Source organism: Alosa pseudoharengus, unplaced genomic scaffold (assembly GCF_046254945.1).
Source record: "Alosa pseudoharengus isolate Yale_2024_CS ecotype anadromous, Long Island Sound unplaced genomic scaffold, YU_APseudo_1.1 YU_APseudo_1.1_scf_23, whole genome shotgun sequence".
Classification (NCBI taxonomy): domain Eukaryota; kingdom Metazoa; phylum Chordata; class Actinopteri; order Clupeiformes; family Clupeidae; genus Alosa; species Alosa pseudoharengus.
The window spans coordinates 27,240,289-27,304,677 of NW_027468685.1; the positions used below are offsets into that span (position 1 = coordinate 27,240,289).

Here is a 64,389-nt window from a genome sequence, read left to right on the forward strand (position 1 = left end):
ACAGAAGAGCACATGTGAAAATGGCCAAAGTGTTTAGACACCTCATCTCCTGAGCAGAGCACTGGTGCTGATGAGGGACGAGCAGCTGTACTGGTAACCTAGAGACAGGAAGGGCAGACCCTGTCTGGACGCCTCCACTCCGCTCGGCTCCATCCCTCATTTCATCGTTGCCACGTGTCCCCTGTCCAGGGGCCAGCCGGAGGAGCAGATGCAGCGTTGGACAGGACTGGTAAACTCCCCTCCTAAACCCCTGGCTTTGGTACAGCCAGAGATGGTCCAGTCCAAGGCAAACAACTCACATAAGAGAAAGTCAAACTGTTACAGCAGAGACAGCGACAAAGACAAAGATTGCAAAGCTGACAAAGATTGCAATAGTGTTACAAAAAGCAATTACAAATCTGTAACTCGTAAAACTGTGACAATAACAATCTATCTATGACTGCACTTGTTTGGTGGAACTTTATGTAACACACACATTTAATTTTGAAAAGCATGTATGCCTCTGTACTAGACGCAAAGCAGACACGTGTAATCTTGGTGTATTCAAGTCAGAAAAGAAACAGGTGCCTCCAATGATACTTCCCCCACATCAAACACAGTGCATCCCCATACCATTTGCTTTATATGAAATGCTTTGTCATCCACCTGTTACATAAGCTTTTTTTGTATGAATTGTTTGTGAAATTTTCAAGAGAAAACATATGTCCATAAGTCCTCATACATATGGAATGAAAAGAATACAGGTATTCAGTTTGCAGAATAACGTACTTACATTGACTGTATATAAAAAGGGTACTAACGACAACAACAACAACCCTCCCCATTCCCATCCCTTCAGAGAAACAATGACAAAACCAAGGGATGAAAAACAATATCAAAGCAAACAAACAACAAAAACTGTGATGAATATTATGCAAGTATTGACAGAGAGGTGGTGGTGATCCTAGGCAGATGGTATTGGATACTAATCAGTGTGTATATGTATACATACACACACACAAACACACAGAAAGTGAATCGATAAAGAAAAGAAAAATGAAGTTACATAAGCTTTTGATGCATGTGCTGACATGACTATGTGTATGTGTGTGTGTGTACCAAAGATGCAGAGCGTACTGTTCTAAAATCTAAAGTGTATGTGTATGTGTGTAGGTGTGTGAATGTGTGTGTGTGTGTGTGTGTGTCTAGGAAGGGCCCTGCCCCAGCAGAGGTTGAGACGGCGGGATTGCTCCACGCCTTCGGGCTCCTCTGACGTTGGCCGGCACATGCAGCCAAGCAGGCGGGCAGTTGTTTTCGATTACAGTATTTTTCCTCTTTGTGGGACAAGTGTGAGATAAATTGGCAAAGCTCTGCGGAGAGCGCCTCATTCCCACAGCTGCAGCCATGGATCTCAGAGGTGCTTGCCTCCTGCTCGGAGTTCTGCTTCTCTCCCACTTCTCATCCCAACAGATGATGTCAAAGAAGAAGCTGGTGAAGAGAGGTCAGACAATACAACTCTGCACAGTATGTAGGCTACACATAAGAGAGGGAATGTACAAAATAAGCCTTTAGGGGAGCCTGATTCTTGACCTTTTATGTTTAATACAATGGACATGTTTGATGCAACAAAACTGCTTTATTTATCTTAACTGATGTTACTTGAGTGGTTAGAGTAGTTGTTGGTTGGTTTTCCTGTAGCACGTTGCTCATCCACATTTTGCACTTTTTAAAACAGGTTTACAAATACTTACTTAGAGTATAAATATTGAAAGTGCATTTCAATCAACATCTGAAATATCTGATACTGTATTCTGATATAATGTGTCAGTAAAGATCTGCAACATTTAAAATATCTTTGAGGTCTGTAAACCATCTTCAACCAACACATGGACAACACACCAGTCTGGGCTGGATGTTCCCACACATTTTTTTTTTACATCAATCATCTGTTTCATCTTAAATGTCCTTCTATCTTTTTGTTTCGTATCTGAGTAGAGACCCCAAAAGATGGAGCCATTGAAGAACTCAGAAAGCAAATCGATGACATTTTGAAGGAGGTGAATCTTCTGAAGGAGCAGCAGGCTTTGCAAACAGGTGCAGTGGGGGCTTTAATGGGTTTATTGTCCCTTCTGTGAATGACCTCCAGAGAACATGGGAATGAAACTTATGTGGATCTGTGGAATCCCATTCTTGAAACCTGAAAATGGTCTTCTTATAACCAACAGTCTTATGACATTGTTGTTCCTTAACATCCTTTTTGATGCTTACAACTCATACAATGGTCAGCAACTGTTCCAAGTCTGTGGTGTGTTTTGCTTATTAAATGTCAGATTCACTTACATAAGGCCACATGGGCAACACATGTGGTCTTTGATCTAACCTACAACAGCAGGCCTTGTAATGATCCAAGGACAGCTCATAGCCAACAAGATGGCAAACATACACAGTGAGGTGTTATTAGAAGAGACATGTTGAGTGAATTTGACCGCAGACTTAAATATTTTTACCATCTTGTCTCAGTTTGTTTGAAGGGAACCAAGATTCAGGGGAAATGCTACTTGGCCGACTCCATGAAGAAGCGTTACCATGCAGCCAGCGAGGACTGCATCGCCAAGGGTGGCACGATCAGCACCCCACTCTCCCTCGATGAGAATGACAAGTTGTACGACTACATGCGCCAGACCATTGGGTCCGATGACGAAATCTGGCTGGGCATCAACGACATGCTGACCGAGGGCGTCTGGGTCGACCAAACCGGGTCCACCCTGCGCTACAAGAACTGGGACACTTCCTTTAAGGGGGATCGCACCATGAATTGCGCAGTGCTCTCTGGATCAATGAGTGGGAAGTGGCTGGACGAGAACTGCCGCGAAGAGAGGGCGTCCGTGTGCGAGTTCAACATAGTCTGATAATGTTAGAAGTTGCCCCATGAAATAGTGCTTTATCGAGGCTTGAGACGCACACACACCTTGCTTTTTCTTGCCTCTTTGTCTGTCAAATGCTACGTTATTGCACCTTGCTTTCATGACCATGTAATTATACCTTCTTCACTTTGGTATTTCAAAATGACACAGTGGCCTTTCAATGTGGAGATTTCACATTTTGTTTTTCCACATAATTAGATAAGAATGAACTCCAAAAAGGCAAACATGTACTGAACGGTCTTTGTGGTGTAAAACAAAAAAGTGATAGGCCTAAATTTGACTGAACTAACCAATGTTTTGAACATAGATGTGAAATGTGCCGGTGGTAGCGTAGTGGTTAAGTAGATGGGCTAGCATGCAGCAGCTTGAATAGTTGTGGGTTCAATTTCCGGATTTCACCATTGTGCCCTTGAGCAAGGCACTTGACCCCTCAGTTGCTCTGGAGACATAGCCCTTGTAATATAATTGACATAATGTAAGTCACTTTGAATAAACGTGTCTGCTAAATGATTAATGTAAATTGTAAGTGCATCAGTTCAGTCAAATCAAGAAGTTATGGCAAGTGCTTCCCTTTTCTCTGCAGCTCAGTCTGAATTTAACGATGCTTATTTCAGAATGCTAGTCTTCTTCTTTTTTGTTTGTTTTTTAACAAAGTCTTGTCTAGCCTGAACTAAACTGAATATGTACATTTTGCACTGTTGAAGATATGTACAACTTTAATGAATAAACATTTGCTGGGCAAATCACCACTGGCTCAAATAGAGCAAAAGTTTGTTCAACACACTAACCTCAAAAAATACAAAGCACACCACACTTACTCCACATTCCAGGAAGACAACCAAGGCGTATCCAGAAGAGAGACACACAGATGCAGCCAAAACACAAACCAGACAATGAATTTGAGCAGCAAATTAGCACATTCAGGATACATTCCTAAATAATGAAATAATGAATCAAAATGACAATAACACTTAAATGCATCCACAAACAAAACCAATGAGTGTGATTGGGTAACTGGGAAGACCGATTATATTAAGTGGTAGTGAGTGTTAGTTGATGAAGTTTGTCTACAGTCAGCGTTTTGTCTCGTACCATTTCCTCTGACTTGCTACAAACTGACAAAAGAGAGAGGCAGATCGGATAAAACACCTATGAATTTATTCCTAAAACACCATAGAAATGTACAAAGCTATATACACAAATATTAAAACAGCATGTTGCCGATATACACATATAGTCACAAGCAACCACAGATCATGCCTAAAAACAACAAGAAAAATTGAATAATCCCATTTCCAGCAAAGATTATCTAAGAGTCAACAGTTCTCTGATGAGAAAATAGTGAGAATGCATGGCATGTTCCTGTTGGCTTGCCATCATAGACAAAAACATCTTTAAAAAGAATGTAAAATAAACATTTTAAAATACAAAACAAAGACTCACAGATGGTAAAATCATTTGTACTCTTGAAACATTTTTTAAAATGGCATGGGTCACGGTCCTGGAAGCATCTGGAAATTGTGTCACTCTGGTGTGCTCTGGAACACCTGGAAGCGTGGAATCAGTGTGTACTCCAACACCCAGAAATACTGTGCACTCTAAATGTCTGGATGTAATGTGCACTCTACGACCAGGACACATGGAAATCATGTGCATGCCAACACCTGGAAACAATGTGCACTGGATGTCAGGAAGTGGTGTGCATTCTGATGCCTGTTTGAGGCACAAATGAATCCCACGGACGCACAGGAATCCCTCCAGAGAGCCACGCTCAACTCCGTCTTGCTATACATCCTTGTCCTACCCATTCTGACTGAGGAGCATGACCCAACGCCGATATTAAAGACAGCTGTCCATCTGGCAGCATAGTGCTTCCCTGTCCTGGTTCGTACTGTTCACATGGCATCTTCATCATCGTCATAATCATCATCATCCCACTCGTCATCCATGATGGGCGGAGGAAGGGGGTCGACATCGGACAAGCGGATGGGGTTGGAGTCTCCGGCGTTCTTGAAGGTGTACAGCTCGTTGTCCACCATGCGGCGGTCCTCAAAGCCCAGGCTGTTCAGTGGCCCCAGAGGCGTCCGCGGCCTCGGAGGCCCGAAGGAGTCGGCGGGGTCCAAGAATGTGCTGAATTCCTCCTTCTTGTTGTTCTCGCCTGGCGCCTCGATGACGGGCGGCTTCACGTCCATGGGACCGGCGAAAGGGCGGTAGACTCCCGCCTCACCGCCATTGTAGCCAGGCTCCCCGATCAGGTGGCTGTACGCCATGGTGTCATCGATGGAGTCGTAGACATGGGCGCCGTTGTCTGGCTTGAAGGTAGAATCAACTGGGCGGAACACATGGCCTTTGGGGTTGTACATGGACACTCGCTTGGCCATTGTGTGCTTCTTTCTCTTCCTGAAATGTATACAAATGTATAAGACAACCCAACTATAACAAATATGAGTCGATATAAAAATACACTAGCACATAATAACACACACACACACACACACACACGTTTTTGATCTGTTTTTGTACAGTAATGTAATGTTCATTCGATATTTGCTGTGTACTGTACTGATAAATTCATTATAGGCAAAGTTTCCTTAAAGAGAGTCAATCTGTCAATTAGATCAAAATGTAAATAATGTATAGGTGCTGTGCACTCACTTGGTCACCACACAGACAATTGCTAACACTAAAAGCGTGAGGACCACGAGAGCTCCGACGACACCCAGAATGATTCCCAACAGCATTTCTGAAAACACAAATGATTACATTAACATTTAACGCAGGCACTTTTATAAACAGCAGCATACAGAACATGCACAATACGGTATGTATACATACAATATACAACCCCAAATCAAAAAAAAGTTGGGACGTTGTGTAAAATGCAAATAAAAACAGAATGTGATAATCAGCAAATCTCGTAAACCCATATTTAGCTGCAAAAAGGACATATACAACATATTAAATGTTGAAAATGACAAATTTGACTATTTCATGGAAAATATATGTTCAATTTGATGCCAGCAACATGTTTTAAAAAAAAAAAGGTTGGGAGAGGGGCATGTTTACCAGTGTGCTGCTTCACCTCTTCATTTCACAACATTCTGTAAGGGACGGAGGAGAACGGTTGCTAGTACTTACTGTTCTTCTTCTCCACCATCACCTTGCTGAGCGCACTGAAGCCACCGCTTTCGGGCTGACAGTTGGACATGTTCATGTAGAAGCTTCCAGGTAGACTGAGCTTGTCCTCCACATCCTCGTCCTCACGTCGGCTTAGAATCTCCTCCTCCGAACCAATCGTCTGGACCTTCGTATTCCGGAATCAACATAGTCAAGTCAGCATTGTACTAGTGCAGCAGATCCATCGTTATATTTCAAACTCAACATGGTCTGTATTATGGCCCTGCAGCAGATGCTCTTTACATTTCCGCCTCAATATAGTATTGGGGTGTCTGCAGGAATTCATTTCAGTGGATGCACACACAAACACACACATACATCCATATGAAGTGCTAAACTGGAAAATGAGAGAAGTTGAAGGGCCGTTTCCGAGGGGCGGGATAATCAGTTGTCTTTCAAATTCCCTCTGCACGCAATAGGACGCAATAAGATATTTGTTTTCAAGTAGCAGGGAATTCAAGCCAAACCGATGCAACTCTGCCATCAATCATTATGTTAAGCCCACCAAACGACCCTATACACGATTTCAATGTCCTGATTAAGTTTCGATTTCTGGAGCTCACAAGCCAACGGAGAGTTGCTAGTCTAGCCCTGGCAGCAAATGTAATTTGCTGCCGCTAGGGGCGCGTCTAGATTTCTAGGCTAGCACTAAATAGCTATTCGACAAAGACTAAGGATGGCCAAGTCACGTGTGTGATTTCCGCTTGAACACGGCAGAAACATGGGTGAATAAAACTGTAAATGTGGAGATCGAGATACCAAAGGTCAGCATTTTAGCACATCAGCAGAAGCAGAGGTGTGCTTTTATCAACTAACTAGTTTTGGCATCATCTTCAAATTCATTTTGATGGCGTATAGCCGCGTGAAGAACAGCACAGCCATCCAGGATATGGACCATTAGGTTTTGTGTCCCGAGCAGGAGCATGCGGCAAAACTGAAACAAAAAGCTTTTACAGCAGTGAAACTGCACACTATTTTTGCCAGAAATACATTGGCATGTTTGCAAGCTTTTTATCAGCGCTGCCCTTATCAGGGGCGGTTTTGCATGCCTTTCCTTTAAGGAAGTTAGCGTAGCTCGTCAGTGTTAACTCAGTGCTTTAATGTGAGCTCAGGCTGGCGCTGAAGGAATGCCTCACCTTAATCATGGTGTGATGCTGCTGGCACTTGGGTTGGCTCACGTTGGTAAAGAGCAGGTCGGCACGGTACTGCGAGGGCAGCCAGACGATCCAGGAGACGGAGGAGAAGGGCTTCATGGCCCTGGGCCAACCAGGTGTGCCAAGGAGTACCGGAGTCTGGACCATAGGGTCTGGCTGCACGTGGTACACAATGCTCTCTGTGACGAGAGGATCACATTTTTTAAATCATAAATAGGAAAAGATGTGACATTCCTTACGCTATTGGTTGTGGAGTTCAACCAGCGGCCAAACCTTTCACTCTGCCATACAAGTACTCACACCCAGCAACCAACCGTTTTAGAACACCCCAGGGTGCACAACAGCCACCACACAATTAACACTACACAACAAAAACAAAAACAACAACAACGACGACAATAACAACAACGAGACGCGTTCATGAACATTTCAGTGTTGTTATTGTCAGTCAGTGTTCAGCTAAGAGGTATCTTATGTGCTAGACCCACCGAACCCCTCCACCTGAGCTTTGCAGAATATTAGGCTTTCATAGCCACATTTCCACTAGATTGATACAACCTCTAAATCTTAGCACTGACGTAATTAACAGTATAGGTCTGTACATGAATGACTGGAGCCAGCTGGGTCTCCACTGCACGTTACAGCTAAACAATGCCCTCTTGTGGAGTAAATAGGTCTTTACTGGACACATTACTGGACACTGGATTACTGGACACTCGTCCATTACTATGTCGACTACTGTGATACAGATTAGCAAAAATGGAAAACATGCATAGCAATATGATATTCTGTCCCATAGTACTAAAACACTACTTCAAGAACTACTACAACAACTACTAACACACTAATAACCAGCACCACCACTACTGCTACTACACTGATAACATGTAATGATGACCTACTATGACTGACACGTGTCACATACCTCCAATCTCAGGTCCAAAAGAAATGTTGAAAAGGGGCGTTTGTCCCGTGCGCAGGTTCCTGGCACTGGCAGCCGAGGCCGTGATGGTGACGTTATTTTGGATCTGGACCTTGCGGATGACGCCGCCCGAGCAGAACTGCCCGACGGGGGTGCCGTCGCTCTCGGCCACATCCAGAGAGAAACTGCCACCGCACTCCTCCCCTGGCAGAGACTGGCGCAGGGTGCCCGTGGGCGACTGGAGGATCACAGTGCCGTGCTCAGGCACGCGGAGGTTCCAGATGGCATTGTGGATGGGCGCAGGTAGGCATTTCTCCAGAGTGGGCATGGTGATAGGGGTCTGTCTCACTGGGCATGCGGCCAGGCTTTGGCATTCTAAAGAGACAAACAAAGAGAAGAGACAAAGTAAGGACCAGGCAAAAGGCAAAGGCTAAAGTCTAATTTAACAACACAAACACAGTACAGGTCTAAAGGGTTAATTTAACAACTATCCAAAATCTATCTGCATGGGCAACACCCTAAAAATGAACACCAATAGGCGAGTTGTATATTCCCACAAGGATCAGGCAAAAGGCAAAGGCTAAAATCTAGTTAATAAAAATACAAAGTCTAAAGGGTTAAAGGTGCTCTAAGCGATGCCACACATTTTTTAGGCTATTTCATTTTTTGTCACTTAGGGCAAACATCACCTCACCATTCGCTAACTGCCTGTGTCCTGAATACACTGTGAAAAAACGTGATCTCTGTGGACAGCCCAGGCTCCAAAAACAGCAATAAATAAACCTGGGCAAACCTAGCCCATAAAAACATAACAACTGTTCCAGCAAATTACAGATGAGATGCGCGTTTAGGAGAGTTTCAGATTTTCACTTTGCCCATCATTCACATTAGGGGTGCTGTTATGTGCCTTGAAGTCACAACATCTTGTTAGTCTATCTCTGTCAAGAAGTTGATGATAATTTTGGCTTGGATTCCTTGCTAAGTTGTGATGCTATAACTCCCTATTAGAGTTACATTTCAAAGGAAAACATAACACCAACATGTGTAAATGGAAACCTTTTGTAGTACCCAATTCTCATTCTCATTTTTTCTGTGGTTGCATAGATTTGCTGACAAAAGCAACAGCGAGGGTCAAACCAAGTCCGAGAGATAGTGTTTCCCATGGTGATTTACTACATTTTGTCTGAAGTATTTACTATACTTCAAACAAAAGCATTGGATGATCAAAAGAAAGCAATTTCCTACCCCTCCACATATCAGCAGAATAACAAGAAAAGATGGGACCAGATTTGAATGAACAGTTAGCCTACCTATGGTTTTGGTAACAGTGAGAAGTAGGTCTTCACTGGGGCAATCCAGGAAGGAGAGGGAGGAGGTGGATCCTGGGGGTACAGTGATTTTCTCTTGGAGAGCACCGTCCACTTTCATTTCACAGTAAGACGCAGGGTTGGAGCTCTCAATGTTCAGAGTGATTCCGGCCTCTTTCTCCATAGTCACAGCGCAAATATCTGAAAAAAGAAGGCCATATTTATATAGCTTTGTGTTAAACCATTAACAGATTTGTGTGCTGTACACACAAACAATCTAACAGCAGGATGTTGTACACAAACAATCTAACCACAGGATGTGCAGGAAGTCGGCTCTATCAGATAAATATCTGACATATGCTCGTTGCAAGAGTAGAAGATGGTAACAACAGTGCCTACAAAAGTCCATAGATTCACAGGCTACTTCCACTAGCTACAGCGTGTGATACACACTGAACTATCATCACATTGTTATTTTAATCAGGGCAGCAGTTTCCAGATTACATTATGTGCTTACATAACTGCAAAAGGGTTCTCAACTGTTGTAGAAAGAAATGGCTGATCTTTAATGCAATATCTACACTATCCATTATCAGCAACCATTCATCCAATGTTCCAAAGGCACATTCTGTTTACTAATCTGACACCATTTTAAAAGGCTAACTGAGAAAACATTGGAGAACCTTTTCACAATTATGTAAGCACATAATGTAATCTGAAAACTGCTGCCCTCATTAAAAAAACAATGCAACTGATCTCAGCTGGTATTCTGTCTATACAGTAATGGAGTGGAATGCAAATTTCTAAGTGACCCCAAACTTTTGACCTGGTAATGTATGAACATTACATTAGTTACAAATTATAGATGAAAATACTACAATAAGCATAACAGTAAAAGTAGTAATAATAACAACAACAACAACATCATGGAAGTGGAAAGAAATGAAGTGGAAAATAAAGCATGGAGACGTATAGAAAAGGTTTGCATACGTGGCACGCCGCCGCGCAGCGCCGACACCCTGAAGTGGAGGGTGAGCCCTGGTGGACTGGGCGTCCTCCCCGAGTCGCAGTTCTGCAGGAGGAGGCTAAAGCTGCCCTGCTCTCCGGTCGGCTGGTCCTCCGTCAGGCTCTTGACCACGGGCGGTTTGCCCTCCTGCTCATAACGCACCTCCACCGCCTTGGAGCCGCACTTGGGCTCCGTTAAGGCCAGGAAGGAGATGGTGACGTCGTGCTTGGGCAGCACCACAAAGTCCCACTGCATCGTCTCGTCCCTGGGCAGGCCGGTGAGGTAGTTGGCAGAGAAGAAGTCGGAGTAGGACTGACCCTGGGGCAACTTGGACTGCACTATGGCCAGCACTACAGAGGACAGAGAGGGGTGGGTGGGTGGTTGGGGTGGGGGGGTAAATAAGGTGACTGCAAAACTGAACAAGATGGTTATGGTTATGGAATTGAATTATTCCATACAATTACAATTATACAATTATTCATTGTACCAAAGAATCCAAGGAAAAAGTTGCATACTTTTAGTTTCGGGCCCAACGGAAACTTTGATAGCGGACATGTCCAGCTTCTGGTTCTTTGGAACATCCAGGGCCAACCTTCCTTTGTACAGAACTTGAATTTGACTTATAGAGCCATTTTTGCAGAAGGTACCGATAGTGGCGAGTCCAAATCGTTGGTATGTGATGATGCTGTAGGTGTGTTCATCGGGGCAGGCGTCTGAGGGACCGATCTGCTTCATACCAAGACTTGGGAAGTCCAGCTGGAATGTCCGGGAAGGCGGGACCTTTAGGTCCCATGTGAAGGTCCGCTGGAAGTCTGGGAAGAGGCTGGAGTCGGCAAACATTTCTTTCTTGCCACTGGCGTCCTGTGAGAAATCTAAGAAATGTAATTTTTAGTATCAAGTTCTCACAAGTGAAATGAAGACTTACATTTGCATCTAATTTACATTTGCATTTATACAAAGCGACTTGCAGCAATGGAATAACATTTAAGCATTTTAACATTTAAACTTTTAAACTATAGAGTGCTGCAGCATTGACATTTATTCATCTAGCAGACGCTTTTATCCAAAGTGATTTACGTTTATTTATGTCAATTCTATTACAAGGGCCAGTTTCCCCAGAGCAGCTCTGGGTTAAAGGTGCTCTAAGCGATGCTGGGTAACGTCACTTCTGTTGACTTTCAAACAAAACAGAGAGCTAGGTCGCTACTTCCTCCCCCTCCCTCCCGCGCTGCTCCCGTGCAATTGAAACTCCTAAAGGCGCATCTCGTCTGTGATTTGCTGAAAAAAAGTTTGTTATGTTTTTATCGGCTAGGTTTGCCCAGGTTGTTTTTGTTGCCGTTTTTGGAGCCTGGGCTGTCTACAGAGATCGTGTTTTTTTACAGTGTATTCCGGACACAGACAGCTAGCGGTTGGTTAGGTGATGTTTGCAGTAAGTGACATAAAATGTTTTAGCCTAAAAAACACATACCATCGCTTAGAGCACATTTAAGTGCCTTGCTCAAGGGCACAACAGTGGCAGCTGGGAATTGAACCCACAAATCTTCAGGCTGCTGAATGCTAGCCCTGCTCCTTAGCCACTGTGCAACCACTAACCACCGACTTTTACAGATAGTTTGGTTTCAGCATTACACATGCTCAATTGCTGGGGATTGATTGCATAATTGGACATAACTGATCATAGCATCTAAACTAAATTCGGGGTTCCCACTCTAGGTCAAATGTAAAATTCCATGAAATTACAAATTCATGGAAAATGAATTCCATAACTTACTATAATGAATGGTACAATATACCGATCAAATGACTTCAGAGCAGCCGAATAGTGTTCAAGAATATTTTACTTTCTTAGAGCGGGAGATGAATAAATAGGCATTGAATAAACAAAGTTGCGCAACTCAAGCAAGCAGTAAAGCCAATAACCAGATATACACCAGTTCTCCGTGGATATATTTGTATTAATGTATTTTGGCAAGTAAATGTTAAACTGTTGCAACAAAATTCCCTGACTTTCCCTGAAAATGTATAAAATTCCCGGACTTTCCATGTTTGGAATAGACTTTCCAAAATTCCATGATATTGTAGAAATTCCATGACCGGTGGGAACCCTGTAAATTTACATTTCTCTCAGCAGTGTCTTGTGATAATCCACAAAGAGTAGGCTTTGAAGGCACATTTGCCACAGAATGTTTTGTAGGTAGCTAGATTTTCACATTAATTAAGATGACACTGCTGTGCGGGAACAGCTTTTAAATAACCAAATATATTTCCTAAGCATACTTTTTTCAGTTCCAACTATGCTGTTGTTTGTGTTTACAACAACAGATAGTTTGTACATTTTAGATGAAAAGCCATTACTGTTGTTTTAATGTTCTTATTGGAGTCTTCTCTTTGTCACAAATGCTAATGCCAATAGCTAATATGCTAATGGAAATGCTCACCGAAACCTTTTGACTTTAAGACATTTAGTTTGTAAGTTTTAGCATGCTGCTAACTGCTGTTTACTTTGCCTGTATAAAGAGTTTTATCTTCGAGATTGATTTTGTTGTGATAAGAACAAAGTTGTTCATTTGCATGCATGAGTATTGAACTTAATTTGCGCTGCGGTGTTGATGATGGTGAACACTGAGCTGTACTGTGATTTGGCCGTGTTGCAAGATTGTTCTGACTCATGATGTGCATGAAGGGGAGAGGCGGGTCTGTTGTGTGTGTGAGACAAGACGACAAGTACCCCGGCTGTGTCAGTTTTCTGCTGCTGCATGTAACGAAAGAAGACCATATCTACATGAGATGTAACAAAATAGAAAACTAATGTGGCGGTCACACTAAGTTCACAGATTTTATTTGAGGGGACACTTGTTTTCAAGGCTGGAAGTTCAACATGTATATTAGCCTACTGTGATTGAAATAAAAAATATAATTCATATCAATGGAATTATCACCTAATGTCATTATAACATACGCATGATCTCCAGGAAAGAACAGTTTATGTTTAATTTAGGCCATCTAATATGGTGCTGTTCACATAATAAGTAATTGCATAACAAATTGCAATCGCAATATTGGTAAAAAAAAAAGAATCACAATTCAATTATTTTCCAAAATCGTTCAGCCCTAGTTGGAGTCCTCTCTGTCACCAATGCTAATGCTACAGGAAATGCTAACAGGCAATCTCACCGAAATCCCTATTGATCTCCACTGTGTAGATGTTTTCAGGCTTTTCACAGGTGAACTGGATGGTGGTGTTGAGCGACTCCCGCAGGGTCAGATCTGATTGACAGGTGGGGTTGGGCCCCGCGCCCAGACACACACTGCACTCGGGCCCATCAGCCTTCCTTCTCAAGATCACAGAAGTGTCCTGGTCAGGGGTCACGGCCATCGTTCGGCCCTCTGAAGAGGTCAAAATTCAGAGGAGAGGGGGTGGGTGGGTGGAGAGAAGATAGAAAGAGTAATTGTTGTTATTTTGACAAAGATGGTTTAAAGGAGCCATGACAAACTTTTCAATTAACATTCACTGAGATGCTTTTGTAAGTTTTTTTATTGAGAAAAATGCTTTGGCTCTTTTTTTCCTACAGGAAAAAAATAGGCTTGCTTTGCAGCAGAGCTTTAATTTTGATATTAAATGTCATATTCATAACTGGCATCACTCTGATTAGTCAACATATTTAGCCATCTTCAGCTGGCTAACAGAGGAGTGAGCATAATAAATAAGAGCCGTTGTGATGCAATAATAACACACTTTTCTAATTGGCCCGTGCTCTATGACCATTTCCTTTTTATGGCCACTACAGGCAGAGAAGGGAACAATCAAATTTGAAAAGTCCAGTACATTCCTTAGTCACATCGACATTTTTCAAAGCCAGCAACAAAACTTGTCTCCTGCAACCTGTAATACCCCGTAATACCCAGAAAACCTCACTGAACTGCTGTACATTTATAGTAGTTCCTTATGCTATGCTACATAGGCTAAAGGTCATATATTGCATATGTGTCATGGTCCGTTAGTTCACTCTTTGTAACTAGTTTTGCATGTGCATATGCAAAGAGTTCAGAAGGGAGTGAGAGGGAGAGAGAGAGAGAGAGAGAGAGAGAGGAATGAATAGTATAGGTGGGAGCGAAGGAGAAAATTGTTGTATTCCTCCAACTTTGATGTACAATTTCATTGTAATTTCTACATAGTATTTCCTCATCCTAGATTTTATATGTCATACAGTTATTTGGCTCAATGTTTGAACTATAGTTTAAATTTGTAAAGCTAATAAAGAGGCTGATGTGAACTTACTCTTTACGGGCTTAGGCTTCGGAGCAACATTAAACACAATGGGAGGCACCCCTGCCTGTTTCGGAACCACCATGGACACAGAGGCCTTGCTGGGCAGTTCTAGATGGGTCAGGGTTCCACTCCTACAGTAGTTCTGGGTCAGAACCACTCCCTGAGCATCGGTTCTACTCACGGAGTAAAGGTACCCATCTGAACAGACCTCTGATTCAGGAACTTCTTTCAGGCCCTCCCCTGAGAAATCCAAATTCAACAACGTCCCATCGGGACCACCTATCGTCCACAGGAAGCTTCTGTGGAAATCCGTGAAGAGAGACACCTGAACCTTTCCTGCCTCAGGGCTGCAGGCATCAGTAGTGCATTCTGGGTAGGGAGACAAAAAATGTTCCATCATGTCAACAGTCAATAAACAGAAGACATGCAGTGTGTATGGTGCACTGAATAGTCTTAGGTGAGGAAATAAAAGCACTAGTGCTAGATCTCCAATAAGAAAACAAATTCTAGACAATTAATACAAAACTCAATATTCTCGACTATTCCATACATGATGTTCCTCTGTGTGTTTTATGACATTTCTCTCTGGCAGAGGTGGGAAGCCCAGCTTCAGAAAGTAAACGTCCTACCATGTACTGGTTCTACTTGTGCACCTAAAACAAGGGATTTCACTAATTAGCTCCTGGCAGGAGAAGAGTTGAGCTAATGAGAATCAGCCAGTTTAGAGAATGGTTGGAGCAAATATGTGGTAGGTCTTTTACTTTCTCAAGCAGGGTTTCCCATCTCTGCCCTCTGTACTATAAGGTTAATAGCTCACCTATCTTGCCCTCCGTCTTCACTTTATAAACGTCTTGAGGCTGGGTACAGTTGAACATGACAGTGGCTATCACAGGTTTGGACAGGACAATCTCTGAGGTGAGGTTGCAGAGGGGAGTCTCCCCATCATCCACACAAGCATCACAGCCTGCTGCGTCGGTGTCTTTAGTGATGGTGATGGTCGAGTCCTGGTCAGGCTTCACGGGGATGGTTACATACTCTGTGGAGTTTTTTCAAACATGGTACATCAGTCACATTAGGTCATAGAGGACTTCATAAACATGTTTAGAAAGTGCTCGTTCTCCCCAGCATTGTAAGACAAGACATCCAGCTTTGCCAGCTTAGCTACAGTATCACTGTGCTTAGGACTAGGGATGCACCGATTGTGAAATTCTGGGTCGATACCAATACCGATGTATAAAATAACAATTTGGCCGACACCAATATTTTTTTCTTTGTTTGTTTATTTCGTTTTTGTTGTTAATCATACCCTTAGAGTGGAAACTAAATATTTATAAAAGAAAATAACTGAACCATTTTCAAGTCTTTCAGGCCTTCATAGCACAACATTTACCAAGTGCAGAATCGATGCAACATAACAGATAAACATCACCAATGCCAATCGGTAAATGTCATATAAATTTGCCGATAGGCGAGATCAGTCAATGAGGTCGATGTTGGCCGATATATTGGTACGTCCCTACTTAGGATAGAAGCTGGAAGTAATAAGACACTACGGAGTCAGGCCATGGAGGAACACTGGGTGGTCACTTACTTCCCCAAACTAACTAATACCTATGACATTTATTTGGGTGAATGGATAAATAGGGCCGGAAATCAGAATCTTTAAAGGTGATGATGATACATGGGGCAACATTCTGAGCAATGTTTCTGGGCAATAACATGACAAGTTTCAATTGTTCTGATTGGATGATGGTGACAAGTTGCCTACTTATGATTTAAGATCTAATTTAAGAAAAATGTCACCTAATATCAGTAGGAAAGTGTCCAAACAGCAAACAACATTGGTCAGTAACATTGCCTGCCAACATTGTCCCTGTATATCTCGTTAACAAAATAAAGAGTATAAATTATAGACAGGCATGACGGGAACTTATCATTCTGTATGTGAATGATCCAGCATTTTTATCCACATGAATACACCAAGAACAAGAACAGATATACAAGTTAGGGGGAAAAAATACCCCTTCAAGCACTTCACACGAGAACACTTCAAACAAGAACATCAAACAAAAAACCTTTTCACTTTTGGCATCACTTGGGAAGGTCAAAAAAGAGAGTAAACACTGCCATGGGTGACATCAGGTGCACACCCAGAGGCAACAAACGGACTGTCAGCCTGCTTGCCTATCAGATCACACAAAGCGCAAAGTCAAACCAATGTGAGTGCAGAAGCAGTTCAGTTGGGATTGCTTACCTGGCTTTTAAAAAATGCTTGCTTCAGTGAAACACTGCAGTGCAGTGGTGGTAAACCTTATACCAAACAGATGTATGGAGGAAGGGCACTGCTCAAATGTTCATACATTAATTTTAAGCCAAGCTGAGCCTTATCTTTGTACAAAATGTCAGTGATTTGCATTCACATTTACCATTTACATTTATTCATTTAGCAGACACTTTTAATCCAAAGTGACTTCTGTCAATTCTATTACAAGGGATTACATTGTCCCCGGAGCAACTTGGGGTTGTGCCTTGCTCAAGGGCACAACGGTGGAAGCCGGGAATTGAACCCAAAACTGTTCAGGTATAGGGTTGGGGAGTAACAAGTTACATGTAACGAAATTACATAATTTAATTACAAAATAAATGTAACTTGTATCCATTAAAAATTGCCTACTATCCCAAGTTTGATTATTGGCAGACAGAGAAAGGACACATACACATAAACACTTAAACAAACCAAGAGAACACAATCTTGCAAGACTAGGATACCCACTTCCTTATTCAATAACTGTATTACATATTTGGGGCTGTGTAGGCCTATATATCCATCAATGCATTACAGTAATTTCTCTTTAATTTTAAATGGCAAAGTTTGATTTATAAGCAATCATAGCTATGGAAAGATTTGTGTGATTATGATTTTAAAAACAGGCTCTTAGCAGTATTTTTGTCTTTAAATCTGTGGCTGTGTCCAAAAAGGAAGACAGCTACCTGCTGCATCACTGCCTTCAACTGTGTAATGAGGCACTCATGCAGCAAGGTAGCATCTATGAACTTTGTTTCAAACAAGCTAGCAAGATATAGCAACACAGAACGCCATCGTCAGGATAGCTGGTTTCTAAAGGTGCAGTCAGTGATCGGTTTGCAATTTCAAGCCCATAACATTTTTTCGTCACATTCAGCAATCAACTCACAACCTGCTAGCTGCCCATTCCATGAGTCTCTATAGGCAGCCCAGTCTCCGAAAACTGAACAAAGTGGGGGCAGCCTGTCCCCCAAACCAAAACGACACCCTGTGTGTAGTGTCTCTGCGAAAACTGAAGGGAGGGGTGAGGTAACTTACCTCCCTGGTGTCTTTTGTTTGGTCCTTGGATAAAATATAATGTTATTTGTTTTAGAAAAAAAGCATCTGCTAATAAATTTAAATATAAACAACAAAAACAAATGTGACTTCCTTTGCCATCGCTGACACATTTAATGTGTGTGAGTTGAAGCAGAGACATTCTATAGAATAATTGGTTGAAGGCAGCACAAAGTACACATGTAGGCTACGCTGTCTTCAAAATTCGGCAAAACAAATGTATCTTAGAAGGCATAATTTTATAGAAATATTTGATTCAGACATGCCTCAATGCCTCACTGCCATCGAATGCTGTGTTAGATTGCAGGATTTCTTTCCATTTTGGACACAGCCTTTATGGTCTCACAGTAGGAAGGATTTTAAAATGAGTTTGACAGCAGTCAGTGTTGAGTATTGTTAACACTGCCAGGTTTAAACATTTCACATTAAAGTAATTGAAATAGTACACTACTATTACTGCACTTTTTAATACGGTAACTTGTAATTGTAACCTATTACATTTCAAAACTGTAAAAAAAACACCTTCCCAACACTGTTTTCAGGCTACTGCCTGCTGGCCCAGCTCCATCACAGATGCAGTGAAGTTGTACTAAAAAGCTATTTCAGAAATAAGTGACATAAGTGTATTGTTACTGTCTGTACTTTCATCAGTCCAGTTAACCGGCGACCTGCAACATTTAACTTCACAACAAACTTAACACTGATAGAAAAAAATGTTGAACTGCTTCAAGTGTCTACAAATATTAGAAGCTAAGTGGCCTTCTAATGCATCTTGATGAGACATTCTTTCAAGTCATGCTGTATAAATTATGTTTCATAAGTGTGGAGCAATCCACACTTCAGCAGAACTCAACAGGAAACAGCCTGAGCTCACTTTGCCTTACTTCAAATATTTCAATATGACCCAACACAGCCTTCTCAGCAAGGATGCATCGACTTACATGCCTGAACTTGAGAAGAATTGATTGCACAAACGCATGCTCTCCTTGTTTTCAACTACCTCAAGGGAAGACTTACTTCAGACATAGCGCAAAGCAGTAATGTATAGGGGTATATATACCAATGGAAAACAAATTGCATTATGATGACTATAGGTCCAATTGAACATATTGTATATCGGCAAAAAGGACAAAGCCAAACATACTGTAAACCTGACAGTGGCCTTTCGTAGCTAAGCTACAACACAACAAGTTCATCTTCTAATACACAGAGACAAATAAACATAAACACACAAACACTCACATTATTTAAAAAGTGCCTGTTGTGAATAAAGAAATGAATGAGCCACAGTTTTATCAACCTCACAGTTTGGTAACTGGGCACACCTGTCTGAGTAATATGTTCCAGACACAACCCCTTGTGTCCAGTCTGTTATTTCACATTGGGTAATAGTACATAACTCATCACTATAATCATCATCATTATTCATATTCTTCATCATCCCCTTTATTATCATGACCAACACCACCAGCAGCAGTAACTCAGAGAAGCTAATATTGAGACAGCTGGACATGTCTGTCATCTCATCCCTTTTGATATCACTTTTACTAATAACTATGACGATGATGATAATGATGATGAGGCTGACAATGGCCCTCTCTCTCCCCAGGGCTATAAGAAGACTGCTATAAAAGTAAACAGAGAACTGGTGGACCAATCAACAAATAGTAATACTATAGTAATCACTTTCAAAACCTGATGGCAAGACCGCACCCCAAAACAACAGTATCGAACACAACAGCTCAGACATCGGGATCACCACACAATGTAATTACAAAGATCATGTTGTCATGCAGCTTGTCTGAGATGATGCACAAATGTATCTCTGTTTCTTATTAGACATTTCCTCTAAGGGACACTGCCAGCAGTGATGACATAACTAGCTGAAAACGTCAAAGAACTTTGAATTCCTTGTGGTGAGAAAGACCCCCTTGGAGATAACCCGGAAAGTGAGAGAAACCATGAGATCTAGATCAAGACACCCGACTAAGCCCTTATTGTGGTGGGCCTGGCCATAATCATGTACTTGACTTAAAATCCAGAAAGGGAATCCTTCAGTTCTTAAGCCAGAACACAACACCCACTCACAATAAAAGACATGTACGTATCAACCCTTTGTTTCCTCCCATTAGCAGTCATCAGGGAGGAATTCACAATATTACCTCCAGAGTTATAATATTCACAATACAGAGTTCACAATATTACCTCCAACATAGCATGGAGAGAAAGCTAGCATGCCAGAAGATGTCAGGGGAGGTGAGAGCCTCTATATATTTTTTGCAAGGCTTTGACAGTTAAAATCACTAGTCATCAGATACCAGACAACTGACATAGTTTAACTCCCATTTCAGCCAATAGAATTCTTGTCTGTTTTTCCTAAACCTGCCAGACAGACTGACTAGCAAAACATCTCATCTGATGTATCAGGACAAACACAGGGGATACATTAAATCGACATGAAAACGCTGACTCAATGTGAGAATGTGCCATATACAAACAAGTGGTTTGGTGAGGTTTAGTGACACTCGGGGGAGCTGCAAGTACAATGGCCTCGATTTATGTGGTGGCAGATTGTTGCTTAATGATTAATGGAGCTCTGATCCCATGGAATCATTTTCTGCTCCCATAAACGCAGAGTTAATGCAAGAATACTGGGTCAGGTTAAATCAGTAGGCTATGAAAAGATTTGACTTGACTTCTGTTTAAATATCAATGCACTTCACTTGCAGGCAACAAAAAAGTGAAAATGGGAGACCCACCTCAGTGGCTTTCAATGGCATGACAAATGACAAAACAACAAAAGTCAAAGCAAAAGAAAAACGTTACTGTTTGTCACTTGAATGCAACGTTAACAGCACAGCAAACTGAGTTAATTGTTAGATTTTCAGTTAAACACACGCAACCACATGACCATGTAAGAATAGACTTTTTGCGCACTAAACTAACATTTGAGAGAAAATTCACGTTCTGAAATACAATATGTGGCTCAGCTGACGTTGGTATCTCACCTGACATTATTAACGAAGCCTGTATCAGAAGTAGCAGTCCAATGAGGAGTTCAACCCACACGACGGAGAAGGAACGCATGTTGGAGAAGAAAATGTCGGAGCTCCAAATATCAGCTCAGAAGATTATGAAGAACTCCAATATAACACTAAAACTAAAGCAGCGTACATACTGCAGGACGCCACGCTTGAGTGACTTCTATGGCAGTGTCACCATACTTCCTGATATTACCTGTTTCTCCAGAGGAAGGAAGGGCGTGTACTCCTACCTGTCGAAACTTGACACAACTAGCCATTAAAAGACTGGCTCCATATGTTGTCTACTTTTCAGTTGTGCATAAACTCAAACGAATCGCCTGAGAGTCCGCCACGACTGAACTGAACCCATGTGGTGGAGTAGAGCACTAACTCGAATAATTTATAAAGCGTCTAAAATATCAGATTGTTCTCTAGCTGCGCGTCCTTGGGCATCCCCACCAGCGGTTCTGCAATCAGACGCAAGGTGTGCATGGTTCGCATTTTTGAAAATCAACAAAAACAAATATATCTGAATACCATGGAATAGTGAGCTATTCATTCTTTTCCTGTCCTGTTTTGAGACTGAATAACTAGAGAGTATTGGCGTTGTCATGCATGATGATAGTCTGAGAGTTTCGTTGAGAGTGTGTGTGTGTGGGGGGGGGGGCTTGCATGTAGTCCTGGTTTTGTCTTGACGGCCCATGTCAATCCTTGAGAGTACTATGGAGTTTTCCCCCTTGTCTCCACAAGCCTATTAACAACAACATTCCTGAGACTGAATCGCAAACCCCCCAGGCGACGTGTTGCGATGTATGACAACTCCTACGCCGCCACGCACAGTGATATCACAAAAAGCCTATATTTGCGGCAGACCTATACAGTGGCACCCACGTAGGCCTATTTATTTGTCTCATATGCCACGAAGATCATTCAGTAGGCTAACCAATGCTACACGAATAGCCCACAAACAACTTAAATAGGCTACTACACATAACATGTTTTGTGTTTGATACATTTTCTTTAATTTCACATTGACTTTTTTCAGATTTAACAAAGGCCCGAATAAAACATAATCGAACATGTATAGCCTACTACTAGCCTACAAGCTGGCAAAAACTTTATAGAGATCTGGCACTTTCACAATTTTGGCACAAGATTTGACCACACGGTGGCAGCAGAGCATTACAAATAGAAAATGTAGGCCAGTGGCCCAGTGAATCCCATAAATTGGAAATACTGTCAAACCTGAGCAGACATTAAGAAAACATATAATGTGTTCACAAATCGAGAGCATAGCACAGGTTTAGAAATCGTCTGTGTGGAAATGTTTACTCAGATGCCTACACAGGTATAACTTAATCTGAAATGGTTAATTTTTTAGTTTGGATATTATTGTTACAATTTGGACAATGACGATGAGCGCAGGGACGAAAAAACAAGACTTGTCAAGTGTAGCCAGGTGGTCAAAATCCTCATACAGTCATTTAGCTATGGGGGGTTCCCAAAAAAACAGCTAGGGGTAAAAAGACCCCCACTGTGCTTAAAGCCCTCCCCAAGCCCCCCACCCCCCAGAGAGAGAGAGAGAGAGACATCCAGCCTTGGCTCCCCTTATAGCCCAGACTGACAGCCGTCTGTAGTTGGCTCAAATTAGACTTTACTCAGATGCACTGAAGACAGGACATGACTACTGAGCCAAGTTTCGGTGAGGAAAAATCAATAAGATATGTATTACTGTTCAAAATGGTGTGTGTAGCCCTTGAATCACACTTAATTCAACTGTTAACATTAAACTGGTGAATATTTTTGCATGAACGTGTTTGAAGTTTGAAGCTATAACAATGGCAATATACTATCCGTAAGGAACCATGGCCTGAGGCAATGTACTCATACTCACAACCAACAAGGTACAAACGCCACTGCTTTCAGCCCCCTTCATGGATATTCTGGTTTACTTGGATATTTTGAGCAGCCATCTTTATTGTGTGCCCTGACAGGGCCATGTGTGAAGTGCAGTGGGGGAGTGTATGGAGGTGGCCAGGCCTGCCGGGCTATGGGAAAGCTCTACCACGACAGCTGTTTCATCTGCAGCGTCTGCGGTGAGTGGACATTTTTTTACCACTAAAGGAAGGAACACTGACATTTTAAGTTGTTAAGGGGGCATGGGCAAATATATAATAATAATAATCATAATAATAATAATAATACATTTATTTTATATAAATGCTTTTCTAGACACCCAAAGATGCTTTACCGTTTTTACATAGGTACAAAAAAACAGAAAAGGTACATGGCCAAGGTTAAGTAAACAGAAAATATGTTTCTATGTGTTTTTTTGTGCTCACCAGAAAGTTTTGTGTGCGCACCAGAAAGTTTTGCATGCAGCAATAGGGGGTTTCATAATTTCGGAAAAGTGATCAAGAATATTACCACTAAAACATAACACATTTTGAGAAAACTGGTCAAGACATTTTGCTTTTTAAATCTGAGACAAACAGTCCAACATTTGTTGTAACAGTTGTCTCTCCCTTTCTTTCTCATTCCATTAAGACCAAAGACTGCAAGAACAGCCTTTCTACAGTGTGTCTGGTAAACTGTTCTGCGAAGATCACTTCAAGGTAGGTAAGCTATACTCTCTGGATATCTTGGAAGGAAACTCTGATGATGTAAACAGATATTTTCATACGATCTGCGTTTTCTCAGCACTCTGAGGCCCATCCTTCTACACAAACTTGTGACTCATGTGGCTTTCTCATCAAGGATACGGTAAGTCTCTGTAACATATTTACACATGGATTAAGAGTGTTGGTCTTACATTTTGTATACTTTAGCAAAGGGATTTACAGAACATTTTAATTGAAACATTAATCTGTAATAGGAACATTAACACCTGTAGTGAGAGGCAGTGAAGGCAGTGAGATGTTATTTGGCAAAAACCTTTCAAACGGGCCTGGACCCTTGGCTGCTTGCTGTAACAGTGTGACCTTTGACCCTTGGCTTTGAGCAGGTCCTTCAGGCCTTTGGAAGCTGCTACCACCCAGCCTGTTTCTGCTGTGTGATCTGCTGTCAGAGTCTGGAAGGAGCACCATTCTGCCTGGACTCAACAAATAGGGTGTACTGCCTCAAAGACTACCAGAGGTACAGACCAAACTGGTCCCAAATGCTATTGTTGGTGATACACCCACACAGTTAATCCAAACACTGCAGAGTGGAACACAGATGGGAAGACTGGACAAGCTTGTATGCAAGTTTGTAGTCAGATTGTAATAAAGGATCCAATTACATGGGGTTTATAGTATAAGGTAATGTACTGGTCAATTGTAAGATATCCAGTATCTCAGGCGACCCCTTTTGAATTCCAGGCGACCCCAAGGTTGGGGAACGATGCTCTAGCTATCTGTCTAGTAGTATAGGCCTACACATGCTCCAAAAAACTCTGGAATATTTCTTCAATGTCCAAAATGGAGGAACTCTCCTTTCATTTATGGTCTCCTTTCATTTCTGCACTCTTCATTCTCTTATTCTTTCCTACCTGCTACAGGTATGTGGCTCCAATCTGTGCCACCTGCCGTCGACCCATTCTACCTTCTGAGGTAAACTCAAACCCCCTTTGTTACATTTGCACTGCTTAGCCTACTATTTGTAATTATAATTATGTAGATAATTTATTCTGAAGCAGTAGCCTACTCTGTGTACAGTAACTGGTCTTATTTGTGCTATTTCTAATGTAACTTTGATGATTACTGACTGGCAGTGAAGGTTTATTTTTCCCTTACAGGGATCAGCGGTGACAGAGCGCATTGTGTCAATGAACCGAGATTACCATGTGGATTGTTTTCAATGAGATCATCCCTGAGAAATAGACTGCATGAAGGATAAGAAAGGTCACGGCCATTACAGTCAAACACAAGCCTGAATCATGACCAGATGTCCACTATACAGTAGCCGTAAAGGCAAGCACTTTTAAGGGAAATCAGTTCATCAGTTCTTTCAGTTCTCTACATTTCACCCATGTGTTTCTTTGGAACAATGGCTTATTCTTTGTGGTTCCCTAATTTCCCCAACCTGAGTAAACTTAATTGTATGTGGTATAAAATCTGTGTATCTACAGCCGTGTTGTTGTTTTATAACCAGTTTAATGTCAAATTTAAGCTACAATGCAGTGAGGAGGACTCGAACCTGTGACGTGTCAATTGTACAAACGGTTTTGCAGCTCCTCCAACAGGTTGTGGATTGCCAATGCAGTCAGTTGGGAGACGGCAGCCATGGAGGTATTATATATAACTGGAGAGAGTGACTAAGTCCCGCCCCCATTCATTTCAATGGCCCATGCTAGGCTAGCTACTTCAGCCAAAAAAGCAAAAAGCATGAAATTGACCGCAGCCATCTTTACGAAAATGGCGTTTCATGGGTGTTTGTTTCCGGCACCAGCTAGAATTAGCCTATTAGATTCCTCGTTACAGACGGAGACAACGTAAGGTACAACGGTATGTCGTTGATGAAGATTGGACATTCCCTCAGAGGAAAAGAAGTTGTTCGGGAACGCGCTTCACCTCATTTTAAGCGCAAATTCATTTAATTGGTTGGGATAACATTTTGGGAATGGTGGTAAAGTGTGCCCTGTCTCTGAAGTCCTAGGTTATTTAATGTGATGTTCATATGTGATAATAAACGATGCGAATCAATATTGTGTCACTTTAGGCTTCACAAATAATAATCCCTAAATACTATATTTGGACAGGTTGTAGGCCTATTACGCAATACGCTATCCAACGAAAATGACTATTAATTAAGTAGACATGGTATGTAAGAAACGTGTGGATAGCTGGGATTTTTGCTGCACCCAGTGTGAATTTGCAGCTTGTTAAGCCTAGGCTACATTTGCAGGCAGACGAAATGAAGCCAACGCAAGTTAAACTTCCGATAGAAGCGCACATCCCTCGGGTATTGTGGTTCGAGCAGGCATAGAGTCTGCAACTGTTGTTGGACATTTGGCTTTTGCCTCGACTGGCAGCCTGAACATTTAAATCAAATGCATAGCCTAATCATGTCAATGTTGCAAGAAAGCAAACGAAATAAGTCATTGACATTTGTTTCGTTTTAAATCACTTGGGGAGACAGGTTATATGATCCAGACGTTGCGTTCTACAGAACTACAGCCTGTGCTTAAAATAGTCTTCATACACAACGCAATGAGTAGGCTAATAATTGGATATAGGTCATTGCTATGCATCTGCCAAAGTGTATGGTCATAGTCAGTTACTTTAAGGTAATTACTTGGCACCCCGCATATACGGCAAATATAGCCTAATATGACAACATTAACATTTTTCTTTTATTTACCACAAAGTCCGGTAATACAGCCTAAACCATGTAGGCATTAAGTCAAGTATCAGTAGCTTAATCCAAGTAGTTAGTTGTTTTATTTGTAGTCTTCCAGAAATGCAAACCAACATGGACGCGCGAGGACGCTCGTGCCCAACACTAAACTCATTCATGAGCTGTCATCTACCAATCAGCATGTAAAAACTGGTGCCGGAAGTTGCAACCATGTAACGCCATGTTTTCAAAAATGTCGGCGGCCAAATGCCATGCTAAGTGGCTGAAGCTAACCCTTCAAATCCTGACCCCCTGCATGTACCAGCGCATGTGGCCGTTTATTTCATTATTTATAACTTAAATATTCTAAGCAGGGTAGGAATGCGTTGGCCGTGATGCCCCGCTTTGAAAATCAAAGGTTTACAGGCCACTGTGGCCTTATTGCCCCCTTCTTTCAATATTCTGCTTTTGCGTCCGTCTAATAGCGATTTTCATTTAGCCTATGGCCTGTCAAAATAATCTTAGCATCACAACGCAAATTAATTCAGTCTTACGCAGTGGAGAAAATGAGAGCGCATGGCAAAGTGCGTCCAAATTCACCTAGGCTATTCCTCTCAGTTGAAATACTTGCGATCGGAAGTAGCCTAGTCATCACACAGACACATGTATCACATCACATGAAAGAGCTTTTTTCTCAGCTTTTAAACGATGTTTGCCGCTAATTGCTGTGGTGAACAGTTCGCGAGAAAAGTAAATAATATGATTAAATTGAATAACTTCTAGGTTCTGCGCGCCCATCTCCCTACCCATTCATCTCGGTGGAATACTTTACGAACCCTTTGTTCAACACATGACAAACCATATCAGAATAAACAGCAGACCTTACCGAACACAGAGGTGTAAAGCATTCCCCTGTAGGCTACAGTTAGCCATTTCAGAGTATTCCGGTTTTAAATTTGCAGCCATGTCTACATTTATGTCTCCAACTTTGGTCTTTAGGTTTCAAAATGTGTTTAAATTGTTCTACATGATTTCATAACAGGCCAAATACAAAATACATGTGACAAATATTGCCTAGATATCGGTAAATATTAAAACCAGAGGATATACAGCTAAGTTTGTGAAAGGAGCCTTAATGATCACAAAATGCTAAGCATGCATCTAGGCAATTTGAGTTTCTTAAAGCTGACTGTGTGTTTTGTTCAATATATGATTTATAACAGGCCAAATATAAAATAAATGTTAAATATAGCCTAGCTGTAAATATGAGATGATCAGATGATTTACAGTTTTATGTCTAGGCCTATGTCATGTTTCATGTTTTTGTAATGTTTCATACAGTGATGCAAGACTACTGCTGTGAATAGGCTAAATACAACTTTGATCATTTTTATAGCCTACTACTGTATAGATCACTTTTGGCCTTGGTGCCCTGACATGTGGCCATTGTGCCCCCCACCAAATATGCCCAACTGAAGGCCTTGCCCCTAAAATGGTGAAATTAGCCTGGTTCTAAGTCAAACGGAGGGGTGTCCTTGAAAGACCTCACTATTACATGTGCTCAGGGCCAGGTTAAGGTCATCTGGGGCCCGGGGCACAGGCCTCCCCGAGGCCCCCCCCCCCCCCCCCCCCCCCATTTTTTTTCAATATATATTACCAAAGATCCTTAATATACAAAGATAAAGCAGCACAGGCTTCTACAATGGAATGGAATTGTACACAGTTCCTGCCTCCTAAAAAGGCGTGGTCAGAATGCGCTGACGCTACCTGGTTGATGAAAACGTCAAATATTTTTCATTTTCGCGCCTCTCTCTTGCTGTGACCAACTGGAGCTGGCCTGGGTGACTGAATTTGGTACATCGTCGTGGCAAGATGCGGTCTGATTTCCAGGTAAGTGGCAGTTTGAAATGTGGCAAGGTATTTGTGATTAGTCTGTGACAGTGTAACGAGTTATCTATGTAGTAAAATGTCTGCGGAGTTTAGGTAATAACATTATTATTATCTCGTGTCGCCGTCATGAATGTTAGCTCATTGAGGAGTAACGTTAGTTGACGTTAGCTAGCTGCTAGCTAACCATCTGATACCGATAGCAGAGCTAGCTGAGGCACTAGCTACCAGATTAATTTGGTAGTTAGGCTACAAAGATAATTTACGAACCTGATATTTGCTCTACCTAAATCGGCATCACTATAGGGCTTATTCGCAAACACCGCCGCGGCCATATTGTTGATATGACATTCCAGTTCTATAGGCTATATTCTATGTGACAATCGCCTGTAGCGCGTAGATTTGAGCTGAGCAGAGCACAGTAGCCTAACGGCTTCATCTCGTCAATATAAGTAAATAAACGTATGGACCCATATCTAATAGCATTAAGTAAAGATCCGTCATTATTGTCAACTGTAAATTACCCCGATATTTATTTTTAGCCTAACTGTCTTGTTCATACATCGGCACACGTCGCAGCTGAAGGGGACAAGCGTTCAAGTCGCCTGAGTCAAGGTCGGCGAACTTATATTTGTTCCACCAACGACATCGTCTAACATTGCCATGATCGCAGAGAATAAAGTTGCATCTCATTGGACTGCAATTGTATCTTGCGTTTGCCTGTTGCTCACAACCTGCAGCCAAGGACTTTGCTAAAGTAGTTTAAAGTGGGTTAGCCAGTGATCGTTTTTGTCTGATAACTTCTACAGGAGGATCTATGATGCAACTACATGTCTGGCAGAAAGGGCTAACATATTCTCTGTAACATTTCCAAAATCCAAGTGAACAAAACACTATACAAATCAGAAGTATCTACTGATATCTTTCTCCGCTGAGTTTGTTCCTACTATTTGCCACTTGCCGTGCCACTAAGACAAGCTGAAAAGGGCGCATCATGAATAAATATATTAGCCTTTAGGCTACTGTAAACGTTGGCTAACATTGCCTACCTAGCAATGCTATGCAAATGCAATTATGTCCAAAGGTAATCTATGGTAGGCGACTACATCAGGCTACTGCTGATGTCTCCGCATTGCATAGGGGCAGCTGTCTGCGCTGTCTAAAACGTATTTAACTTAAGCCCACAGAGGACAATATAATATAGTATTAATAATACAAATATAATAATGGCGATGTGAGGAGTTGGCTGTAAGTTTAGCCTAGGCTATTTATCATATGTAGCCACAAGTCTCTCCTGCGCTGACTACTTCTCAGTCTCATTCTCTTCTCGTTTTCTGACCATGTCAACATTGAGCAACGAAAATAAGGGAGATTTTCCGGGTTACTCACCCAAAATACAGGGGAATTTCAACATTCGTCTTTCTGTTGCTATCCCTCTGCTGAGAGCAAGAAGTCGTAGGACTACAAAACTGCTGCACTAATTAAACGAGGTGTGAAGCTAAGCTAGGTCTAATGAGATTGTCATTAAATCGTGCTCTCTCCCACACTGTTCTGATCACTCTCAAGCAAAACGATGCTTTAAAAACATATTTTCGCTGCAAGGGCAGGGAGTACAGGACAACAGTAAAGAGACGGCCAAGTCCGATGGGGCTAATGTTATGAAAGTAATAAAATATGGGATATTTTACGGGAAAATATTAAAAAAGTTTTTACCTGGAAAAAAGTTGACAGGTAGGCTATGTTTCTGACAGTGGGTGAATAGGGCTATTTGCTGTTAGAACGGCCTGTATTGCTGTTGTTAGAACGGCCTGCACTGTAGCCTAGGCCTATTGCACAACATAGGCCTACCATCACGTTAAATTTTGTACAAATAAATAAATAGCCTACAGCGATCATACCGGTGCTGTCGCGCTTGTCAATTGACAGCTGCATTAAATAGACCCACCTATGCATTTTCTATATCAACAAAATGGCCGCTGCGAACGTTATTACCTGATTATTACGTAGATCGAATAAGCCTAATAGCTTGTGGATCAGATCTACTGCAAGCGACATTGATTTAGCAGTTTTGAAATGTGTTTAGTTGCTAGTAAAAAATGAGTAGCTACCGTATGTACACAGTTGTTGGTGCACTGAATTTTATTATCAGCCTAGCGTAGCAGCTAGTGAAACATTTAGTTTTACGCCATATTCTCTGTCTGTCCTTGATGACGCGACGATTTTCTCTACTGATCTCTGCCCCGATCCTGCACATTACATATTTTTGTATTAAGTTTGTCTCTGATGGCAAATGTGTAGTCAGGGTGGCGCTCAACGATTGTGTTGAATAACGTTACATCAGTTGTGAGTAGTTTTTCCCGGATGGTCTTGCACAGACCCTTATCAAGCAGCACTAAAATGAACGTCATGTTTGCTAATTCTCTCCCCAGTTGTTGGACGAGCAGAAGGACGCTATGGATGGTGAGGATGAACCCGCGATGACAGGGAGGAATGAACTTGAACCTGTGTTATTCAGAGGATAAGTCAATGCTATGTACTGTGTTCTGTAACTGTCCGCTCTTGTGGCCATTCAAATGTATAGGGCAATTCCACGCAAAACTGTAACATCCATAACACCAACACAATGCCATGGTATTTAGTTGGCATTATGGATGTGACAGTTTTGCGTGGAATTGCCCTATACAAGTTACAGACTTTCAAAGTTAAACATATCAAATATAATTTCATATAGGCTACTAACAATCAGACCTGAAGACTTCATGAAACACTACCAAAATAAAGTTGAAACTAATTCTACAAAAGGCACTCCAAAGGAAAAGCCTTTTTGGCTGCATTGGCCAACATGTTTCGACCAACAGCCTGTCACTATGAAACTCTGTAACTAGATTTAAACTTCCCTCTGTATGGAATCTATTATTCAACATTAGTTAACACACTGAGAATGATTGCTGCACTATATGTATTGTTCTCTAGCAACCTGAAGGTCCAAGACTCAATCCACTGAAGGCTCTCCGTAAGATGGTGGATCTGATGTCTGCTTTGTGGTCCTATAGGACGACGCCATGGATTGGGGTCAGAGATGCGCCTGAGAAGTAAGTGTTTGTGTTTGTAATCAAGTGCTGTAATCACAATTTGACTGATGCTAAAACTGGAGTAGGGGATTTGAATGGACATTTATACCGTGAATTTAAGACATCAAAAAGCCTGTTCATGGCCTCAAAGAAGTCAGTCGTAGTATTTGCCTAACTTGGCAGCCTCTCCAGCTGTATCATAGTCTTCAGTCCTATTGTGTTATCACAGCATTTATAGTATGAAGGATCATATTAAGCAAAGCAATGTGCAGGTGTAGTAACTTAATTTCAAGAACATAAGAACATAATTGTAATTCATGATGTTTTTTTTTTTTTTACTTTGCGTGGTGTTGTCTCTGTTTTAGGTGCTGTAAATGCTGGCCATATGACTTCAACCTTCATCCAACCAAACGAAGAGATCCTGCTTTCCTACACTCCATTCAGGATGTTAGTTAATTCAAAGACAATAACAGTATTTAGTTTTGTAAATGCTTAACTACCACTCAATGCAGGACACATCTACTGGCAGTTGATGGAGGGGGTTTAGGGCAGTTGTGCTATTCTTTTCCTTGTGGGTAGACTGCAGAATGTGGCTATGTATGCAGGTGTTAAATTGTGGGATTTGTTGAAAATGTGAATTTCAAATAAAACCATACCATTCAAAGTTAGCCTCACACACTTTATACCCTCCTTTCCTCAGGTTTACTTGTTTGGATCGGATGGACAAGTCGGCACTCCTTATATTAACAAGCTACCTCTTTCTTCTACTAGTTCAATAATATGGTATCTGAAAGAGAAATGCCAGTGTTCATCATATTTTTAGCCTTATGTCAATGAAAAAATAAGTGGTGTATTTCCATTGTAATTTGCGTGGGTAGTAGACCTAAGGATATGGCCGTGTGGCGGCGCTGTGGGATACATCGATTGGCGCTACTTTATCAAACATCAGAGGTAAGGCTAATTGAGAAAGCAGACGTCTGGTTAGGTGTGCTAGTTAGCAACTTGTTAACCAGGGGCACGTTTCCCATAACCATAGTTGCTAACTAAGTTAGCTACTTTGTTGGTTACAATGCAAACTATGGTTTTGGGAAACGCACCCCTGGCTGTCCAGATTATTATGTGATATGACCTACTTGTTAAACAATAATATGCAATACTATAGTACAGTGGTTCTCAAATGGGGGTACGTGAGATTTTAAAATATACAAATAATTTGCAATAAATGTAGTCATGGATTACTATCCAAATGTTTGAATTTTGTTTGTGTTTATTAGTTCCAAAGTTTAATAAATTAGACACTGATGGCACAGTGCTCTGTTTTAAATCTTTTTTTTCTCAACCAAAAATGCTTTGCGCTGGTTAGGGGGAAGGCTACTTGGCTGAAAAAATATTTCACAGGGGGGTACATCACTGAAAAAAGGTTGAGAAACCACTGCCCTAGTTTATGTGTATGGCCGTCTGCTATACAGCCTATTTGAACGCAATCCATTTTCGCGATTGAGTGATCAACATCGAAGTGGTAAGCAACGGTAACTTATTCCAGAGAACCTTCGGCTACTTAGTAGATCGATCGCGTGCCAGTGGGTTACAGAAACAGACAGACAAGTGGCAAACAAAGTCGTTTTTCTCATTAACTGTTCATCTGAAAAACGCCATGTCGATGTCAGAATGTAAGGAACACATGTGAATTACAGAAAATGCATTAAAATGCCCAATCTCGAGCTGTATAATTAAGGGCTGGGGCATAATCCGAGAAAAAATGATTTCTTCCATAGGGCCACAGTGTAAAGAATCTCTCGCTAGTCTCCTAAAAAGGCGTGGCGCTAGTGAACCCTACGTCATAGGGGAACAGGAAGAACCCTTCTGTGAATCGTCTCGCTTTATCAACCGTCTCTGATATTACTATTATTATTAGAGAGAGAGAGAGAGAGAGAGAGGGGGGCAATTAAATTATGACAGATAATGTAAAAATGAAATTTGCATTTATATTGTGGAACTGTTAACCAACATACAATTGTACCAACATACAAAAAGCAAGTAGGCCTAACCTACAAACATGGGGCAATGCACAAAAAAAATCAACCATGAAATATTATATTATTACCATCAATGAATTATTTAAACTAAGGCTTGAAAAAAACTGTCAGTACCCAGGTCAGCCTAAAATGTGCAACTCCCGAACTCATGAAACATTGTAGCCATAGACATATACACTAGATGTCGCCTTGACTACTGCTGTTCATTGGAACGAATGCGTCAATCGAGACGCCATCTTGCTTCAGTGATCCACTTCTCTATAATGCATTAGCGTCAATCTGGGCAAAGATCTAGCGAAAATAAAATCACCATAAATCGTCAAAATCTCAAGCAATTATCTAGTTTTTTGGGTTGTTCCAACTGACAGGCATGTATTTATGGTTGAGTCTAGAGAAAACTAAGCTTAAGACGATAATAAAGACTCCCATTCATTCTGCACTAGCTAGCGGCGGCCCCTAGAGGAACAATGAGTAAACTGCAACCAGGTTCGATACAATGAAAGTAAACAGGCTCTTCTAGACATAGAGGGAGAGCAGCTTCACAGAAGATAACTTCTGACGGCAAATTTGAGGAAAAGTTGGTAAACCACCCTTCTTACCTAATTTGAGGGTGCTGATTCTGAATATTTTGTTTACCAAGCTCAATTCTGAGTTATAAGCCGCATAATCAGCATTTTAACATAAAATAGCGATTATTTTTGCTTATTTTTTCCTAAATTGGGTTGATTTCAGTTTATTAACGTATTTAATGGGAACATGATTACAGTTAACATGTAATAAACTTGGAAATTCTAATCAAAACACAACCATATTTGTATTGCTAACATAGTGAGTCACTCATGGTGTTTAATGCATTTCATCACAATAACAAATTGCACAGATAACCTTCAACTCAGAATATATCCTATATGAACTTAGATAGCAGGAATAAGCCTAATGCAGAACTGCATCTACCGTCAGCAACAACAGTACGGTGTCTTGTGTAATTCCGCTGGATTTTCTTGTAAAAATTGTTTTTTTTGCATATTTTGCTAGTATAGAGTCTAAGGAACAAGATTTTTTTTGTCTTCAAATTTTCACGATCCATTTTCACACTTAGATGATATCATCATTTATATAATGCATAATTAAGACTGGGACTACTATCACTTGGGGGTCAAATGTGAGAAAACACTGGTAAAGAGGGTATTCTGCCTAATTTTTGGGTGCTGATTCTGAATATCATATTTACTTAGCTGATTTTTTAGTTTTAAACCTGCTAATTAGCATTTGCGGCCTAAAACTGGCCTCCATAGGCAACATAGAACGGGTGAATAGGGTAAAAAATGTAACTCCTTGATATTCTTATGAAACTTTACTAGTTGATTAGTTATGTAGAGACAATATTTTTTTGCATTACAAGTTTTCTGAAAATATATGTTTAAGCATGTAATTTAACAATATCTCATTAATTATGCACTAATTTGCATACATTTCAATTACAGACATCTGAATATTGGATAGTTAACATTGAATGTATACGTTCAGGTTTGCCTTCAGAACTTTTTCTGGATTCAGAGCCTTAAAAGAATGGCTTGTTCAAGCACCAGTCCTAGGTTATGCCGATTTCAGTCGTCCCTTTATCTTAGAGACGGATGCATGCCATGCAGGATTGGGGGCAGTTTTGTCACAGGAGAAGGATGGGTTACAGCGACCAATAGCCTTTGCTAGCCGGGACTTGCGGCCAAGTGAGAGGAACATGTCAAATTATAGTGCCATGAAACTCAAACTCCTTGCAGTCAAGTGGGCAATCACAGAAAAAAATGTCAAGTATCTCCTGGGCAACACGTTCACCGTGTACACTGACAACAATCCCCTCCAATACTTGCAGTCAGCGAAACTGGGCGCTCTGGAACATTGCTGGGTTTCTCAGCTTGCCCTCTTTATTACAACATCAAATATTGTCCTGGGCCAGCTAATTGCAATGCCGATACCCTTTCTAGGCTTCCCACAAGCCCCACTAACACTTTGCGATTTGTGTCACACGGCCTGGACGTCCCCCTGCCGCTTGCCATAGCCAACATGCAAGCCTCAAGTGCACCTATCCAAGACTCTTGGATGACAGAATCTTGTATGGTGGACACCATCCCTGGTCGAACCAAAAGAGACCGGAAAGTCCTGCAAGGGACTGATCCCTGTATTTCCAGATACCTGTGGTTTTGGTGACAGGGACGACCACATACCCGTATTTCCAGATACCTGTGGTTTTGGTGACAGGGACGACCACATACCCGTTAAGACAAGTGGAGTGAACCAAGGGAAGTCCGCAATTGATAAAGCAGTGGTCCCAGATACAGGAAGTGGATGGGACCTTGTACCGAGCGATCCAGGCTCCTCCTTCCAGGGATCCAGTGCTGCAGCTTTTACTGCCAAAGGTGTTGCGAGTCAAAGTGCTCACTAGCCTACACAACAACCACGGCCATCTGGGGGTGGACAGGACCACAGATCTGATATGACAGAGGTGCTACTGGCCCCAGATGTGGCATGAGGTGCAAAAGTGGTGTTCTGAGTGTGAGCACTGTGCTTGCTAAAGCAAGACAACCCAAGCCAGAACCTTCTTGGGAAATATGCTAGCCCCTAAGCCTTTGTAAATAATCTCCATTGACTTTACTCTCTTGGATTGGGCTAGCACAGGACAAGAGAATGTTCTGGTAGTCACAAATGTTTTCTCAAAGTTTACCCAGGCCTTTCCCACCCCAAAGGAGAATCCACTCTGATCAGGGGAGCAGCTTTGAGGAGGAGCTGTTGAAACACCTGTGTGACACCTATAACAAAGACTAGAACCACCACTTATCATCCAGAGGGGAATGGTCAATGTGAACGTTTCAACAGGACACTTCATGACTTGTTCAGGACCTTACCCCCTGAAAAGAAGCGTAAATGGCCCCAGTTGCTCCCTCAGCTCCTGTTCGCCTATAATACCACCGTGTACCAGTCCACACAGCACTCCCCATACGAGCTGATGTTCGGTCAGAAGCCACAGTTACCAGTCGACCACCTACTTGGATATACTGGAGGTGACCACAGGGTCAGTCCACCGACTGATTGGGTGGTGCAACATCAAGAGTACCTGACTTCTGTCTATGCTAGTGCTAGGAGACACTTAGAAGAGGCTGCGGCATATCATAGGCATGGTGGTCCTAACACTGTAGTCCTCTTCAAAGTGGTTGTATGCACATCCCACCTCACTGAGGCCAGGTGCAGGACAAAAAAGCTTATCAAGGAAAGAAGAGTAGTTGTCCGCACACTGCCATCATAACACATAACGCAACGTTTCGACCCACCAGGGTCATCATGAAGACCCTGGTGGGTCGAAACGTTGCGTTATGTTTTTAACTCAATAAATTTAGTTCTTCTGGGAGATTGTAGTGTGCGGTCCTGACACTGTACCCATATTAGCACCTGGCACTCTAGTCTTTTTCTAGTGGGCAGTGGTAGTGTAGTGGTTAAGGAGCTGGGCTAGCGTGCAGTAGCCTGAAAGTTGTCGGTCGGTTCAATTCCCGGCTCTCACTGTTATGCCCTTGAGCAAGGCACTTAACCCCAAGTTGCTCCGGGGACAATGTGATCTCTTGTAATATAGCTGACATAGTGACTTTGGTGTCTGCTAAATATATGTAAACTCTTTTGCAAGAACCATTTTCATGGTCGCCACAAAATCCAGGATACATGGGTGTCTACCAAGTATGAAATTGTGGAGTGTCTTGATGGAATTGGCACACACTATAAGATCAGGCTGTATGGGGAAAAGGGCCCCCTTAAGACGTTCCACTCATAATACTGCCGGACAGCATTCAAACCCCTTCCACCTCCCACAGTCTGTTTCACATGAGTTCTCTGCCAGTGTAGCAGAAGTAAATATTCTCCCCGTCCCCTTCAAGCCTTGGCAGTAGATAGGTATGCTACCAGGATGGTGAACTTTAAAGACAGGTGTGTATGCAGAAAGGCTGACCTGCAGCGCTGGCGCACACGTCCACCTGTGGGTGGTGATCATATACGTAGCTTCCTCTCTGGGAGAACACAGCCGGTCATTTGATATTTTTGCCGCATGGGTGTTTGTGGTTGTTGTTGTTGGAAGAACATGGCTTTATTCTTAATTCTAAGACTTCATTGCTTCTCTCGCACGCCCGGCCTGTTGGCTGTGGATAACCCGTAGCTTTTAAAGAGAGCTGCACATGGTTTAGTGTCTGAGCAATGTTTTCCCTTGAGTTTTTTGTTTTTTGTATTAGTTCAGGCTGTGAGAGGGCCATCCGTGGTTTGTCTGTTTGTTTGTACCTTATATTCTTGTTTGTTAATTTTGCCTACTGTTACTCAACTACCCATGCCTATGTCACCTGTGTTGCCTGTACTATTATTATTATTATAGATTATTTCCAAGACAAATTTCTCTTAAGGTAGACAATAGAATGACATGGCAGGTCAAGGAAAGCATCAAGAAAAGCAAAGATTAAGAAATCGTTTTTGACATAGGCAACAAGGGTGGAGGTGTTTTTACACTTTTCAGACACTCAAAGTTTGAAAACTATGGATATTGTTTTAGAACCAACAACCTTTCTACATTATCTGGGGGTTTTGTGTGCAAAAAGTGGAAATAATTGTCAAAAAATTAGAAGAAAATGTGAAAATCACTTTTCGGACTAGATATAATCGCTTATTTTAAAACATACAGAAAAAAACACTAAAGATGGATCGTGAAAATTTGAAGACAAAAAAAATCTTGATCCTTAGACTCTATATTAGCAAAATATGCAAAAAAATTAATTTGTACATGAAAATCCAGCGGGACCCTATTTTCCAAACACAGCGTACTGTACTACAACAAGTAAAAAGCATTTTACTTCTAGTAACACTGGATTTGGTTTGTGTGCTTGCCTCAATACTAGAGCTTGATAATGTGCTCTTCTAATATGCCATTGAGCAGCATCACTTGTTGGTGGTAGAGCCTCCGATCCTCGACATCTAGAAAACAGAGTGGCTCTGTCATAGTGTTGTCACGATACCAAAATTATGACTTCGATACAATACCTGCCATAAATATCTTGATACTCGATACTGAAACAATATCCAAATCCTAAAATATCTGGAAAAGAAAAGATGCAGGCCTCCTCCAAGTGTATTGAGTCATTTGTGTTGAATTTGGTGCACTTTTGGTCAGTTCTGGGTTGTAAACTTCTAAACTTCCTACATAATTATTATTTTTGTAGTCAGTAAAATAGTAGTTTGTGTGTGATAAGTCCTTTAGTGTTTGTTATAGCTCATTATTGTGTGATGTTTTGGCAATAAACTACCTTTAAATAGCCAAAGTAGGCTAGATCAAGGTCAGTGTTTAAATTACTGCATGCAAATCACTTAATGCTATGCAGAAGAGCCTAATCTTCAGGCCATCTGATGTAGGATATACCCTAGGCCTTCCTGTGTTTATGGGATTGCTTTGACAGTTGCAAAGGGAAAAAAGTGAAGATAGTTTTCTTTGCTCCCAGTGTTATTTAATAAGTACGTTTCAACCACTCTTTGGGTCTTAATCAGATAGGCCTATACACCATTATTATATTACATTACATTTGGCTGACGCATTTTTAACCAAAGCAACTAAGAACATGGTAACAGTTAAGTTTTAAAGCAATTCTCTCAACAATTTTAGGACAAAACGGTAGAGTACAGTAAGAATAAGTGCATCAGTGAGTGCTGTTTTTAAACAGTTGAGTGTCAGTTCAAGATGGGTGGTAAGTGCTAGGATCAGCAAGACTTGTTGTAAGTGGTGCTATGAAAGGAGATGTTCTCTAAAGAGCTGGGTCTTCAGGAGTTTTTTGAAAATGGAGAGGGATGACCCTGCCCTTGTAGGAACTGGCAGTGTGTTCCACCAACGACGAACAACAGATGAGAAAATTTTGGATTGGCCTAAGCGTATCTGTTGCAATATCTGTGTGCATTCCTACATTAGGTCTATTTCTTTGATATTCAACATCATTTGCTACCACATAACAAATACCAAATAACAATACAAAAGTTTCTTACAAACTTTCCTGCATACTTCTTAAATGTGCTGCAGTCAGATGGGTGTCCTAAAGACATAACTAGATCTTGAGCAGTGTTGGGAAGTAACTGAATACATGTATTCGGGATTACGTATTCAGAATACAAAATATGAGTAACTGTATTTAGTTACAGTTACATTTTCAATGAGTGGTATTCAGAATACAGTTACTTTGGCCATTTTAAGGGGTTACTTTTAGAATCCTTCTCATATGAATTTCTGGGCTTTTTGAACTGAAATTCTAATATTTCTGTGAGATGATCTTGTGCATTAACAAAATGTATAATGTTTCAGTTTATCCTATAAAGTTAAGTTGTGGGTTTTTTGCTGACATCGCCTGTGGGTCTTACAAACTGAAATAGCAACTTGATTTCCCACTTGATAAAATGTAAATCAGCGCTTATGTAATCCAAGTATTTAGAATACGGTAGATGGAGTAATGTAACGGAATACGTTACAAATTACATTTTAGGGCATGTATTCTGTATTCTGTAACTGATTACATTTTAAAAGTATTCTTCCCAACACTGATCTTGAGCATCTATTACCAGTGTTGAATGAGCAGTTTTGGCAGTGATCACTACTGGACATTCCACATTGCTAGACAGCACTTGAGTGAGGATAGACTTATTTCCACTTCACAAATAACCATCGCTATCTGCAATAGCTACAGTACAGGGACATTAATCAGTTCATAGCTGAGGATTTGTCCTAGGTCCACTTCCCTTTCAGCATCATATGCAGTAATGATGCACTGGAGAATGTTTCTTTTTTGTTGCACTACAAAGGATATCTTGTCTAAATGTTTTGCAAATAATGCAATCTCCATAGCACTCTTCAGCAACCCTCAAACATGCACACTCTTCCATTTTGCATAGCTGGAATTTGAATGATAGGAAAGAGCACAAGTGAGATGTTTTAACTAGGCAAGCACAGTCGCCTTTACAGTAAAAAAAATACAGTGTAAATCCTCTGTAAAGACTGACAACTGTTCATAATAGTTAGTGACAAAGTGCTTTCTACAGAAAAATGAGCAGTCACCTACTATTCTATCAATTTATTATCAAGAAATCTATTTTGTTTCTAAACGTCATACTGCATTTTAGCTATTATTTCAATTTATATTTTCATTTTAGCTTATTTTCATTTGCTACTTGAGGGTCATTGGGGTCATTCCTGTCCTGTCCTACAACATATCTGATACATAAAGAGTATATTAATGCCTTACATGTATTTTTTGCAGTTCCTATGATATCTGATGGCAAAACCAAAAAGTATGTGAATTATGCTAATTATGCTAATTAGCAAACTTAAAACTCAAAATTGAGCTTGGTAAACAAAATATTTGAATTCAGCACCCTCAAATTGTGTGAAATAGCCCCTTTACCGACTTTTCCTCAAATTTGCCAACAGGACTTTTTCTGAACGTTTGTTAGCTATCTGCTCTCCCTAACAGGCTCTGGTTGAGGCCACATACCCCTCGTCTCGTTTACTCATGTAAGTTGTAATCTCACCAGAAGTTGTAGATCTGTAGAACATTTACCTCTGCTACTACATAGGCTACGCCAGTCGTTACTTTTATAATCATGGGTCAGTGCCATGGGCAAACGAGATGTAGCTGAATTCATAAATGACAAAGCCATGAGAAAGGTGATTTTCTTACGTTTCAACAACAAAGAAGCCGATCTGCCATCATTGTGAGAAGTTCCCAAATTTGTCGCTAATCGCTAAAAAGGTTTTCTATCGCTGGGGATGGCCAAACGTAAATAGGTAACGCTGACAATACAGGAGAACTAGTTTAGCGCTTCAGATTAGAGGTCTGCACTCCCGCGGTAAACCCGCGGGACCCGCGGGTCCTGGCGCAAAAGAGTGCGGCGCGGGACAACTTTTGAAAGCTCTTTGCGGGAGCGGGCGGGATGAAAGAGGTGCGTTCGCGGGTGCGGGACAAACTGATGATTCACTGCACTCCCGCAAATTAAATATGTGCGTAAAATTAAATATGGAAATGATGAAAAGTAGTGTTCATAACTATAGTTCAGCTGGATGTTCTGTTAGGCAGCATTAAAAAAACGGGGTTTAAGCATAACTGACGGATAAGCCTATAGCCTATATTGTCGTTTACGTGGGTTCAATTTGTTCCTGCTGCTCATTGTCAAAACTCGAAATCGAAAGCATGACAGAGGAAGAGGGTACCAGACTAGGCTACTTCAGTTGTTAGTCTACATTCAGAACCAAGAACCAAGAAACTGATATCTGGAGTCTTTCTCAGGTGTGTGTGCTCCTTCCGTGAGACAGAAATGAAAAACTGAAATCTCTCCTGCATGCGGGCTTTAGCGGGCGGGAGCGGGACATCATGTTACAGATGCGGGCGGGAGCGGGACTAAACATGACACATTAATGCGGGAGCGGGCAGGAGCGGGACAGAATATTGCGGGAGCGGGCGGGCGCGGGACTGATAAATCAGTCCCGCGCAGACCTCTACTTCAGATCCCTGTACAAAGATGGCGGCGGTGTTGACGCATGCTGAGAAGCAGAAGGCGACATCTAGTGTATATATCTATGCATTGTAGCCTAGAGTTTGGCGCGCATGCACACAGCCACATCATGATACATTGTTAACACACAGCCCTAGCCAGCCACGACGTCAAATACATTGAAACACGCAGTCTAGCGCACACACACAGCCCAGCCACATCAAATACAAACAAGGGGGGTGTTGGAGCCGATAACGGTAACGTTGTCAGGGACAGGGGTGGACGTGGATTTCACTATTTTGATCCTCGTTTTGAAAAAAGTGGACAAGGCGCCTGCAGGAATGAATGCGATTGTACGCACACACCCACCTAACTTTCAACGCTTTGATAATATTTGTCCCGGTTAGGTTCCTGTATTGGTCAGTTAAAAAGTAGTCTACATAGTAGGCTAATGACATCCACATGCAATATCTTTACAACAACAACGCCTAACAACGACCTATTTATTTGGAAAACTTTGTATAGCCCTATAAAGGCTAAAGTTACCTTTAGTTTTGTTCTAGCGAAGGCCACGTTCACGTATGGCTTTAAACAGCGGTAATGCTAGCCATTTTGACAAGCACAATAATCTTGCCTACCTTGTGCTTGCGGCTTGCCCATTTGAAATAACTCCTCTCGCTTTGCGTACTTGGGTACGGCCGTGGTTTTGGCGCGCCTTACTGAGAACGTCTGGCTGCCGCTCTCTCTTTTTTCGAGCTCCGCTTTCATATTTCCTAATTGTCTCATGCTCAATGGCTTCCATTGTTGTCTGTGATATCATGCATTGATAAGGGGAAAGACAGGTGACGATAAGACATATGTTTTCTTTTTTAAATGTCCCGCGCCGGGGCCCGGGGCAGCAGCCCCTTTGCCCAATGCACAAACGCGGCCCTGCATGTGCTAGGCTATATAAATAAACTTGACTGCTTATTTTTTCTCTCATAATATGCATGAGAACTGATGACTTTCACAATGAATGTAGGCCTATGTAAGACTCAGGGCTCTCAAGTGTCACGCATTGAGCGTGCGTGACAGTCACTCATTTCGGTCTTTAGTCACTCACTCCCGCCACACATTGTATTTCTCAGGCAGAAAAAATATTTATGATATATTTAATATGCTGCAGCGCCCAGTCTATGGCTGCTAAAGGTGTTCGAGTGGTGACTCACTCGGATCTTTCACCCGTGTCTTTAAATTAACCCATGAGTCTGTAGTATCATTAACTCGGATCAGTTGAGTCCTACTACAATTCAATCTAAAACGATAAACAGGGCCACACAAACCTCTTGCAACATTAGCTAGCCTCCTAGCCCTAGCCATCGTCTGTCAAAAATGTAACAATTTCGTAGGCAACCACAACTCCACAAATCAACTGCAACTGAGTGAGCAGGCAGTCCGAGATAACTGGTTAACTTCCCGCAGAGCCGGAAACATTGCAGACTCACAGACCATGGGACTCAGATTGGAGCGGCTGAGTAGCAATCCGGGTTAGTCGGATCAGCCGGCCGGTTAGGCTACGTTGAGTACGAGTCAGGTCCCGCGCCAGCGTCACGCGCACGCGGCACTGGTGAGCGCGTGACGAGTATTGCGTCATTTTTACAGCATGCGTCGCGTCTTTGAGTCGACCGAAAGTTGAGACCGCGCGTCACTTTGACGCGTAAACTGCGCATGTGTGAGACTGGACTGCTGTAAACACGCCCCTCCAGTAGGTGGAGCAGGTAGAGGAACAACGCTTAAAACGCAGCAAACCCAGACAGAAGAAGACGTGTTGGTTGGGACTTGGTTACCATAACAACGATGAATGCTGCAAACGACGAGAGACTGGCAGAGGAGGTGAGGAGATACCCTCATCTGTACGACCCTTCCCTGCGGGAGTACAAGGACACTTTCCGGTGTCAGAACTCCTGGAGAGAAATAGCACAGACGCTAGGGAAGGATGAACAGACATGTCGCCAGCGATGGAAAGTTTTGCGTGACAAGTTTGTCAAAGCAAAAAAGAAGGCCAAGGGAAGGAGTGGTGCTGCTGGTGACAGTGTCAGCAGAGCCCCTGTCCTTGCGCAGCTTGGCTGGTTATCCAGTTGCGTGAAACACCGCGACACGGAGTCAAACGTGCCACCCTTGGTAAGCGAATTCTTAAAACTTTGGCTCTTTATTTCTTTGTTTACATGGCTCTGTCTGATTATGTTGGAATACAACAAATCGTCAGTTATTAAGATATTTTGTCTCATGCTTTTTTGTATTTTATTTTTAGAACGACAGTGTCACCCTGGACACCAGCACGCTCGACACCACGCTCGACACCACACTCGAGACCACACTCGACCCCGGTCTGTCGATTGCAAGCTCCATCCCTCCCTCTCCTGGTGCCGATGTAGAGCCAGTGTCGAGTCCACTGACACAGTCCACTGACACAGATTCGCCGGCTCCTGCTTCTTCATCCCCATGTCAGCCTGCAGCCACAGCCACAACAGCGCACAGAAAGAAACGCAGGCGGGAACCACCGATGTCGGCAGTGCAAGTGGCGTTAACAAAGCGTCTCGAGAGGATCGATGCCAGCATGTTGAATGAGGAGAGGTCGTTCACAGACGACATTGGCAAGACGCTGTCGAGGATGCCACTGGTGACAAGGGGACAGTGCAAGATAGAGGTGATGCTGTTGGTCCAAAAGTGGTTCTTGCCTGGCCCGGACATAATGCGTTATCATAATAATAAAGGGAATGTAGCTCAGACTACCTCCGGCTGCAGGTGCAGTCATTATCACCTATTCCTGAACAACGCTGAACTAAAACATCGAAAGTCCCCATTAACACTTTGTTGATCGAGGTGCATTCTTGCCTGGCCCGGACATAATGCGTTATCATAATAATAAAGGGAATGTAGCTCAGACTACCTCCGGCTGCAGGTGCAGTCATTATCACCTATTCCTGAACAACGCTGAACTAAAACATCGAAAGTCCCCATTAACACTTTGTTGATCGAGGTGCATTCTTGCCTGGCCCGGACATAATGCGTTATCATAATATGACATATAATGAACATGTTCGGAAGACAAACACAACTCTATCTTGCCATGGCACTGCACGTTGCTGTGTTTGGAAAAATGTCTTAACATTGTCTCGCACCAACATTGCTGCTCGAGCTGCCCTCGCGGTACCAAGTCGCCGTGCCTCTAGGAGGCAGTTGTCACCAGTAACAACTTGTCGCCACTCTCCCGGCTGCACCTGTCCATCAGGTCGCTCAGTGTCAGCGTAGTTGGGTGGGTTGTACCGACGACCGTTTGCAACATCCGTACGTGTAAGGAAATTGTGTAAAGCAACACATGCCTTAACAATGTGAGTGGCATTGTTTACACTGCAGTCAATGGGCTTGCCCAGTATCCTCCATCGTGAGGCCATGATTCCAAATGCGTTTTCAATGATCCGGCGAGCCCGTGAGTGGCGATAGTTGTACACACTCTGATCTGCTCGAAGGTTATGGCCTACATAACATAAAAAAAAATAGTGTTAAAAACCCATAGACTTTTCAGCATCCAGTTGAATATACAAATCATGAAGCAGCTGTAATGCACTTACCAGAGTATGGTCGCATCAAATTCAGATTCAGCGGAAAAGCAGCATCCGCCACAAACATGTAGGGGCTTGGAGTGTCTGTGCCAGGCAGTTTGGCTGGAGGTGGTAGACCCAAAGTGCCCTCGAGGATCCTTGCTCCATACTCACTTTCTTTGAAGACACCACCATCGCTTTCCCGACCATATGCACCAACATCCACCATTGTAAAGCGATAATGAGCATCGCATGTAGCCATCAGAACAATTGAATGAGTCCCCTTGTAATTAAAATAATCACTGCCGGCGTTTGGTGGGGCTTTAATCTGGACATGTTTGCCATCGATGGCACCTACACACAGAGGGAAGTTCCAAATTCGCCAGAAATCCTCCGCGATGTTAGCCCATTGTGCTTCAGATGGAAATGGCACGAACTCCGGCTGGAGACCTTTCCATAAGGCCTGACACACCTCGGGAATCAGCTTCGCCACTGTACGTGTTCCCAGCATGTAGTCAGCTGCAACTGCTTTCTGGGACGTTCCCGTACTCAGGTAGCGCAAAGTGACTGCAAGTCTCTCAGCTACACCAACAGGTGTGCTGTGAGTGTTCTGGTGGATGATAAATGGAGAGATGCGACGAACCAGCTCATCAAACTTTTCAGCAGACATGCGAAAGTATTCGTGGTGCTTCTCCTCATCTAACAGCCGCATCTTTTGCACATAAGTGTTGAACATTCCTTCCCTGGCTCGTCCTTCGTTCAGTGGTCGCACATCCCACCTTCTTCTCTTCTTCATGCGTTTCTCTTCTTCCAACAACAGCAACATGCAACACAGCTCCTCTTCTTCTTCTTCATAGGTCGACATGTTGACAGTACCACTGCACACCTGCTAAAATGTGAACTGTCTTCCTGCTTTTAACTTCTTCTTTGGTGGGAGTGTCCTACTTTCAGGCTCAACGTACCGCCCCCCATTGGCGGGGCAGAGTAGCACAGCTCATTCGTAGTGCGCATGCGCTAATCTTGATCGGCTAACGCGCATTCAAGAGATCAAAAACTGGAGTATGCTTCGTGTAAGCGTCAAAAATGACGCACGTCTTGGACACGTGCAAATGTGACGCAGGACCATACCAGAGCCTTCAGTCGAATCAGCCGGCTACGTTGTCATCATGAGTGGATCTGCGAGAGCGAGTAGCTCCTCCTCGAGGTGAAAAGCAATTCCACAACAAAAGCCATTTCTTTCACTTCTGAAATAACATTCAACGTTCTGCATGTAGCCTAGACATAATTCGATTTGGTGTATAGATGTAGTATATTAAAATGCAATTAGGTCGTGCACTGCACGCTCATGGAGCTGCTTGAGTAGCCTATCTACCCGGGTCAGTCAGCTGGCTACATTGTCATGAGTGACCTTTAGAGTAACTCCTCGTCAAGGTGAAAAACAAATCCACAACAAAAGCCATGCTTTCACTTCTGAAATAACATATGTTCTGCATGCATAGCCTACTTTAAAATGCAATTAGGTCGCGAAGACAGTCCGAAACATTGCAAGCTCTGTATGGAGAGTAGGCTAGCCAGTCAGATCAGCCAAGCGGGCCGGTTACGTTGTTGTTATGAGTGCGAGTCAGCCGAATCAGCCGGCTACGTTGTCATGAGTGGATCTTTAGAGGAGCGAGTAACTCCTCGTCAAGGTTAAAAGAAAATCCACAACAAAAGCCATGCTTTCACTTCTGAAATAACATATATTCTGCACGCATAGCCTACTTTAAAATGCAATTAGGTCGCGAAGATAGTCCGAAACATTGCAAGCTCTGTATGGAGAGTAGCCAGTCGGATCAGCCAAGCGGGCCGGTTACGTTGTTGTTACGAGTGCGAATCAGCCGAATCAGCCGGCTACGTTGTCATGATGGATCTTTAGAGGAGCGAGTAACTCCTCGTCAAGGTTAAAAGAAAATCCACAACAAAAGCCATGCTTTCACTTCTGAAATAACATATATTCTGCATGCATAGCCTACTTTAAAATGCAATTAGGTCGCGAAGACAGTCCGAAACATTGCAAGCTCTGTATGGAGTTGCTTGAGTAGGCTAGCCTACCTGGGTCATTTGGATCAGCCGAGCGGACCGGTTACATTATGTTGTTATGAGTGCGAGTCAGTCGAATCAGCCGGCTACATTCATGAGTGGATCTGTAGACGAGCAAGTAGCCTAGTTTCTACTCGTGTCAAGGTGATAATAATATAGGCCTAATGAGAATAGTAGGCTAGTAGTAGTAGTAGTAATAATAATAATAACAATAATAATAATTTATTCACTGCAGGGCATTTCTACGTTCCTGTTTCTATGTCTACATTGAAAGTCCATTGCTTAGGCGTTAAGACAATAAATAAACAGTCTGGCTCAAACTGCTTTCTTTTCCGTGAGTGGGTGGAGGTTTTGATGCTATTATATTAGGCTATTTTATATTATATTATATGATATTATATTAGGCTACCTAACATGATATATATATAATGTATAGCTATGATTAATAGGCTAATAATATTAGTTGCCTAGTATTAGCTGCATATAATACCTATTAGAATAGATTCCTAGTAGCCTACTATTAGTATATAGTAGTGGTAATAAACATTGTAGCAGAGTAGCATTAGACCTAAGCAAATTTTCTATTGTTAACAAAACAACAAATAATTAATTATTATAATATAGGCTACCCTCTCTGTCAATAAGATCAAAGTTTCTGAACATGAGCACCAAAAAGATGAACAATGTGTGGATGCACTTTGACCAGGAGAGAAAAACTCTTAGGCTAAATGCAAGTACTGCAAAAACCTGGTTTCAAATCATGGAGGATCCACATCCAACATGAGAAGGCACTTAACAAAATGAAGCACCCCACTGCACTGCTTGAACGTAGGACTGAATTTCTTTGCGATTTAGCAATACTGACTCAAGTGACTCAAGTGACTCGTTCAACCCGGATCAGTTTAGTGAGTGACTCAGAATAACCCGGATCCTTAAAAGGAATCGAGTTTGACAGGCCTAATGGCTGCGCAGGCATCAATCGCGTCTCCCTGGAGTTCTTACACGATTCTGCCACTTATCAGCCAATCAAAAAAAGAAAGGGCCTACACATTAGCCAATCAGAAAATAGCACTACTGTATCTGGGCAGAATCTGCGTGATTCTGCTACCGAAAATTTCGTTCACCCACTGGAGCTTCGCGCATCACTTTGAGCATAGGCCTAGGCTAAGTCATCTTTTAATGTTACAACAAATTCACAAATTGTTTGACACAAACAATGACAACTTGACTGCTGTTAGAGAAATGTTTCCCAGATAATTTGCATCAGTTGTTCATGAGTGTCTGAACTTATCCAATAGTTACAGCCTGTTCACCGACAACACCTGCTCAGAACAGTCTAGGCCTAGTCATATTTTCGTTATCACACGATGACAGACATATTGTCACATTATCAGGCTTAAAGTGTTCAGGCACCGTGCCTAAATTCAGGCGTGAGCTGGTATGCTTAAGATTTGAAAATAGGCAATGAGACAACAGTATATATGACGTCCTCATAAATGTCTGATAACTTCAGGCAGATACATTTTTATTGCTTTAAGTCTTGCTTTAGGCTATAAACATCTCTCTCTCTCCAAATAGGCTTAATCATTTTATTAGCACTAAATAAATAAAAGTTAATAAATAGTAGGCTAAATAAATTAAAGTGAATTGCATAGTCGGTGTTATAGGTCACTTTTAAAATTTTGTCATATTGCATAATTATAACCTGGCTATGAATGCATTAATCATTGCATCTGTCTTTGAAAAATAAAAGAGCAATCCTCTCATTCGCCTTGACAGGAAAGCCTCCTAAAAAGGCCAGGTTAGAGGATGCTTGCACAGAGAAGGTGCAAGGTACCTTCAATATGGGGGTCAAATCTGTTCAGCAGAGGGAGGGGAACCACATTCTGAAATAAAAATTGGGGAATTGTCGTCTGGGTGGCACTAGCAGGAGATAAAGCGAATGACCTATAGACCTGTATTGGCACAATGGAATTACACTGTCAACGCAAAAATTGTTAGGCTGAAAAAACTAAAAAATGTCTATCTTCAATATGGGGGTCATCTGTTCACCAGAGGGACAGGAATGACATTAAAAAATAAAAATTGGGGAATTGTCGTCTGGGTGGCACCAGCAGGCATTAAAGCGAATGACCTATTGACCTGTATTGGCACAGTGAAATTACACTGTCAACGCAAAAGTTGTTAGGCTGAGAAAACTAAAAAATGTCTATCTCCCATATCGGTGTCATCTGTTCATCAGAGGGAGGGGAACCACATTCTGAAAAAAAATTGGGGGAATTGTCGACCGCGTGGCAGCAGCAGGCCTCAAAGCGAATGACCTTTTGAACTGTATTGGCACAATGCAATTACACTGTCAACGCAAAAGTTGTTAGGCTGAGAAAACTGAAAAATGTCTATCTTCCATATCAGGGTCATCTGTTCATCAGAGGGAGGGGAACCACATTCTGAAAAAATTTTTTGGGGAATTGTCGTCCGCATGGCAGCAGCAGGCCTCAAAGCGAATAACCTTTTGAACTGTATTGGCACAATGCACTTACACTGTCAACGCAAAAGTTGTTAGGCTGAGAAAACTAAAAAATGTCTATCTTCCATATCAGGGTCATCTGTTCATCAGAGGGAGGGGAACCACATTCTGAAAAAAACTTGGGGGAATTGTCGTCCGCGTGGCACCAGCAGGCCTCAAAGCGAATGACCTTTTGAACTGTATTGGCACAACACAATTACACTGTCAACGCAAAAGTTGTTAGGCTGAGAAAACTAAAAAATGTCTATCTCCCATATCGGTGTCATCTGTTCATCAGAGGTAGGTGAACCGCATTCTGAAAAAACATTGGGGGGATTATCGTCCGCGTGGCACCAGCAGGCCTCAAACCGAATGACCTATTGACCTGTATTGGCACAATGCAATTACACTGTCAATGCAAAAGTTGTTAGGCTAAGAAAACTAAAAATTGTCTATCTCCCATATCGGTGTCATCTGTTCATCAGAAGGAGGGGAACCACATTCTGAAAAAACATTGGGGGGATTATCGTCCGCGTGGCACCAGCAGGCCTCAAAGCGAATGACCTTTTGACCTGTATTGGCACAATGCAATTACACTGTCAACGCAACACTTGTTAGGCTGACACAGTGGCGGTTTTAGGTACGGGCGAACCGGGCGGTCGCCCGGGGCGGCATCTTGTAGGGGGCGGCACGAGCGCTTAAAAAAAAAAAAAAAAAAAAGAATAATAATAATAAACGTCGCAAAACGATTTTCTATTATCCATCACTTGTGTGAGGAATTAGGGAATTGGCGCCCCTGTTGCTCAGAAGGTAGGCCTACTGCACTGCACTGTGCAGAGGAAGGGGCGAAGGGAGGGGTTTGCGGGGGACAGTTCACCTCTGGGTCTCCTTAATGAAACGGGAAAGGGGGGATGAATGGGGATCCACTGTATAGTAGCCTACAACAGTCTATTAGTGGGCTAAAATCAGTCACACCTTGACTTTCTTCCAAACAACGCACATCTCATAATGTTATGAATGCAGACCTATGATTCCTGCACATTTAATTAACTGTGTGAAATGGCTAATAAAAATAGGTGACAAAACGATTAAGAGGTCACCCAGGTGAATTGGTTTGGTCTTGACTGTGGTCGCGAGTGGATCATGGGAATTTGTGGATTGTTGTCGACTGTCGAGTGCCAAACACGATGGACAGAAAGCGGTCAAAGCCATCAGGTGCCCAGTTCCAAAAAAAAAGAAAAGTAGAAGAGGAGAAACGAGCAAAGGATAAAGGTATGTAATGTCCTAATAATAACAGTATCATGTCATGAGTGAAGGGCTAACGTCAATGTTAATTGATAGGGCCTAGCCTAGTATAACTTTTACGTTTGTTAGCCATCTTGCAATGATACCTATGCTTAGCCTATAAAATAATAATTCGGTTTTAACAAACACAACAACTAATTTCACCATGAGATGGATTATGCTTTGCAACAAAACGGTCAAAACCTCAAAAGTTCTGATTATTTATTTCCATCATTTTGGTTAACGTTGCGGTTTAAAAAAATGACTGTTTGAAAAAAAAAGAAGATTTTTTTGTTGTTGGGGGGGGCGCTCGGGGGGATCTCGCCCAGGGAGTAATTGAGTCTAGAACCGCCACTGGGCTGACAAAACTAAAAAAATTCTATCTTCAATATGGCGGTGACACCCGTATATGACACAATATATGAGTTTATAGTAAAATCGCATGTCAAATATTCACAGACTCTATAGCGCCCCCTAGAAATCCAATTCCTAGAAATCCAATATTTCCTATATTTGGCTCCACCTCCTGGCAACACAAAAGCCATTAGATGTCCCAAATTTGACAAACTAGTTTGTTATCATCCCGTGTATCAAAATATGTGCCACATGCTGGCACTATCTTGAATTAACTGATGTAATCCTATCAAGGCCTGTCTGACCTATGCAAATTATGGCAAATTATTATCTAAACCTAGGGTTAGCATTTCTAACTTGTATAGCTCATAAACAGACTAAATTTGGCATGTGACATCTATGTATGACAAAATACATGAGCTAAGTAAAATCACAACTCACACATTCACAGACTCTATAGCGCCCCCTAGAAATCTAAATTTTCCAATCTTTGGCTCCGCCTCCTGACAACATACAAGCAGCTGGAGGTCTCAAATTTCACAAACAAGTTTGTTATCATTCCCTGTATTGAAATATGTGCCACATGTTGACATTTCAGGAAATAATGAGTGTGACACTTACCTAGGCCTGTCTGGCCAACATGGGTATCTAAATTGTAGTTTCTGAGTATGTCCGTTGCATCAAACTTGCCATGGCAGGTAAGGTCAGTGAAACTGGGATTATTTCAGCACAGCACACCTCTCTGTATCATAATCAATGAAAATATGGATGTTTTAATGGTTTGTGTATGATTTAAGAATTTTTTTTTGTTCAACATCGGTCAAAAATATGCTTTCTGAACAGCGATTTCTGAGGATTTCTTGTGCCTCAAAATTCCCACAGCATCTAAGATAAGTGAAATTGTGTTTATTTCAGCACAGCACACCTCTGTGTATCATAATCAATCAAACAATGGATGTTTTGATGGTTTGTGTATGATTTAAGAACTTTTGTTGATCAACATTTGTCAAAAATATGCTCTCTAAACGGCGGTTTCTGAAGCTTTTTTGTCCATCAAAATTCCTACAGCATCTAAGATAAGTGAAATTGTGTTTATTTCAGCACAACACACCTCTGTGTATCACAATCAATGAAAATATGGATGTTTTAATGGTTTGTGTATGATTTAAGAACTTTTGTTGGTCAACATCGGTCACAAATATGTCAATAGGTAATTCGCTTTGAGGCCTGCTGGTGCCATGCGGACGACATTCCCCCCAATTTTTTTTCAGAATGTGGTTCCCCTCCCTCTGATGAATAGATGACACCGATTTGGGAGATAGACATTTTTTAGTTTTCTTAGCCTACCAACTTTTGCATTGACAGTGTAATTGCATTGTACCAATACAGGTCAATAGGTCATTCGGTTTGAGGCCTGCTGGGGCCACGCGGACGACAATCCCCCCATTTTTTTTTCAATAATAATTCCATTGTGTAATTCCATTATGCCAATACAGGTCAGTTTGGTTTATGGCTTGGTTATACCACAGACCACAATACCCCAAAACCCCCTAATAAGAAAAAAAGACAACATCCAACATGGCTTTACATTTTCTACATTTTACTACTACAGTATGAGCAGTAATACAAGCATACACTAAAATGCTACTATGCACCATAAGGACAGAGAAACAAGTATGTAGCGGCCGTATGCCACTTCCTGTGTGTGTGTGTGAGTTCGTGTTGTATTGGTACTTTTATTTTTACTTTTTATCATTCATGCTGTGTTTGGATAGTTTTTGATAGTTTGCAAGTGTCCATTGGGGATCACCGTCTTTCCGAGAGACGTTCGCCTGCATTGACTGTTGAACTGTTTGGCTTAAGAGTGAAGAACTGGATGTTAAATCCCACTTGAAAACTGTGAATTTAATTGAATGCTATTGACTTGTTGGTGCACTGTGAAAACGTGAACTGTCGAACTTTAAGGCACAATGAGTGAAACACATGATCGTGACGTGAATAATGTCTCTGAAACAATGGAAAAACGAGAAGTCAAACTAACTACAAAGGCTTTGGCAATAAAAATTGAAAAACTTCAAAAGGAGCGAAAGGTGCTCGTAGATAAAATCAAAGCGCTAATTCCTGCTATGAAAGAGCTTATGAAAAGAAATGAAAATGTACATCAGCTGCAACAACAAATACAAACCCTTATTCAGCTCCACAACACAGCCATTGAGCTACATAAGTCATTAATCCCTTTGCTACCCGAAAGTGAACAAATTCTACAAAATGAATGGTTCTCAAGTATCGAGAGTTACACCAATGTTTTCAAGGATAATGTTACCCAATGGCTGAGTGAAACTACTGTGAACTTGGATGAAAATGACTTTGTTGGCTCAAATAAAGATGTGCCTGACTTTGATATGCATGCCTCACAAGCACCAGCAAAGGCAGTTTCCATGCAGGGAGATCAACAGGATGCCCCAGTAAATGCAACAGTCCCTATTACAATGCAGGGAGATCCACAGGATTGTGTGAATCCATCTGACAGAATATCCAACGTGGGAAGCAGGGCCACGGCCAGAAGCTCTCAAAGGTCATCTATATCAAGCACTTCTTCTGCTCGCATAAAAGCTGAAGCTGACCTGGCAGCACTGATGGCACGACAAGAACTTCTGAAGGACAGACATGCGCTGGAGGAGGAAGAGGAAAAGATAAGAAAAAGAAAAGAGAGACTCAAGATGGATGAGGAAATCGCTGCACACATGGCTAAAGTGAGGGTGCTAAGGGCAGCAAGCATGACCGGTTCTAACAGCAGCGCAAGACAATCTGACAACATGAATTATTACTTCAGTGAAGCACAAACACAGTCAATGAAGCTGAGAGCTGATGCTGCTACATTTGTTCCTCAGACGTTGGCAGCACCTAAGAGGGACGAGCAAGTCACGAATAGCATCGGAGATTTAGCCACAAGATCTAAGGTCAGAATGGCCACCCAAAATTCACATGTTCAACTTTCTACTTCTCAGCACCATATGCACGAGCATGGAACCACCTTTAGCAATGAAGGGCCTTTAGGCCAAAGTGGTCAAAACAATGCTCTCGAGATTATGAAAAGGCAAAATGAAATAACCACCTTGCTGGTACAACAACAACAAATGGCATCTCTACCCAAAAGAGATATACAGGCTTTCGATGGCAACCCATTACAGTTTCACACTTTTATAAGAGCCTTTGAGAACGGTGTTGAAAGCAAGGCGAACAATTACAGTGATCGTTTGTATTTCCTTGAATAGTTCACTAGAGGTCGCCCAAGGGAACTTGTGCGAAGTTGTCAGCATGTTGACCCTAAAAGGGGTTATGCTCAAGCTAAGGCTTTGCTACAGGAACACTTTGGTAATGAGCAAATAATTGCCACTGCTTATATGGACAAAGTTCTGTCATGGGCCCCAATAAGATCTGAAGATGTTAATGCATTACAGGATTACAGTCTGTTTCTTCGAAGCTGTAGCAACATGATGAATGGCGTACAGTATATGTATGAACTGGACATGCCTGCTAATATGCTTACAATAGTAAAGAAATTGCCATACAAGCTTCGGGATTGCTGGAGAACAGTAGCCTGCGAGATACAAGAGAGCCGTAACCAAAGGGCTACATTCAGTGACATTGTTAATTTTGTTGAAAAGCAAATAAGAATTATAACACACCCAGTGTTTGGGAATATCCAAGACCCCACACCAGCATTAAGTAAAAGCATGAATCGAACCATCTCTAAACCCAAAGGAAGTATTTTCGCTACAACTGTGACCACTGTGGAAAATAGGAATATTGGAACACGGGAACAGAAACGGTACACTGCCTTACCCATCAAAGATTGTCTGTTTTGTGAAGGTGAACACACTCTAGAGTCATGTCCTCACCTGGAAGAGAAGGCTCACACAGAAAAGATCACATTCCTGAAGGAAAATGGTGTTTGCTTTGCCTGTTTATGTACAGGACACATCAGCAAGGATTGTCGAAAACGTTTGACATGCCAAGTGTGTTGCATGAAGCACCCCACAATGCTTCATATTCAGTTTAAGGAGAAGCAAGCAAAATCTGAAACTGAACAAGAGCCAGGCACGGCAGTGGGCAGAGTTTTAATGTCCAATGGCCTTACTGGGGCTGGTGAGGAAGATTGTAAACTTCCCATAGTCCCAGTACAGGTTAAGTCTAAGAAAGGTAATAAGACAGTGCTCACTTATGCTTTCCTAGATCAAGGAAGCACTGCTGTTTTCTGCACTGAGAACTTAATGAATAGGCTTAATCTCACAGGAAAGAAAACTCATATCCTTTTACGTACTATGGGTCAAGAGAAGGTTGTGAACACCCAATTAGTTACAGGCCTTGAGGTGGCTAGTTTGGATGGTGAAATATTTTGCGAACTGCCAAGTACTTTCACTCAGGAGAGTATGCCTGTCAATAAGGGAAATATTCCACGTCAACAGGATCTTCAGAGATGGCCTCACTTGCAACATGTTCATCTACCATAGGAACAAATGTGCCAAAGGCCTTGGAACCATTAGAGGTGATCCGTAGCGTGAACGATGGACCTTATGCCATCAAAACAATTCTAGGGTGGACTGTTAATGGACCATTGGTAGGAGACAGCAGCAGACAACAGAGTTTCAGTTTCAAACTTGGATAAGCTCTGGCAGCAACAGTTCAAAACTGATTTTCCAGAATGCAGCCACGATGAGCAACCTGCTTTGTCAAGAGAAGACCAAAAGTTCATGAAACTGGTCAGAAATTCAGCAAGCCTTGTGAACGGACATTACCAGATTGCATTGCCCTTGAGAGAAGGCAAATTAAACATGCCAAACAACAGAAAAGTCGCAGAGCAGCGTACTCTAAACCTTAAACCTTAAAAGGAGGTTCAAGAGAGATGTGTCTTTCCGACAGCAGTATGCAGACTTTATGGACAATCTTTTCTCCAAAGGATATGCAGAGCAAGTACCTGCAGAAGAACTGGCTCGTGATGATGGGAGATTGTGGTATATCCCACACCATGGTGTTTACCACCCGCGAAAGGGGACGATTCGTGTGGTGTTTGACTGCGGAGCACCTTTCCAGATGACGTATCTCAATGATCAGCTCCTGCATGGACCAGATCTCACCAGCTCATTGATTGGTGTCGTGACCAGATTCAGGAAGGAACAAGTGGTAATTTTGGCAGACATAGAGTCGATGTTCCATCAAGTGAGAGTACCAGCTGAAGACATGGATTTGCTGAGGTTTCTCTGGTGGCCCAATGGTGACTTTGCACAAGAACTGGTGGATTTCAGAATGAAGGTGCATCTCTTTGGTGCAACTTCATCACCAAGTTGTGCTAATTTTGCACTTAGAAAATGTGCTGAGGACAATGAAGAGCAGTTCTGTATGGAAGCTATTGAGAAGGTTTTACATTGTTTCTATGTGGATGATTGCCTCGTAGCCACAGCCACTGAGAAAGAAGCTGTGGCACTCCAGCACGACCTGGTGTCCATCTGTTCCAAAGGCGGCTTTATGTTGACTAAATGGATGAGTAATCGACGTGCTGTGATCACAGCAATACCAGAAGATCAAAGGGCAAAAGATATGAAGGACTTGGACTTGGAGCAGGACACACTTCCTGTGGAATAGGGTATTAGGGGTACAATGGTGCCTTCAGTCAGATACTTTTAAGTTTAAGATTATGGTGCAACAAAAGGCTCTGACAAGAAGGGGCATCCTCTCCGTCATAAGTTCAATTTACGATCCTTTAGGAATCTTGAGTCCCGTCGTCCTTACTGCTAAGATCATCCTGCAACAGCTGTGTAGAAAAGAACTTGGTTGGGACGAGCTTATACCACCCTCTGCTGCACAGGAATGGACATGCTGGTTAAAGGAACTCAGTCAGTTGGCAGACTTCCAGATCACTAGGTGCCTAAAACCATTGGACTTTGGAGAAGTCATTACAGCACAATTGCATCACTTTACAGATGCAAGTGAAGATGGTTATGGTGTTGTGACCTACCTGCTCTTGCAAAATGCACAGTCCCTGGTGCATAGCTCTTTTGTCATGGGAAAATCCAGGGTAGCTCCATTGAAGTCAGTTTCGATACCTCGTATGGAGCTTACAGCTGCTACCATGGCAAGCCGCATGGACACGTTTTGGAAAAGTGAATTACATATGATGCTTCAGCCATCATTGTTTTGGACAGATAGCACGTCGGTGCTAAAGTACATAAAGAATGAAACCTCAAGGTTCCGTACCTTTGTTGCTAATAGAGTTTCAGAAATCCTTAAAGTGTCTCAGGCATCTCAATGGAGGTATGTAAGCACCACGAGCAATCCTGCAGATGTGGCCTCCAGAGGGTTGAGGGCAGATGTGTTCCTCAAGAATAAGACCTGGCTGTCAGGACCAGAGTATCTTCTACACCCTGAACAGGACTGGCCTGTGAATCCAGATCATTCAAGTAAACTCCTACCAGATGATCCAGAGGTCAAGGTTAGCGTTACAGTGAATGCCATGCAAGGGTCAGAGGTGGACGCTACCACTCGTTTAGTCAATCACTTCTCCTCTTGGATTCATCTGAAAAGGACCGTGGCTTGGATCCTCAGGTTTAAGAATCTGCTCTTGTCCCTCAGCCAGAAAAAGAGGCAGCTGAACTTGAGTAAGCAACAGCACCTTTCCTCAGAGAATAAAGCTGAGGTGATCAAAGCCCAGGCCTGTAGTGGTTTGCTCACAGTGGAAGAACTAATGAAGGCAGAATTTGAAATGATCAAGTTTTGCCAGGGAAAGCGGTTTTCTGATGAGCTTACCAGCCTGCAGAGAGGCATGAGTGTTAGGAAGAACAGCTCCATTTACAAGCTTTCGCCAGTGTTGGAGGATGGCGTTTTGAGAGTTGGTGGAAGATTAAGTAGGGCTGCTATGCCTGAAGAAAGTAGGCATCCCATCATATTAGCCAAAGATTTCCACATCTCAAACATTCTTCTCAAACATATTCATGAAGAGGTGGGCCATGGTGGACGCAATTATGTGTCAAGATTACGTCAGAGGTATTGGATTCCAGGTGCTACCACAGCTATAAGAAGAATCCTGTCCAAGTGTGTTGTCTGTCGTAGGTTGCAAGCCGCTCCAGGGTGTCAACAGATGGCAGATCTGCCTGTTGACAGAGTCTGTCCAGAAGAAGCTCCATTCACCAGGGTAGAAGTGGACTTCTTCGGGCCTTTTGAAGTCAAGAGCCGAAGGAGCATGGTGAAGAGATATGGAGTCATATTCACCTGTTTGACAATACGAGCGATCCATATTGAAGTAGCATCTTCTTTGGATACCAGCGCTTTTATCAATGCACTGCGACGTTTTATAGCAAGGCGTGGCCAAGTCCAGGAAATACGCTCTGATAATGGAACAAACTTTGTTGGAGCAGAGCGTGAGCTGAGGGAGGCTATTGAAGTCTTGAATCATGCTCAGATTAATGACATTCTTCTGCAGAAAGGTATCAAGTGGAGCTTTAATCCTCCTACTGGTTCACATCATGGGGGAGTTTGGGAAAGATTGATAAGATCCATACGTAAAGTTCTCAATTCTACCTTTAAGGTACAGAATCTTGACGAGGACGGATTTCATACCATTAATGGTCGTCCGCTCACCAACTCTTCTACTGATCCTAATGATTTGGAGGCATTGACCCCTAATCATTTGTTGCTGCTGAAAACATCCCCATCTCTACCACCAGGGGAGTTTCAGAAGGATGACCTCTACACTCGTCGCCGATGGAAGCAAGTCCAGTACATGGCCAATCTGTTCTGGAAGCGATGGGTCCAGGAGTACTTGACACAGCTCCAGGAACGCCAGAAGTGGACCGGCGTGAAACGCAACTTTGTGATTGGAGATATAGTGCTTATTGTGGACGAGACAGCACCTCGTAATTCCTGGGTCATGGGAAAGGTAATTCAAACCTTTCCAGACAGAAAAGGACTAATACGAAGGCTACTTATCAAGACTAAGAGCAATTGTTTAGATAGGCCAATAACCAAAGTCTGTCTGCTACTGGAAGCAGAGGTCTGAAGAGACAATTAGTTTTGACTGACTTACCTACTCATATGACAAAAGGTGGTGGTAAAGATCACCTTGACAGGCTATGTGCTTGAACCTCTGGCCTAGACTCGACTTGTTTGTGAAAGAAGATGACTATACGCCCTTAATGGAATATTAAGCATGGACATTTGTTTGATTGTATGTTTTTTGGTGTTTTTTGTAATTATTATAGTGTTATAATTAGGGGCTGGGATGTAGCGGCCGTATGCCACTTCCTGTGTGTGTGTGTGAGTACGTGTTGTATTGGTACTTTTATTTTGACATGTAATTAGCATCAAAGTCACATGGGCAGGGGTGTAGTAGTGAATGAATGAATATATGCACCTGGGCATAGGTATGGCTGTATGGATAGGGGGTGAGTCGGGAGAGGATACTTTTTGTTGACCGTATCCTACCATAGAAACAACGCAATTGCATCTTTGCACATTATGTCTCGTCTTGCCTGCCTGGCTGCTTGGATGTTTTTTATCTTGATGTTTGGACAATAAAAGGAATCAACGTCACTGAGGAATCTGCGTCTGTTTGGAACGAGTCCGCACAGTTATCTCCCGTACTTAGCCTCTCGTGACTACCTGTTTGTAGTCACCACAAAGTAGGTATAAAACACATCAGCATCAGCCATTATTGAAGGAAATTAGTGGAATGAACAGCAACAGATACAACTTTGTAAAGGTTTAAAGATGCTGTAGGAGGGGGTGATGGGCAGCACAAGGCGGTTGGCATCGGGCTGGGGCGGGTAGCTGGGGCTGGTAGCATGAAGACGGTGGGGGGCAGCATGAAACACATGGCGGGTACAGTGTCCTAGGAGGTGGTGAACACACACACACACACACACAGGGTTAATACTGCAGAATTTGATATTGAATTTAAGGCATAATTCAAGGCTTTTTCTGTGCCCCTGCTCTGACACCCACTCATCAACAAATAACTGTTTCATCCACTGCTATTTTTATAAAATTATTATAAAATATAATACAATGCTGATGATGAATTCATGTATTACTCACTTTGAGCAGGCAAGCCTACCTTTTAGCGCGAGTATTGTTGATATCAATGTCAAGAGACCATCACGCTATTTTGTGCTATTATGCTTTCCCATCGCGAGTAGCGATTTATTTCTAAGCTTAAGCATCTACCTTTATATCAATGTCAAGAGATCGCGAGTAGCGATATGTATTAATGTGAAGAGACCATCACGCTATTTTGTGCTATTATGCTTTCCCATCGCGAGTAGCGATTTATACCTTTTATCGCGAGTAGCGATATATATGTAGCCTATATTCTCGGGGTTTTATTTTGAATTTTTAACGTCTCCCATCCAGACAATCAAACAGGATGTGTGCTTCTTAGCAAAACCTTATTTAGGCTTATTTAGGCTGCTGTCTCCCTAGTGGGGATTCCAGTGGCATGGATCATAGGTAGGGAGGGTCATATAGACATAATTATGGCAAGCGATTTTATCATTTACCCGCTAAATTTGACTATCTGGAATTAACATTGTAGATATCAACAACGTCTTTCTGACTAGTCGCAATTACATTTTGGATAGTTGGAATTGTCATTCAAGATATCTGTAACGTAATTGTGACTAGTCGAAACGTCAGATAGAGATATCTGTAATTTAGTTTTGACTAGGCAAAACTGAATTACAGATATCTGTCATCACGTCATTGAAAACAACATTCAACTCGTCACACATCTTAAAGGAACACTCCACCCAAAATCAGTAGTAATATGTTCTTACCTTAACTTTCACGAGTTGAGTCATACCTCTCCCGCGCCGGTAGGTGCACTCAAACGCTCTGTCGCGCGGCGCGAATGTGTTAGCATGTTGCTATGCTAGCGGGCTCTGCCGTGGCCGTAGAGAGAGGAACATAGCAGTAATCAAACACCTCCATTTTTTCCCTACTTAAATACAGTTGCACGAGTAGTTGATAAAAATGTGTACGTCACACAACATGAAACGTGGCGATTTTCCAAGCGAATAAACAGGAGAACTACAATGTGTGGCGCAATAGCACTTGGGAGTACTTCGACCTAGCGTGGTAATATTATTAACACCTAATTGTAGATCCTATCCACCACAGAGTTAAGAATCCATGCTGCATCGACCCTCAGCCTCTCCCTCCCCTCTGAGCGAGAGAGGCACACACACTAGAGATGCGCTGATGGGCTATTATTTCAACCATAACTGCATAGCAAAACTTATCATCCATCAGCCATCCATCAGCACCAAGGTTTGTTGACCAATTTTCAAAACTGCACCCGCCCACCATCCGTTGGTTGTTTTAATGTAGGCTATATGGGTGATGCAGCGCTGCTGACGTGAGGCTAGAAAGCCCTTGCCTGTTCTAGAAAGACTGATCTAATGCAGCAAATATAATAAAAGGCTGAAGTCGTACATTGGCTAGGCCTATCCCCAGAATATCAGCAGCAAACTCAGTCTCTGTCGCGCAAAACAGTCTCCAAATAAAACGCACATCGGCCTGTTGCCTATTCTGTCAGCTTGTGACAATATATCGTCCAAAATGCTTGATTGCATTGCATTCTCCACATTTTTAGCTAAATTTTCATGTACCACATCAGCATTTTTGTTCAGTGAATCTTTTGTAAATTACTTTACAATATATTGTCACAAGCTGCATGGCAGAATAGGCAACAGGCCGATGTGCGTTTTATTTGGAGACTGTTTTGCGCAACAGAGACTGAGTTTGCTGCTGATATTCTGAGGAAAGGCCTAGCCAATGTACGACTTCAGCCTTTTAATATATTTGCTGCATTAGATCAGTCTTTCTAGAACAGGCAAGGGCTTTCTAGCCTCACGTCAGCAGCGCTGCATCACCCATATAGCCTACATTAAAACAACCAACGGATGGTGGGCGGGTGCAGTTTTGAAAATTGGTCAACAAACTTTGGTGCTGATGGATGGCTGATGGATGATAAGTTTTGCTATGCAGTTATGGTTGAAATAATTTTACAATTAGGTGTTAATAATATTACCACGCTAGGTCGAAGTACTCCCAAGTGCTATTGCGCCACACATTGTAGTTCCCCTGTTTATTCGCTTGGAAAATCGCCACGTTTCATGTTGTGTGACGTACACATTTTTATCAACTACTCATGCAACTGTATTTAAGTAGGGAAAAAATGGAGGTGTTTGATTACTGCTATGTTCCTCTCTCTACGGCCACGGCAGAGCCCGCTAGCATAGCAACATGCTAACACATTCACGCCGCGCGACAGAGCGTTTGAGTGCACCTACCGGCGCGGAAGAGGTATGACTCAACTCGTGAAAGTTAAGGTAAGAACATATATTACTACTGATTTTGGGTGGCGTGTTCCTTTAAATGGCAATTGCAGATATCTTTAATTCAGTTTTGACTAGGCAGAATGAAAGGTGAAGATGTCTCAAACGTCATTATGACTAGTGCAAATTATTGTGCAAGACGTTGCTCTTTAGTTCCGTAGCAGAGCCCGTCTAGATTTCTAGGCTAGAGCCCATCTACTTAGACATTCTGTCAGCTAATTTCCCCTCCCCAACATAATCGAAGAAAAAGTGGGCTTATTTCCTTATTTCTATGAATGGAAGAAGAATAAGCAGGCTGTAATGTCGTAGCCTACATAAATTAGTAGGCCTAGGCTACTAAATGCACCAGCACCATCTACAGGAAATTCCATTCCTAATGGTGTTGGCTGTAATCGAAAAAATCAAAGCAACATTGAATCATCAATTCTTGCTGCCAGCTCCTGTCTTGCATAGGCTGCAGCATTAAAAAGACGATTAGAACTCCTTCGCCCTCTGGCTGCTCTGACATGGTGCTAATTAGTGCTAATTACAAAGTTACAGTGTTGCGCGGTCTGCCCGAAATTAAGCGGTCGCCCGCGGATGACCGCGGTCACCCGCGGTTATGAGTCATAAACAAAATATTTTAATGATATTCGGGTCATTTGCGGGTCATTTGCGGGCGATCAATTAAATCAATTTAATATATATTTTCTACAAATAAGCCTACTTAAAATATCATGAGAAGGCTAGCATCAATACAGTAAAGGATCAATACAGTAAAGTCAACAGTAGCAACAAGCAAGACGCGAGTTAAAATAATAAAGACACCCCTTCAGGAAAAGCGATATAGGCTATGGGAAATATTGGGAAAAGTTGTTAAAGAAGATGACAGTAGTACAAGTTATGGTCTAGGCCTACTTCTTGTGAAGCCATTTAAAAGTATGACAGCCAAAACGGGCAGCCTGCAGGAATAAATGTTATGGCACAGACTACACAGCCATATCTACCGGTAGGTTCGCGCATGCATAAAAGTTACCTTAGTTCGTTGTGTTTGTGACTTTAAACAGTGGACGTAGTAAAGCTTTGTGCTTCATTCAGCATTATAAACCAGTTCTTACGCTAACGTTTTGACCAGCAATGTATCTTGCCTACCTTGCCTCACCATTTCTGTTTTCGAAAGAAAGATGTATGTCCATGGCCTTCAAATCTTATCCTGTTCTAATCCTTGGTGGTTGCGTG

At 42.2% G+C, this 64,389-nt stretch overlaps 2 protein-coding genes and 2 long non-coding RNA genes across 4 annotated transcripts; 3 read left to right on the forward strand and 1 right to left on the reverse strand.

Annotated features, from left to right (window-relative positions):
• The first annotated feature begins 1,383 nt into the window (after positions 1–1,383).
• On the forward strand, positions 1,384–3,626 carry clec3bb (C-type lectin domain family 3, member Bb). The gene is made up of 3 exons (XM_076301032.1): positions 1,384–1,480; positions 1,975–2,073; positions 2,500–3,626. Exons 1-3 carry the CDS (start codon positions 1,384–1,386, stop codon positions 2,886–2,888), a joined length of 585 nt encoding a protein of 194 aa, XP_076157147.1. The 3' UTR covers positions 2,889–3,626.
• Positions 3,627–4,037: 411 nt separating this feature from the next.
• On the reverse strand, positions 4,038–21,345 carry cdcp1b (CUB domain containing protein 1b). Its single transcript, XM_076302183.1, has 12 exons — positions 21,109–21,345; positions 15,557–15,775; positions 14,749–15,108; positions 13,644–13,856; positions 10,985–11,341; positions 10,454–10,819; positions 9,467–9,664; positions 8,160–8,531; positions 7,217–7,413; positions 6,042–6,207; positions 5,559–5,646; positions 4,038–5,303 (listed from the first exon to the last, which is right to left on the reverse strand). The coding sequence occupies exons 1-12, from the start codon at positions 21,185–21,187 to the stop codon at positions 4,799–4,801; spliced, it is 3,120 nt and encodes a 1,039-aa protein (XP_076158298.1). The 5' UTR covers positions 21,188–21,345; the 3' UTR covers positions 4,038–4,798.
• Positions 21,346–24,192: 2,847 nt separating this feature from the next.
• Positions 24,193–25,057, forward strand: LOC143140229 (uncharacterized). The gene is made up of 3 exons (XR_012990588.1): positions 24,193–24,258; positions 24,662–24,713; positions 24,899–25,057. It is a non-coding gene; the product is annotated as an uncharacterized LOC143140229 (long non-coding RNA).
• Positions 25,058–28,102: 3,045 nt separating this feature from the next.
• On the forward strand, positions 28,103–32,065 carry LOC143140230 (uncharacterized). Its single transcript, XR_012990589.1, has 4 exons — positions 28,103–28,329; positions 30,756–30,786; positions 31,300–31,418; positions 31,763–32,065. It is a non-coding gene; the product is annotated as an uncharacterized LOC143140230 (long non-coding RNA).
• Positions 32,066–64,389: the final 32,324 nt, after the last annotated feature.

Bases quoted from the DNA above. Each gene is read 5' to 3' on its own strand.
- clec3bb (XM_076301032.1), top strand. From the start codon at position 1,384: ATGGATCTCAGAGGTGCTTGCCTCCTGCTCGGAGTTCTGCTTCTCTCC. The intron at 1,481-1,974 runs GTCAGACAATAC...GTATCTGAGTAG, and splicing joins GAAGAAGCTGGTGAAGAGAG to AGACCCCAAAAGATGGAGCC. The intron at 2,074-2,499 runs GTGCAGTGGGGG...ATCTTGTCTCAG, and splicing joins GCAGCAGGCTTTGCAAACAG to TTTGTTTGAAGGGAACCAAG.
- cdcp1b (XM_076302183.1), bottom strand. From the start codon at position 21,187: ATGCGTTCCTTCTCCGTCGTGTGGGTTGAACTCCTCATTGGACTGCTA. The intron at 8,532-9,466 runs GTAGGCTAACTG...TTGTCTCTTTAG, and splicing joins CACTGTTACCAAAACCATAG to AATGCCAAAGCCTGGCCGCA. The intron at 7,414-8,159 runs GTATGTGACACG...CTCTCGTCACAG, and splicing joins TTTTGGACCTGAGATTGGAG to AGAGCATTGTGTACCACGTG.